Raw genomic sequence first — 72089 nt, 5'->3', positions numbered from 1 at the left:
TAAGAGATTTGACTTCATTTGTTGTTAAATTCACATAGGCTATCCTCTTAGTATGACTAGAAAATAGATGATAAAAGTCTTTTTCACAGGCTTTTAAAAACATTCTAAATTAAATGATAATGCAGGTGAAAAATTACTTTATGCGTTTCAAAAGCATAGGGTCACTTTCCGTAACTTTATTGTCTGATATAGCAATAGGGCTTAAAATAACTTCAGAGCAACGTTCCTGCAAAAAAGTCGTAAATCACATAAAGTATCAGTTAAGTTACTGCATTGTGCAGGAATAAAATTTAGACCCTTGTTAATTAGACTTATATCAGATTGATCCATAACATAAGAAGACAAATTAACAAACAAGTCAGTCACATTCTTTGTTTTCTTGAGGTTCCGTACCTCTCCCCGGACATCTTCCGCTTCCTCGGTCCTCTGCTGTGTGAGCATCCTCTGCCCTGAAATTGCTGCTTTATCGGGTAAGGTAAAAAACGGTTCAAGTCTTGAACTGTTTTGGGTCTCGCTCCTAGCTGAGTATCATTTGGTATATTAACAAATGCCAACTGGTTAGGAGGTGGTGTGTCAGAAATTACGATTGGCCTAGGAATACCATTATCCACTGTATTAGCCATATTTGTTTCAGTTGCTGTGGAAGAAGGTAAAGTAGAACTGACGGCAGTTGGAACTAGACGAGTGACGTCATCTAGAGTATGCGCTGAAGGTATCGGTTTCTGCTCACGGACTTGTGTAGTATTGTTCCTTGGCCAAACAAAGATTTGTCCAGTTTGGAAATCATTAAAGTCTCGTTGTAACTTTTGAATTTTGTTTGTTTTAGTTTGTCACTAAAAGAATTGACTTGTGCAAAAATATTTTGTAGTCTTTTCTTAGCATATTCAGACTTAAAGCGTTCACTTAAGCTTTTATAGGTAGAGTCTATTTCACCACGCAATTTGATTTCTAGGGGTGAAAAATATTCAATTAGTAATCTCATATACTTAAAACCTTGTTCTATGTTGAGATCTTGCCACTTTTTTAGGAGGGTCGGATGATTATCTCGATAAGACGGCATACAAAATACGCATGCCTCTTGGAACGATATGAAAGTGTAAAGAGGCTTCAAGGTGCTGCCTTTGCCAGGCGTACCTTTGCAGTAAATAAAGTTTATCTTCAAATTCTTTAGCAGTTTTATGGAATTCATTTATATCTTCATCTGTTATAGTGGCAATTAAATCATTAGTTGACCCACCTAATTCCAGAGCCAATGAAGGGTTGGAAACACAGGCAGAAGTCCATTCGAATACTTATGCTGCCCCTCGACTCCGGTCGATAATCAAGTTCAACATTAGAAGAATCCATCGTGTAGAGCAGTTACCACACAAAAAAGCAGAATGTTCAAAAAAACGAAGAGGTAACTGCAACTTTAGGAGATCAGTATTCACACAAAACAGTCCAATATATGTAAAAACAGAAACTGATCTCTCCACGACACACCAAATTGTAGATTCACTTTTAGCTAAATAATCCAGTAGAAATAATAGCGTTATAATAAAATAAACTTTTTATTTAACAAAACAAGTGGGTTGATAAGCGCTTTCGCGTGGATACAACCATGCTTCTTCAGATAACATTTTCTCCCACTAACTTGATTTAAATAGCAAAGCAATTAACTAAAATCTTAATCTAATTAATTAATTCAATAAACATTTAAAGGAATCATGTTTAAAACCAACAAACAGTACTATGATATAGGAGGATGAAAGAACATATATTCAAAAGCATAGGCTAATTGTATAAAGCCATGGCTATGAAAAGTAATAACTGTTTTTTAATTATGTAAGTTAAATTATAATATATAACAAATTCTTACATATATACAATAAAATTAATAAAGCCTCAAACGTGATATGGCTTAGACCTGAGGTTGAAAATAAAACTGAGTGCAGCATTTCCTGAATGTTAAATATAAACGATACTAAAACGCATATCTAAAAATGTTGATATCTAATAAAACAATTCTGACATAAATTAACAATATAACAATCTCATCACTGTTCAAAGCGAACTATATAACATTCAGAAACTGAATATACTGGGTATATAAGACTTTTTTTCACAGAAATGTAGAACACAAATATCATTATTTGTCTCTAACAAACAGAATTACTTTACTCGCTAAGTAATAGTGAGACGCTCAAATCTTTCAAATGTATATTATATGTTGAAAGTAAAATATATGAAAACTGCTAATAGTTTTGCTGTACATAAATATAGCTATCCAGAAATATATATATACATGAAAGTACATATCAAATATATTATATAGTTATAAATATTTAAAATAATATTAATATAAAACCGTGTAAATATATCGATTTAAAAATACTATCAATTTAGAAATATATAAATATATACAAAAAATGTATGATTATAAACAGAATAATAAATTTATCAATTACTTGGATAGTACAAGAGACTAAACACTTAATCAAAGATGTCTCTTAAACTTGGGTTATTAGTCTATTTAATTAATAAGTAATTTATTTAATAATTAATAATTTAATAAAAGACTGCAAGTTAGATATGGACTAAGAACTAAAAAATCTACTAGATTAACAAAATTTAATATCTAGCTAAAGTTTAGATTTTAAAATTGATGTGTGGGAGATTATTAAAACCTGTGAATGTTATGTGAGTATATAAGTATATGACTTAATAAAAATATATACAAATATATGACTATTCGTACATAATGAAAAACCCTAAAAATAGTTGCATTAAAGCATAATATATCGATTTATAAAAAAGCTAAAATAATAGTTTTATAGCATTCGAAAACATCTTATCGTTTCCTGTTATTCAAAATAGGCTGAATGGATACCAAAGTATTTAAGCCTGGGTAGTTATGAGCATTGAACCTTAAAATCCATTTTAGTTCAGCTAATGCTAGATTATTAATGGCATCACTACCTCTCGGATTTAATGCCATTACTTCTAGCACTCTAAAACAAAACGCATGATCTTGATGCTCTTTTATGTGCTGAGCTAAAGCATTAGTATCTGAACATCTCCTAATTTCATATAGATGATCATATATTCGATCTGATAATTTCCTTTTAGTAAGGCCAATGTAGAAAGCAGTACAATTAAGACAGGAAGCCAGATATACTAAATTTTTAGTAGAACAAGTAGCAAAACTATTAAAATAAAAGTAAAATTTAAAGTAGGATGGATATAGAAAGGTGTAGGACAAATGTAAGTGCATCTATTGCATTTTCCGCAGGGAACAGTTCCAGTATTCTCATTAAGATTTTTAGACATAATACAGTGGTCCTTGCATAGAATTTGTTTCAAGTTCGGACAATTTTATAAAGGAATCTAGGGTAGTTCCCTACTAAACTAGCTACTGATGCATCAGTCATAAGTATATTCCAATTCTTACATATAATTTGTTCTAAACATTTCACATCACTTGTGTATTTAATAATATAAGGAAGTTTCATGACTTTGTTTTTATTTTTAAGTCAGTTGAGTTAGACATCTTGGCTACATGAGTATTTATTACTAAGGAACTCAGAACGTTATCTTTAATAGTTTTAATTAAATCACTATTGTAACCTCTATTCAAAAAGAGTGTTTCTAATCTTTCTGCTTCTAGCTTCATTGATTCTTCAGTTTGACACAGCCTAGTTAACCTGATAAACTGACTTTTGATGATGCCAGGGAACGTATGCCTGGGGTGCATACTATCGTATTTAAGTAATGTATTAGCCCAGGTAGGTTTCCTAAACAAAGATGAGGTAACTGTACCATGTTCACTAAGCATTAAAGTAACATCAAGAAAATGAACACATTTATTGGAAGCTTCCATCGTAAAACTCAAAAATGTTGTTGTAGATTCTAAAAATTCCAAAATTGTTGGAAATCTATTAGGGTACCTTGCCATATTAAAAGGACATCATCCACAAATCGTTTGTAGAATTTGACATTTTCAAACATAGGATGGTTAAATAAAAACTTATTTTCCCAGTTTAGGACCACTAGATTTGCATACGTATTTGCACAGGGGGTGCCCATGGCTACCCCCCATGTCTGTAAATACGTTTTATCATTAAACATAAACAAGTTATTGTTTAGTACCAAATCTAATAACTGGCAAATTAAAATTATCTTGTCTCCATTAAATGTAGTATCTCTAACTAATAGTTCTCTGATGGCTTCCAGCCCTATGTCATTGGGAATAGAAGTGAATAGGTTTTTACATCAAGTGTTACTAAAAAACAATTATTGTTCGTAACATCAAAAGTCTGATCAACCAAACTCTCCAAAAGTTGGTAGGTATCTTTTAAGATGGAAGGGACTGTATTAACTACAGGTCTGAGAAGCTTTTCAATGAGAGTAGATACAGTTGCAGTGACCCAATTACTGCCTGACACTATGGGCCGTAAAGGTATAGGGGTTACATTTTATGAATTTTCGGTAGCCCTTTTATTACTGGAATAGTTGGAAATTCTATAAACAAATAGTCATATAATTCAGGAGAGATTTGCCTGCACATAAGTAAATCATACAGTGTTTCATGTACAGCTGTAATGATTTTATTAACCATCTTCACTGAAATAATTTTATATGTAGCTAAATCTGATAACATATTTAACATAAGTAGGTTATAATCTAAAGTGTTCAAAATGATTGTTCCCCCACCTTTATTTGCAGGTCTAAAAAGTTAAATCAGTTAGCTTTTTCAATTTATTAAGAGATTTGACTTCATTTGTTGTTAAATTCACATAGGCTATCCTCTTAGTATGACTAGAAAATAGATGATAAAAGTCTTTTTCACAGGCTTTTAAAAAACATTCTAAATTAAATGATAATGCAGGTGAAAAATTACTTTTGCGTTTCAAAAGCATAGGGTCACTTTCCGTAACTTTATTGTCTGATATAGCAATAGGGCTTAAAATAACTTCAGAGCAACGTTCCTGCAAAAAAGTCGTAAATCACATAAAGTATCAGTTAAGTTACTGCATTGTGCAGGAATAAAATTTAGACCCTTGTTAATTAGACTTATATCAGATTGATCCATAACATAAGAAGACAAATTAACAAACAAGTCAGTCACATTCTTTGTTTTCTTGAGGTTCCGTACCTCTCCCCGGACATCTTCCGCTTCCTCGGTCCTCTGCTGTGTGAGCGTCCTCTGCCCTGAAATTGCTGCTTTATCGGGTAAGGTAAAAAACGGTTCAAGTCTTGAACTGTTTTGGGTCTCGCTCCTAGCTGAGTATCATTTGGTATATTAACAAATGCCAACTGGTTAGGAGGTGGTGTGTCAGAAATTACGATTGGCCTAGGAATACCATTATCCACTGTATTAGCCATATTTGTTTCAGTTGCTGTGGAAGAAGGTAAAGTAGAACTGACGGCAGTTGGAACTAGACGAGTGACGTCATCTAGAGTATGCGCTGAAGGTATCGGTTTCTGCTCACGGACTTGTGTAGTATTGTTCCTTGGCCAAACAAAGATTTGTCCAGTTTGGAAATCATTAAAGTCTCGTTGTAACTTTTTGAATTTTGTTTGTTTTAGTTTGTCACTAAAAGAATTGACTTGTGCAAAAATATTTTGTAGTCTTTTCTTAGCATATTCAGACTTAAAGCGTTCACTTAAGCTTTTATAGGTAGAGTCTATTTCACCACGCAATTTGATTTCTAGGGGTGAAAAATATTCAATTAGTAATCTCATATACTTAAAACCTTGTTCTATGTTGAGATCTTGCCACTTTTTTAGGAGGGTCGGATGATTATCTCGATAAGACGGCATACAAAATACGCATGCCTCTTGGAACGATATGAAAGTGTAAAGAGGCTTCAAGGTGCTGCCTTTGCCAGGCGTACCTTTGCAGTAAATAAAGTTTATCTTCAAATTCTTTAGCAGTTTTATGGAATTCATTTATATCTTCATCTGTTATAGTGGCAATTAAATCATTAGTTGACCCACCTAATTCCAGAGCCAATGAAGGGTTGGAAACACAGGCAGAAGTCCATTCGGAATACTTATGCTGTCCCTCGACTCCGGTCGATAATCAAGTTCAACATTAGAAGAATCCATCGTGTAGAGCAGTTACCACACAAAAAAGCAGAATGTTCAAAAAAACGAAGAGGTAACTGCAACTTTAGGAGATCAGTATTCACACAAAAACAGTCCAATATATGTAAAAACAGAAACTGATCTCTCCACGACACACCAAATTGTAGATTCACTTTTAGCTAAATAATCCAGTAGAAATAATAGCGTTATAATAAAATAAACTTTTATTTAACAAAACAAGTGGGTTGATAAGCTTTCGTGGATACAACCACGCTTCTTCAGATAACATTTTCTCCCACTAACTTGGTTTAAATAGCAAAGCAATTAACTAAAAGCTTAATCTAATTAATTAATTCAATAAACATTTAAAGGAATCATGTTCAAAACCAACAAACAGTACTATGATATAGAAGGATGAAAGAACATATGTTCAAAAGCATAGGCTAATTGTATAAAGCCATGGCTATGAAAAGTAATAACTATTTTTTATTATGTAAGTTAAATTATAATATATAACAAATTCTTACATATATACAATAAAATTAATAAAGCCTCAAACGTGATATGGCTTAGACCTGAGGTTGAAAATAAAACTGAGTGCAGCATTTCCTGAATGTTAAATATAAACGTATACTAAAAACGCATATCTAAAAATGTTGATATCTAATAAAACAATTCTGACATAAATTAACAATATAACAATCTCATCACTGTTCAAAGCGAACTATATAACATTCAGAAACTGAATATACTGGGTATATAAGACTTTTTTTCACAGAAATGTAGAACACAAATATCATTATTTGTCTCTAACAAACAGAATTACTTTACTAAGCTAAGTAATAGTGAGACGCTCAAATCTTTCAAATGTATATTATATGTTGAAAGTAAAAATATATGAAAACTGCTAATAGTTTTGCTGTACATAAATATAGCTATCCAGAAATATATATATACATGAAAGTACATATCAAATATATTATATAGTTATAAATATTTAAAATAATATTAATATAAAACCGTGTAAATATATCGATTTAAAATACTATCAATGTAGAAATATATAAATATATACAAAAAATGTATGATTATAAACAGAATAATAAATTTATCAATTACTTGGATAGTACAAGAGACTAAACACTTAATCAAAGATGTCTCTTAAACTTGGGTTATTAGTCTATTTAATTAATAAGTAATTTATTTAATAATTAATAATTTAATAAAAGACTGCAAGTTAGATATGGACTAAGAACTAAAAAATCTACTAGATTAACAAAATTTAATATCTAGCTAAAGTTTAGATTTTAAAATTGATGTGTGGGAGATTATTAAAAACCTGTGAATGTTATGTGAGTATATAAGTATATGACTTAATAAAAATATATACAAATATATGACTATTAGGTACATAATGAAAAACCCTAAAAGTAGTTGCATTAAAGCATAATATATCCCGATTTATAAAAAAGCTAAAATAATAGTTTTATAGCATTCGAAAACATCTTATCGTTTCCTGTTATTCAAAATAGGCTGAATGGATACCAAAGTATTTAAGCCTGGGTAGTTATGAGCATTGAACCTTAAAATCCATTTTAGTTCAGCTAATGCTAGATTATTAATGGCATCACTACCTCTCGGATTTAATGCCATTACTTCTAGCACTCTAAAACAAAACGCATGATCTTGATGCTCTTTTATGTGCTGAGCTAAAGCATTAGTATCTGAACATCTCCTAATTTCATATAGATGATCATATATTCGATCTGATAATTTCCTTTTAGTAAGGCCAATGTAGAAAGCAGTACAATTAAGACAGGAAGCCAGATATACTAAATTTTTAGTAGAACAAGTAGCAAAACTATTAAAATAAAAAGTAAAATTTAAAGTAGGATGGATATAGAAAGGTGTAGGACAAATGTAAGTGCATCTATTGCATTTTCCGAGGGAACAGTTCCAGTATTCTCATTAAGATTTTTAGACATAATACAGTGGTCCTTGCATAGAATTTGTTTCAAGTTCGGACAATTTTTATAAAGGAATCTAGGGTAGTTCCCTACTAAACTAGCTACTGATGCATCAGTCATAAGTATATTCCAATTCTTACATATAATTTGTTCTAAACATTTCACATCACTTGTGTATTTAATAATATAAGGAAGTTTCATGACTTTGTTTTTTATTTTTAAGTCAGTTGAGTTAGACATCTTGGCTACATGAGTATTTATTACTAAGGAACTCAGAACGTTATCTTTAATAGTTTTAATTAAATCACTATTGTAACCTCTATTCAAAAAGAGTGTTTCTAATCTTTCTGCTTCTAGCTTCATTGATTCTTCAGTTTGACACAGCCTAGTTAACCTGATAAACTGACTTTTGATGATGCCAGGGAACGTATGCCTGGGGTGCATACTATCGTATTTAAGTAATGTATTAGCCCAGGTAGGTTTCCTAAACAAAGATGAGGTAACTGTACCATGTTCACTAAGCATTAAAGTAACATCAAGAAAATGAACACATTTATTGGAAGCTTCCATCGTAAAACTCAAAAATGTTGTTGTAGATTCTAAAAATTCCAAAAATTGTTGGAAATCTATTAGGGTACCTTGCCATATTAAAAGGACATCATCCACAAATCGTTTGTAGAATTTGACATTTTCAAACATAGGATGGTTAAATAAAAACTTATTTTCCCAGTTTAGGACCACTAGATTTGCATACGTATTTGCACAGGGGGTGCCCATGGCTACCCCCCATGTCTGTAAATACGTTTTATCATTAAACATAAACAAGTTATTGTTTAGTACCAAATCTAATAACTGGCAAATTAAAATTATCTTGTCTCCATTAAATGTAGTATCTCTAACTAATAGTTCTCTGATGGCTTCCAGCCCTATGTCATTGGGAATAGAAGTGAATAGGTTTTACATCAAGTGTTACTAAAAAACAATTATTGTTCGTAACATCAAAAGTCTGATCAACCAAACTCTCCAAAAGTTGGTAGGTATCTTTTAAGATGGAAGGGACTGTATTAACTACAGGTCTGAGAAGCTTTTCAATGAGAGTAGATACAGTTGCAGTGACCCAATTACTGCCTGACACTATGGGCGTAAAGGTATAGGGGTTACATTTTTATGAATTTTCGGTAGCCCTTTTATTACTGGAATAGTTGGAAATTCTATAAACAAATAGTCATATAATTCAGGAGAGATTTGCCTGCACATAAGTAAATCATACAGTGTTTCATGTACAGCTGTAATGATTTTATTAACCATCTTCACTGAAATAATTTTATATGTAGCTAAATCTGATAACATATTTAACATAAGTAGGTTATAATCTAAAGTGTTCAAAATGATTGTTCCCCCACCTTTATTTGCAGGTCTAAAAGTTAAATCAGTTAGCTTTTTCAATTTATTAAGAGATTTGACTTCATTTGTTGTTAAATTCACATAGGCTATCCTCTTAGTATGACTAGAAAATAGATGATAAAGTCTTTTCACAGGCTTTTAAAAAACATTCTAAATTAAATGATAATGCAGGTGAAAAATTACTTTTGCGTTTCAAAAGCATAGGGTCACTTTCCGTAACTTTATTGTCTGATATAGCAATAGGGCTTAAAATAACTTCAGAGCAACGTTCCTGCAAAAAAGTCGTAAATCACATAAAGTATCAGTTAAGTTACTGCATTGTGCAGGAATAAAATTTAGACCCTTGTTAATTAGACTTATATCAGATTGATCCATAACATAAGAAGACAAATTAACAAACAAGTCAGTCACATTCTTTGTTTTCTTGAGGTTCCATACCTCTCCCTGGACATTTTCCGCTTCCTCGGTCCTCTGCTGTGCGAGCGGCCTCTGCCCTGAAATTGCTGCTTTATCGGGTAAGGTAAAAATGGTTCAAGTCTTGAACTGTTTTGGGTCTCGCTCCTAGCTGAGTATCATTTGGTATATTAACAAATGCCAACTGGTTAGGAGGTGGTGTGTCAGAAATTACGATTGGCCTAGGAATACCATTATCCACTGTATTAGCCATATTTGTTTCAGTTGCTGTGGAAGAAGGTAAAGTAGAACTGACGGCAGTTGGGACTAGGCGAGTGGCGTCATCTAGAGTATGCGCTGAAGGTATCGGTTTCTGCTCACGGACTTGTGTAGTATTGTTCCTTGGCCAAACAAAGATTTGTCCAGTTTGGAAATCATTAAAGTCTCGTTGTAACTTTTTGAATTTTGTTTGTTTTAGTTTGTCACTAAAAGAATTGACTTGTGCAAAAATATTTTGTAGTCTTTTCTTAGCATATTCAGACTTAAAGCGTTCACTTAAGCTTTTATAGGTAGAGTCTATTTCACCACGCAATTTGATTTCTAGGGGTGAAAAATATTCAATTAGTAATCTCATATACTTAAAACCTTGTTCTATGTTGAGATCTTGCCACTTTTTTAGGAGGGTCGGATGATTATCTCGATAAGACGGCATACAAAATACGCGCATGCCTCTTGGAACGATATGAAAGTGTAAAGAGGCTTCAAGGTGCTGCCTTTGCCAGGCGTACCTTTGCAGTAAATAAAGTTTATCTTCAAATTCTTTAGCAGTTTTATGGAATTCATTTATATCTTCATCTGTTATAGTGGCAATTAAATCATTAGTTGACCCACCTAATTCCAGAGCCAATAAAGGGTTGGAAACACAGGCAGAAGTCCATTCGGAATACTTATGCTGCCCTCGACTCGGTCGATAATCAAGTTCAACATTAGAAGAATCCATCGTGTAGAGCAGTTACCACACAAAAAAGCAGAATGTTCAAAAAAACGAAGAGGTAACTGCAACTTTAGGAGATCAGTATTCACACAAAAACAGTCCAATATATGTAAAAACAGAAACTGATCTCTCCACGACACACCAAATTGTAGATTCACTTTTAGCTAAATAATCCAGTAGAAATAATAGCGTTATAATAAAATAAACTTTTATTTAACAAAACAAGTGGGTTGATAAGCGCTTTCGCGTGGATACAACCATGCTTCTTCAGATAACATTTTCTCCCACTAACTTGATTTAAATAGCAAAGCAATTAACTAAAATCTTAATCTAATTAATTAATTCAATAAACATTTAAAGGAATCATGTTTAAAACCAACAAACAGTACTATGATATAGGAGGATGAAAGAACATATATTCAAAAGCATAGGCTAATTGTATAAAGCCATGGCTATGAAAAGTAATAACTATTTTTTAATTATGTAAGTTAAATTATAATATATAACAAATTCTTACATATATACAATAAAATTAATAAAGCCTCAAACGTGATATGGCTTAGACCTGAGGTTGAAAATAAAACTGAGTGCAGCATTTCCTGAATGTTAAATATAAACGTATACTAAAAACGCATATCTAAAAAATGTTGATATCTAATAAAACAATTCTGACATAAATTAACAATATAACAATCTCATCACTGTTCAAAGCGAACTATATAACATTCAGAAACTGAATATACTGGGTATATAAGACTTTTTTTCACAGAAATGTAGAACACAAATATCATTATTTGTCTCTAACAAACAGAATTACTTTACTCGCTAAGTAATAGTGAGACGCTCAAATCTTTCAAATGTATATTATATGTTGAAAGTAAAAATATATGAAAACTGCTAATAGTTTTGCTGTACATAAATATAGCTATCCAGAAATATATATATACATGAAAGTACATATCAAATATATTATATAGTTATAAATATTTAAAATAATATTAATATAAAACCGTGTAAATATATCGATTTAAAAATACTATCAATTTAGAAATATATAAATATATACAAAAAATGTATGATTATAAACAGAATAATAAATTTATCAATTACTTGGATAGTACAAGAGACTAAACACTTAATCAAAGATGTCTCTTAAACTTGGGTTATTAGTCTATTTAATTAATAAGTAATTTATTTAATAATTAATAATTTAATAAAAGACTGCAAGTTAGATATGGACTAAGAACTAAAAAATCTACTAGATTAACAAAATTTAATATCTAGCTAAAGTTTAGATTTTAAAATTGATGTGTGGGAGATTATTAAAAACCTGTGAATGTTATGTGAGTATATAAGTATATGACTTAATAAAAATATATACAAATATATGACTATTCGTACATAATGAAAAACCCTAAAAGTAGTTGCATTAAAGCATAATATATCCCGATTTATAAAAAAGCTAAAATAATAGTTTTATAGCATTCGAAAACATCTTATCGTTTCCTGTTATTCAAAATAGGCTGAATGGATACCAAAGTATTTAAGCCTGGGTAGTTATGAGCATTGAACCTTAAAATCCATTTTAGTTCAGCTAATGCTAGATTATTAATGGCATCACTACCTCTCGGATTTAATGCCATTACTTCTAGCACTCTAAAACAAAACGCATGATCTTGATGCTCTTTTATGTGCTGAGCTAAAGCATTAGTATCTGAACATCTCCTAATTTCATATAGATGATCATATATTCGATCTGATAATTTCCTTTTAGTAAGGCCAATGTAGAAAGCAGTACAATTAAGACAGGAAGCCAGATATACTAAATTTTTAGTAGAACAAGTAGCAAAACTATTAAAATAAAAAGTAAAATTTAAAGTAGGATGGATATAGAAAGGTGTAGGACAAATGTAAGTGCATCTATTGCATTTTCCGCAGGGAACAGTTCCAGTATTCTCATTAAGATTTTTAGACATAATACAGTGGTCCTTGCATAGAATTTGTTTCAAGTTCGGACAATTTTTATAAAGGAATCTAGGGTAGTTCCCTACTAAACTAGCTACTGATGCATCAGTCATAAGTATATTCCAATTCTTACATATAATTTGTTCTAAACATTTCACATCACTTGTGTATTTAATAATATAAGGAAGTTTCATGACTTTGTTTTTATTTTTAAGTCAGTTGAGTTAGACATCTTGGCTACATGAGTATTTATTACTAAGGAACTCAGAACGTTATCTTTAATAGTTTTAATTAAATCACTATTGTAACCTCTATTCAAAAAGAGTGTTTCTAATCTTTCTGCTTCTAGCTTCATTGATTCTTCAGTTTGACACAGCCTAGTTAACCTGATAAACTGACTTTTGATGATGCCAGGGAACGTATGCCTGGGGTGCATACTATCGTATTTAAGTAATGTATTAGCCCAGGTAGGTTTCCTAAACAAAGATGAGGTAACTGTACCATGTTCACTAAGCATTAAAGTAACATCAAGAAAATGAACACATTTATTGGAAGCTTCCATCGTAAAACTCAAAAATGTTGTTGTAGATTCTAAAAATTCCAAAAATTGTTGGAAATCTATTAGGGTACCTTGCCATATTAAAAGGACATCATCCACAAATCGTTTGTAGAAATTGACATTTTCAAACATAGGATGGTTAAATAAAAACTTATTTTCCCAGTTTAGGACCACTAGATTTGCATACGTATTTGCACAGGGGGTGCCCATGGCTACCCCCCATGTCTGTAAATACGTTTTATCATTAAACATAAACAAGTTATTGTTTAGTACCAAATCTAATAACTGGCAAATTAAAATTATCTTGTCTCCATTAAATGTAGTATCTCTAACTAATAGTTCTCTGATGGCTTCCAGCCCTATGTCATTGGGAATAGAAGTGAATAGGTTTTTTACATCAAGTGTTACTAAAAAACAATTATTGTTCGTAACATCAAAAGTCTGATCAACCAAACTCTCCAAAAGTTGGTAGGTATCTTTTAAGATGGAAGGGACTGTATTAACTACAGGTCTGAGAAGCTTTTCAATGAGAGTAGATACAGTTGCAGTGACCCAATTACTGCCTGACACTATGGGCGTAAAGGTATAGGGGTTACATTTTTATGAATTTTCGGTAGCCCTTTTATTACTGGAATAGTTGGAAATTCTATAAACAAATAGTCATATAATTCAGGAGAGATTTGCCTGCACATAAGTAAATCATACAGTGTTTCATGTACAGCTGTAATGATTTTATTAACCATCTTCACTGAAATAATTTTATATGTAGCTAAATCTGATAACATATTTAACATAAGTAGGTTATAATCTAAAGTGTTCAAAATGATTGTTCCCCACCTTTATTTGCAGGTCTAAAAGTTAAATCAGTTAGCTTTTTCAATTTATTAAGAGATTTGACTTCATTTGTTGTTAAATTCACATAGGCTATCCTCTTAGTATGACTAGAAAATAAATGATAAAAGTCTTTTCACAGGCTTTTAAAAACATTCTAAATTAAATGATAATGCAGGTGAAAAATTACTTTTAGTTTCAAAAGCATAGGGTCACTTTCCGTAACTTTATTGTCTGATATAGCAATAGGGCTTAAAATAACTTCAGAGCAACGCGTTCCTGCAAAAAGTCGTAAATCACATAAAGTATCAGTTAAGTTACTGCATTGTGCAGGAATAAAATTTAAACCCTTGTTAATTAGACTTATATCAGATTGATCCATAACATGAGAAGACAAATTAACAAACAAGTCAGTCACATTCTTTGTTTTCTTGAGGTTCCATTACCTCTCCCGGACATCTTCCGCTTCCTCGGTCCTCTGCTGTGTGAGCGTCCTCTGCCCTGAAATTGCTGCTTTATCGGGTAAGGTAAAAAACGGTTCAAGTCTTGAACTGTTTTGGGTCTCGCTCCTAGCTGAGTATCATTTGGTATATTAACAAATGCCAACTGGTTAGGAGGTGGTGTGTCAGAAATTACGATTGGCCTAGGAATACCATTATCCACTGTATTAGCCATATTTGTTTCAGTTGCTGTGGAAGAAGGTAAAGTAGAACTGACGGCAGTTGGAACTAGACGAGTGACGTCATCTAGAGTATGCGCTGAAGGTATCGGTTTCTGCTCACGGACTTGTGTAGTATTGTTCCTTGGCCAAACAAAGATTTGTCCAGTTTGGAAATCATTAAAGTCTCGTTGTAACTTTTTGAATTTTGTTTGTTTTAGTTTGTCACTAAAAGAATTGACTTGTGCAAAAATATTTTGTAGTCTTTTCTTAGCATATTCAGACTTAAAGCGTTCACTTAAGCTTTTATAGGTAGAGTCTATTTCACCACGCAATTTGATTTCTAGGGTGAAAAATATTCAATTAGTAATCTCATATACTTAAAACCTTGTTCTATGTTGAGATCTTGCCACTTTTAGGAGGGTCGGATGATTATCTCGATAAGACGGCATACAAAATACGCGCATGCCTCTTGGAACGATATGAAAGTGTAAAGAGGCTTCAAGGTGCTGCCTTTGCCAGGCGTACCTTTGCAGTAAATAAAGTTTATCTTCAAATTCTTTAGCAGTTTTATGGAATTCATTTATATCTTCATCTGTTATAGTGGCAATTAAATCATTAGTTGACCCACCTAATTCCAGAGCCAATAAAGGGTTGGAAACACAGGCAGAAGTCCATTCGGAATACTTATGCTGCCCCTCGACTCCGGTCGATAATCAAGTTCAACATTAGAAGAATCCATCGTGTAGAGCAGTTACCACACAAAAAAGCAGAATGTTCAAAAAAACGAAGAGGTAACTGCAACTTTAGGAGATCAGTATTCACACAAAAACAGTCCAATATATGTAAAAACAGAAACTGATCTCTCCACGACACACCAAATTGTAGATTCACTTTTAGCTAAATAATCCAGTAGAAATAATAGCGTTATAATAAAATAAACTTTTTATTTAACAAAACAAGTGGGTTGATAAGCGCTTTCGTGGATACAACCATGCTTCTTCAGATAACATTTTCTCCCACTAACTTGATTTAAATAGCAAAGCAATTAACTAAAATCTTAATCTAATTAATTAATTCAATAAACATTTAAAGGAATCATGTTTAAAACCAACAAACAGTACTATGATATAGGAGGATGAAAGAACATATGTTCAAAAGCATAGGCTAATTGTATAAAGCCATGGCTATGAAAAGTAATAACTATTTTTTATTATGTAAGTTAAATTATAATATATAACAAATTCTTACATATATACAATAAAATTAATAAAGCCTCAAACGTGATATGGCTTAGACCTGAGGTTGAAAATAAAACTGAGTGCAGCATTTCCTGAATGTTAAATATAAACGATACTAAAAGCATATCTAAAAATGTTGATATCTAATAAAACAATTCTGACATAAATTAACAATATAACAATCTCATCACTGTTCAAAGCGAACTATATAACATTCAGAAACTGAATATACTGGGTATATAAGACTTTTTTTCACAGAAATGTAGAACACAAATATCATTATTTGTCTCTAACAAACAGAATTACTTTACTCGCTAAGTAATAGTGAGACGCTCAAATCTTTCAAATGTATATTATATGTTGAAAGTAAAAATATATGAAAACTGCTAATAGTTTTGCTGTACATAAATATAGCTATCCAGAAATATATATATACATGAAAGTACATATCAAATATATTATATAGTTATAAATATTTAAAATAATATTAATATAAAACCGTGTAAATATATCGATTTAAAAATACTATCAATTTAGAAATATATAAATATATACAAAAAATGTATGATTATAAACAGAATAATAAATTTATCAATTACTTGGATAGTACAAGAGACTAAACACTTAATCAAAGATGTCTCTTAAACTTGGGTTATTAGTCTATTTAATTAATAAGTAATTTATTTAATAATTAATAATTTAATAAAAGACTGCAAGTTAGATATGGACTAAGAACTAAAAAATCTACTAGATTAACAAAATTTAATATCTAGCTAAAGTTTAGATTTTAAAATTGATGTGTGGGAGATTATTAAAAACCTGTGAATGTTATGTGAGTATATAAGTATATGACTTAATAAAAATATATACAAATATATGACTATTCGTACATAATGAAAAACCCTAAAAGTAGTTGCATTAAAGCATAATATATCCCGATTTATAAAAAAGCTAAAATAATAGTTTTATAGCATTCGAAAACATCTTATCGTTTCCTGTTATTCAAAATAGGCTGAATGGATACCAAAGTATTTAAGCCTGGGTAGTTATGAGCATTGAACCTTAAAATCCATTTTAGTTCAGCTAATGCTAGATTATTAATGGCATCACTACCTCTCGGATTTAATGCCATTACTTCTAGCACTCTAAAACAAAACGCATGATCTTGATGCTCTTTTATGTGCTGAGCTAAAGCATTAGTATCTGAACATCTCCTAATTTCATATAGATGATCATATATTCGATCTGATAATTTCCTTTTAGTAAGGCCAATGTAGAAAGCAGTACAATTAAGACAGGAAGCCAGATATACTAAATTTTTAGTAGAACAAGTAGCAAAACTATTAAAATAAAAAGTAAAATTTAAAGTAGGATGGATATAGAAAGGTGTAGGACAAATGTAAGTGCATCTATTGCATTTTCCGTGAGGGAACAGTTCCAGTATTCTCATTAAGATTTTTAGACATAATACAGTGGTCCTTGCATAGAATTTGTTTCAAGTTCGGACAATTTTTATAAAGGAATCTAGGGTAGTTCCCTACTAAACTAGCTACTGATGCATCAGTCATAAGTATATTCCAATTCTTACATATAATTTGTTCTAAACATTTCACATCACTTGTGTATTTAATAATATAAGGAAGTTTCATGACTTTGTTTTTATTTTTAAGTCAGTTGAGTTAGACATCTTGGCTACATGAGTATTTATTACTAAGGAACTCAGAACGTTATCTTTAATAGTTTTAATTAAATCACTATTGTAACCTCTATTCAAAAGAGTCTTTGTAATCTTTCTGCTTCTAGCTTCATTGATTCTTCAGTTTGACACAGCCTAGTTAACCTGATAAACTGACTTTTGATGATGCCAGGGAACGTATGCCTGGGGTGCATACTATCGTATTTAAGTAATGTATTAGCCCAGGTAGGTTTCCTAAACAAAGATGAGGTAACTGTACCATGTTCACTAAGCATTAAAGTAACATCAAGAAAATGAACACATTTATTGGAAGCTTCCATCGTAAAACTCAAAAATGTTGTTGTAGATTCTAAAAATTCCAAAAATTGTTGGAAATCTATTAGGGTACCTTGCCATATTAAAAGGACATCATCCACAAATCGTTTGTAGAATTTGACATTTTCAAACATAGGATGGTTAAATAAAAACTTATTTTCCCAGTTTAGGACCACTAGATTTGCATACGTATTTGCACAGGGGGTGCCCATGGCTACCCCCCATGTCTGTAAATACGTTTTATCATTAAACATAAACAAGTTATTGTTTAGTACCAAATCTAATAACTGGCAAATTAAAATTATCTTGTCTCCATTAAATGTAGTATCTCTAACTAATAGTTCTCTGATGGCTTCCAGCCCTATGTCATTGGGAATAGAAGTGAATAGGTTTTTACATCAAGTGTTACTAAAAAACAATTATTGTTCGTAACATCAAAAGTCTGATCAACCAAACTCTCCAAAAGTTGGTAGGTATCTTTTAAGATGGAAGGGACTGTATTAACTACAGGTCTGAGAAGCTTTTCAATGAGAGTAGATACAGTTGCAGTGACCCAATTACTGCCTGACACTATGGGCCGTAAAGGTATAGGGGTTACATTTTTATGAATTTTCGGTAGCCCTTTTATTACTGGAATAGTTGGAAATTCTATAAACAAATAGTCATATAATTCAGGAGAGATTTGCCTGCACATAAGTAAATCATACAGTGTTTCATGTACAGCTGTAATGATTTTATTAACCATCTTCACTGAAATAATTTTATATGTAGCTAAATCTGATAACATATTTAACATAAGTAGGTTATAATCTAAAGTGTTCAAAATGATTGTTCCCCACCTTTATCTGCAGGTCTAAAAGTTAAATCAGTTAGCTTTTTCAATTTATTAAGAGATTTGACTTCATTTGTTGTTAAATTCACATAGGCTATCCTCTTAGTATGACTAGAAAATAGATGATAAAAGTCTTTTCACAGGCTTTTAAAAAACATTCTAAATTAAATGATAATGCAGGTGAAAAATTACTTTTATGCGTTTCAAAAGCATAGGGTCACTTTCCGTAACTTTATTGTCTGATATAGCAATAGGGCTTAAAATAACTTCAGAGCAACGTTCCTGCAAAAAAGTCGTAAATCACATAAAGTATCAGTTAAGTTACTGCATTGTGCAGGAATAAAATTTAGACCCTTGTTAATTAGACTTATATCAGATTGATCCATAACATAAGAAGACAAATTAACAAACAAGTCAGTCACATTCTTTGTTTTCTTGAGGTTCCGTACCTCTCCCCGGACATCTTCCGCTTCCTCGGTCCTCTGCTGTGTGAGCGTCCTCTGCCCTGAAATTGCAGCTTTATCGGGTAAGGTAAAAAACGGTTCAAGTCTTGAACTGTTTTGGGTCTCGCTCCTAGCTGAGTATCATTTGGTATATTAACAAATGCCAACTGGTTAGGAGGTGGTGTGTCAGAAATTACGATTGGCCTAGGAATACCATTATCCACTGTATTAGCCATATTTGTTTCAGTTGCTGTGGAAGAAGGTAAAGTAGAACTGACGGCAGTTGGAACTAGACGAGTGACGTCATCTAGAGTATGCGCTGAAGGTATCGGTTTCTGCTCACGGACTTGTGTAGTATTGTTCCTTGGCCAAACAAAGATTTGTCCAGTTTGGAAATCATTAAAGTCTCGTTGTAACTTTTTGAATTTTGTTTGTTTTAGTTTGTCACTAAAAGAATTGACTTGTGCAAAAATATTTTGTAGTCTTTTCTTAGCATATTCAGACTTAAAGCGTTCACTTAAGCTTTTATAGGTAGAGTCTATTTCACCACGCAATTTGATTTCTAGGGGTGAAAAATATTCAATTAGTAATCTCATATACTTAAAACCTTGTTCTATGTTGAGATCTTGCCACTTTTTTAGGAGGGTCGGATGATTATCTCGATAAGACGGCATACAAAATACGCGCATGCCTCTTGGAACGATATGAAAGTGTAAAGAGGCTTCAAGGTGCTGCCTTTGCCAGGCGTACCTTTGCAGTAAATAAAGTTTATCTTCAAATTCTTTAGCAGTTTTATGGAATTCATTTATATCTTCATCTGTTATAGTGGCAATTAAATCATTAGTTGACCCACCTAATTCCAGAGCCAATGAAGGGTTGGAAACACAGGCAGAAGTCCATTCGGAATACTTATGCTGTCCCTCGACTCCGGTCGATAATCAAGTTCAACATTAGAAGAATCCATCGTGTAGAGCAGTTACCACACAAAAAAGCAGAATGTTCAAAAAAACGAAGAGGTAACTGCAACTTTAGGAGATCAGTATTCACACAAAAACAGTCCAATATATGTAAAAACAGAAACTGATCTCTCCACGACACACCAAATTGTAGATTCACTTTTAGCTAAATAATCCAGTAGAAATAATAGCGTTATAATAAAATAAACTTTTTATTTAACAAAACAAGTGGGTTGATAAGCGCTTTCGCGTGGATACAACCATGCTTCTTCAGATAACATTTTCTCCCACTAACTTGATTTAAATAGCAAAGCAATTAACTAAAATCTTAATCTAATTAATTAATTCAATAAACATTTAAAGGAATCATGTTTAAAACCAACAAACAGTACTATGATATAGGAGGATGAAAGAACATATATTCAAAAGCATAGGCTAATTGTATAAAGCCATGGCTATGAAAAGTAATAACTGTTTTTTAATTATGTAAGTTAAATTATAATATATAACAAATTCTTACATATATACAATAAAATTAATAAAGCCTCAAACGTGATATGGCTTAGACCTGAGGTTGAAAATAAAACTGAGTGCAGCATTTCCTGAATGTTAAATATAAACGTATACTAAAAACGCATATCTAAAAAATGTTGATATCTAATAAAACAATTCTGACATAAATTAACAATATAACAATCTCATCACTGTTCAAAGCGAACTATATAACATTCAGAAACTGAATATACTGGGTATATAAGACTTTTTTTCACAGAAATGTAGAACACAAATATCATTATTTGTCTCTAACAAACAGAATTACTTTACTCGCTAAGTAATAGTGAGACGCTCAAATCTTTCAAATGTATATTATATGTTGAAAGTAAAATATATGAAAACTGCTAATAGTTTTGCTGTACATAAATATAGCTATCCAGAAATATATATATACATGAAAGTACATATCAAATATATTATATAGTTATAAATATTTAAAATAATATTAATATAAAACCGTGTAAATATATCGATTTAAAAATACTATCAATTTAGAAATATATAAATATATACAAAAAATGTATGATTATAAACAGAATAATAAATTTATCAATTACTTGGATAGTACAAGAGACTAAACACTTAATCAAAGATGTCTCTTAAACTTGGGTTATTAGTCTATTTAATTAATAAGTAATTTATTTAATAATTAATAATTTAATAAAAGACTGCAAGTTAGATATGGACTAAGAACTAAAAAATCTACTAGATTAACAAAATTTAATATCTAGCTAAAGTTTAGATTTTAAAATTGATGTGTGGGAGATTATTAAAAACCTGTGAATGTTATGTGAGTATATAAGTATATGACTTAATAAAAATATATACAAATATATGACTATTCGTACATAATGAAAAACCCTAAAAGTAGTTGCATTAAAGCATAATATATCCCGATTTATAAAAAAGCTAAAATAATAGTTTTATAGCATTCGAAAACATCTTATCGTTTCCTGTTATTCAAAATAGGCTGAATGGATACCAAAGTATTTAAGCCTGGGTAGTTATGAGCATTGAACCTTAAAATCCATTTTAGTTCAGCTAATGCTAGATTATTAATGGCATCACTACCTCTCGGATTTAATGCCATTACTTCTAGCACTCTAAAACAAAACGCATGATCTTGATGCTCTTTTATGTGCTGAGCTAAAGCATTAGTATCTGAACATCTCCTAATTTCATATAGATGATCATATATTCGATCTGATAATTTCCTTTTAGTAAGGCCAATGTAGAAAGCAGTACAATTAAGACAGGAAGCCAGATATACTAAATTTTTAGTAGAACAAGTAGCAAAACTATTAAAATAAAAAGTAAAATTTAAAGTAGGATGGATATAGAAAGGTGTAGGACAAATGTAAGTGCATCTATTGCATTTTCCGCAGGGAACAGTTCCAGTATTCTCATTAAGATTTTTAGACATAATACAGTGGTCCTTGCATAGAATTTGTTTCAAGTTCGGACAATTTTTATAAAGGAATCTAGGGTAGTTCCCTACTAAACTAGCTACTGATGCATCAGTCATAAGTATATTCCAATTCTTACATATAATTTGTTCTAAACATTTCACATCACTTGTGTATTTAATAATATAAGGAAGTTTCATGACTTTGTTTTTTATTTTTAAGTCAGTTGAGTTAGACATCTTGGCTACATGAGTATTTATTACTAAGGAACTCAGAACGTTATCTTTAATAGTTTTAATTAAATCACTATTGTAACCTCTATTCAAAAAGAGTGTTTCTAATCTTTCTGCTTCTAGCTTCATTGATTCTTCAGTTTGACACAGCCTAGTTAACCTGATAAACTGACTTTTGATGATGCCAGGGAACGTATGCCTGGGGTGCATACTATCGTATTTAAGTAATGTATTAGCCCAGGTAGGTTTCCTAAACAAAGATGAGGTAACTGTACCATGTTCACTAAGCATTAAAGTAACATCAAGAAAATGAACACATTTATTGGAAGCTTCCATCGTAAAACTCAAAAATGTTGTTGTAGATTCTAAAAATTCCAAAAATTGTTGGAAATCTATTAGGGTACCTTGCCATATTAAAAGGACATCATCCACAAATCGTTTGTAGAATTTGACATTTTCAAACATAGGATGGTTAAATAAAACTTATTTTCCCAGTTTAGGACCACTAGATTTGCATACGTATTTGCACAGGGGGTGCCCATGGCTACCCCCCATGTCTGTAAATACGTTTTATCATTAAACATAAACAAGTTATTGTTTAGTACCAAATCTAATAACTGGCAAATTAAAATTATCTTGTCTCCATTAAATGTAGTATCTCTAACTAATAGTTCTCTGATGGCTTCCAGCCCTATGTCATTGGGAATAGAAGTGAATAGGTTTTTTACATCAAGTGTTACTAAAAAACAATTATTGTTCGTAACATCAAAAGTCTGATCAACCAAACTCTCCAAAAGTTGGTAGGTATCTTTTAAGATGGAAGGGACTGTATTAACTACAGGTCTGAGAAGCTTTTCAATGAGAGTAGATACAGTTGCAGTGACCCAATTACTGCCTGACACTATGGGCCGTAAAGGTATAGGGGTTACATTTTTATGAATTTTCGGTAGCCCTTTTATTACTGGAATAGTTGGAAATTCTATAAACAAATAGTCATATAATTCAGGAGAGATTTGCCTGCACATAAGTAAATCATACAGTGTTTCATGTACAGCTGTAATGATTTTATTAACCATCTTCACTGAAATAATTTTATATGTAGCTAAATCTGATAACATATTTAACATAAGTAGGTTATAATCTAAAGTGTTCAAAATGATTGTTCCCCCACCTTTATTTGCAGGTCTAAAAGTTAAATCAGTTAGCTTTTTCAATTTATTAAGAGATTTGACTTCATTTGTTGTTAAATTCACATAGGCTATCCTCTTAGTATGACTAGAAAATAGATGATAAAAGTCTTTTTCACAGGCTTTTAAAAAACATTCTAAATTAAATGATAATGCAGGTGAAAAATTACTTTTGCGTTTCAAAAGCATAGGGTCACTTTCCGTAACTTTATTGTCTGATATAGCAATAGGGCTTAAAATAACTTCAGAGCAACGTTCCTGCAAAAAAGTCGTAAATCACATAAAGTATCAGTTAAGTTACTGCATTGTGCAGGAATAAAATTTAGACCCTTGTTAATTAGACTTATATCAGATTGATCCATAACATAAGAAGACAAATTAACAAACAAGTCAGTCACATTCTTTGTTTTCTTGAGGTTCCGTACCTCTCCCCGGACATCTTCCGCTTCCTCGGTCCTCTGCTGTGTGGCGTCCTCTGCCCTGAAATTGCTGCTTTATCGGGTAAGGTAAAAAACGGTTCAAGTCTTGAACTGTTTTGGGTCTCGCTCCTAGCTGAGTATCATTTGGTATATTAACAAATGCCAACTGGTTAGGAGGTGGTGTGTCAGAAATTACGATTGGCCTAGGAATACCATTATCCACTGTATTAGCCATATTTGTTTCAGTTGCTGTGGAAGAAGGTAAAGTAGAACTGACGGCAGTTGGAACTAGACGAGTGACGTCATCTAGAGTATGCGCTGAAGGTATCGGTTTCTGCTCACGGACTTGTGTAGTATTGCTCCTTGGCCAAACAAAGATTTGTCCAGTTTGGAAATCATTAAAGTCTCGTTGTAACTTTTTGAATTTTGTTTGTTTTAGTTTGTCACTAAAAGAATTGACTTGTGCAAAAATATTTTGTAGTCTTTTCTTAGCATATTCAGACTTAAAGCGTTCACTTAAGCTTTTATAGGTAGAGTCTATTTCACCACGCAATTTGATTTCTAGGGGTGAAAAATATTCAATTAGTAATCTCATATACTTAAAACCTTGTTCTATGTTGAGATCTTGCCACTTTTTTAGGAGGGTCGGATGATTATCTCGATAAGACGGCATACAAAATACGCGCATGCCTCTTGGAACGATATGAAAGTGTAAAGAGGCTTCAAGGTGCTGCCTTTGCCAGGCGTACCTTTGCAGTAAATAAAGTTTATCTTCAAATTCTTTAGCAGTTTTATGGAATTCATTTATATCTTCATCTGTTATAGTGGCAATTAAATCATTAGTTGACCCACCTAATTCCAGAGCCAATAAAGGGTTGGAAACACAGGCAGAAGTCCATTCGGAATACTTATGCTGCCCCTCGACTCCGGTCGATAATCAAGTTCAACATTAGAAGAATCCATCGTGTAGAGCAGTTACCACACAAAAAAGCAGAATGTTCAAAAAAACGAAGAGGTAACTGCAACTTTAGGAGATCAGTATTCACACAAAACAGTCCAATATATGTAAAACAGAAACTGATCTCTCCACGACACACCTAATTGTAGATTCTCTTTTACCTTAATAATCCAGTAGAAATAATAGCGTTATAATAAAATAAACTTTTATTTAACAAAACAAGTGGGTTGATAAGCGCTTTCGCGTGGATACAACCATGCTTCTTCAGATAACATTTTCTCCCACTAACTTGATTTAAATAGCAAAGCAATTAACTAAAATCTTAATCTAATTAATTAATTCAATAAACATTTAAAGGAATCATGTTTAAAACCAACAAACAGTACTATGATATAGGAGGATGAAAGAACATATATTCAAAAGCATAGGCTAATTGTATAAAGCCATGGCTATGAAAAGTAATAACTGTTTTTTAATTATGTAAGTTAAATTATAATATATAACAAATTCTTACATATATACAATAAAATTAATAAAGCCTCAAACGTGATATGGCTTAGACCTGAGGTTGAAAATAAAACTGAGTGCAGCATTTCCTGAATGTTAAATATAAACGTATACTAAAAACGCATATCTAAAAAATGTTGATATCTAATAAAACAATTCTGACATAAATTAACAATATAACAATCTCATCACTGTTCAAAGCGAACTATATAACATTCAGAAACTGAATATACTGGGTATATAAGACTTTTTTTCACAGAAATGTAGAACACAAATATCATTATTTGTCTCTAACAAACAGAATTACTTTACTCGCTAAGTAATAGTGAGACGCTCAAATCTTTCAAATGTATATTATATGTTGAAAGTAAAAATATATGAAAACTGCTAATAGTTTTGCTGTACATAAATATAGCTATCCAGAAATATATATATATACATGAAAGTGCATATCAAATATATTACATAGTTATAAATATTTAAAATAATATTAATATAAAACCGTGTAAATATATTGATTTAAAAATACTATCAATTTAAAAATATATAAATATATACAAAAAATGTATGATTATAAACAGAATAATAAATTTATCAATTACTTGGATAGTACAAGAGACTAAACACTTAATCAAAGATGTCTCTTAAACTTGGGTTATTAGTCTATTTAATTAATAAGTAATTTATTTAATAATTAATAATTTAATAAAAGACTGCAAGTTAGATATGGACTAAGAACTAAAAAATCTACTAGATTAACAAAATTTAATATCTAGCTAAAGTTTAGATTTTAAAATTGATGTGTGGGAGATTATTAAAAACCTGTGAATGTTATGTGAGTATATAAGTATATGACTTAATAAAAATATATACAAATATATGACTATTCATACATAATGAAAAACCCTAAAAGTAGTTGCATTAAAGCATAATATATCCCGATTTATAAAAAAGCTAAAATAATAGTTTTATAGCATTCGAAAACATCTTATCAACGTTTCCTGTTATTCAAAATAGGCTTAATGGATACCGAAGTATTTAAGCCTGGGTAGTTATGAGCATTGCACCTTAAAATCCATTTTAGTTCAGCTAATGCTAGATTATTAATGGCATCACTACCTCTCGGATTTAATGCCATTACTTCTAGCACTCTAAAACAAAACGCATGATCTTGATGCTCTTTTATGTGCTGAGCTAAAGCATTAGTATCTGAACATCTCCTAATTTCATATAGATGATCATATATTCGATCTGATAATTTCCTTTTAGTAAGGCCAATGTAGAAAGCAGTACAATTAAGACAGGAAGCCAGATATACTAAATTTTTAGTAGAACAAGTAGCAAAACTATTAAAATAAAAAGTAAAATTTAAAGTAGGATGGATATAGAAAGGTGTAGGACAAATGTAAGTGCATCTATTGCATTTTCCTGAGGAACAGTTCCAGTATTCTCATTAAGATTTTTAGACATAATACAGTGGTCCTTGCATAGAATTTGTTTCAAGTTCGGACAATTTTTATAAAGGAATCTAGGGTAGTTCCTACCAAACTAGCTACTGATGCATCAGTCATAAGTATATTCAATTCTTACATATAATTTGTTCTAAACATTTTACATCACTTGTGTATTTAATAATATAAGGAAGTTTCATGACTTTGTTTTTATTTTAAGTCAGTTGAGTTAGACATCTTGGCTACATGAGTATTTATTACTAAGGAACTCAGAACGTTATCTTTAATAGTTTTAATTAAATCACTATTGTAACCTCTATTCAAAAGAGTGTTTCTAATCTTTCTGCTTCTAGCTTCATTGATTCTTCAGTTTGACACAGCCTAGTTAACCTGATAAACTGACTTTTGATGATGCCAGGGAACGTATGCCTGGGGTGCATACTATCGTATTTAAGTAATGTATTAGCCCAGGTAGGTTTCCTAGACAAAGATGAGGTAACTGTACCATGTTCACTAAGCATTAAAGTAACATCAAGAAAATGAACACATTTATTGGAAGCTTCCATCGTAAAACTCAAAAATGTTGTTGTAGATTCTAAAAATTCCAAAAATTGTTGGAAATCTATTAGGGTACCTTGCCATATTAAAAGAACATCATCCACAAATCGTTTGTAGAATTTGACATTTTCAAACAAAACACATTTTTTTGGGGGTTTATATTTAAGCTGGTGAGCCTATCTATAATGAACAGGTAGGGTATTGTATAGAAGCCTTTGCAAGGTCCATCTACACTGTGTGGACCACATTGCCCTCATCAATGACCTTGATGACTGTTTCATTTGAGTCAAACATGTTTAGGGGCAGGATCTGCACTTGAGAAAGCCACACTGGGTTGGGTCCGGTGTCAGTAGGTCCCCAATATCTTTATGTCTGTGGTACATGCCGATCCTTTCCATAGCTGTGCAAACCGAGCTTTTCAGGATTCTGGGGTAGTAGTTTTCAGTATCCATTCCGGCAACACCTTTGTTGAGAAGGACCACTGTTGTTGTACACTGCTCTTTGGGTACATATTCTGTGGTAAGGCTGACATTGAGCAGTAGTGTGGTTTGGCATTCCATTCATCTTGGAGTCCAAGTTGCACTAAGCCCAGGACACCATCTCATACCATTGCTGCTGTGTGTTTTGCTTTGTAGATGTTGGCTGTTACCTCAGCATCTGCAATGTCAGGGGGCCAGCAGTCTGATGGGATAGATATTCTGCATTCGGGGGGGGGGGGTTGCACTGCACCTGTCAGGATGTATGTTGGCAATATGTGTGTGTGTTTGTGATATTTGTGTGATTCAGGGCATATCTGTGATTTCCCAACATGGTTCCTACCATCAGTTGTGAAAGCCTTGGGATTATCCTTAGTGTCCTATACAATTTGTATCTTCATAGGTTCATAGGTTCATACTAGGCTATCCACCCTAGGGCATTTGTTAGCCTAGCCAGAGTGTGTGTGGCTTTTGCCACCCCTTGCTATGTGAATATTATGGCCATTTATGATTTGCTTTTCTGTGCCTCTGTCTGGACATGACACAGTGAAGACCCCCAGTGTAACTCTACAATCATCCATCCACTTGGCAAGATTCCTGTTGAAGAGTGTCAGTGAGGGGCTCTGCCTAACATGGAGTGGGATTCTGGTCCAGGGTGTGGGGAGCCTCTGGATTATGTATCTGTCCCACCAGCACATCCTATTTCATTATTTGTTGAGGTTGACATCTCTCACTCTCACAGCTCCAGTTTTCTGGGGTGGAGCATGTCCATTACTCCTGTGTTGGTCATGGCCTCCTACAACAGGCATGCAATGCCTCTGTGTAGGCAGTATGTGACTGCATTCAGCTGAGGTGTCTACAGCCAGGCAGCATATGACATATATTTGAGACCCTTTATCCTCTTGGTGAGGTACCTTTGAGGTCTTTCTAACTGCTGCAGGTGTCAGGTAAGGTACATCCCATATGAGGCATTGTACTAGATTATGGGTGTGATTAGCGAAAAGTATAGGGGCACAATGACCTCTGTTGACGTAGATGTGAATCCTTTCCTGATACGGTGTCAAATGTAGACAGTCTTCCTAGCCACATTGGCAATGTGGGTGTCACATAACAGGTTACTGTCCACTTGTGTCCCTATGTCCCTGGTTACTCCTTCCATACATAATGGTTTACCACCTATGTGGTAATTTGTGGTACCTTGCTTGGTATTTGGTGGGACATTCATACTGTCCAGTGTCTTCAGGACGGCTGGGTGGGGTTATTATGTGTGAGAGTGCGGTCTGTAGCATGCTACAGACTGTATGCTACAGACTGTACAGCAGTCTTGCCTACAGTTAGTTGCACATGGGTGAACTCCAATGCCTTGTGCATTGTCAGTTACCTGGACGTATGGGTGTCTGTGCTGACTATGGATACTCACTCTCCTTTTATGTTTTGTTCCAGGTTTTGGGGCCATGACACATGATACGTGGTATAACCTGGTAGTGCTGGTGTGCTGTCAGGAGGCTTGCAGCAGGTTTCTGTCACTGCACAGACATCGATGTTCTCCATACTGGGGATGGCCTCGGGAGCATGCATATTGGGGTGTACACATCTGGCATTGGTCAGCATTTCCCTTATGTTTCTTCCCACTTATGTTTTCTAGGGTGGTGGGTCAGTCTTTTCAGCCTTGCCTATAAAAGGCTCTATGGAGGTGGCAAAGGCCTTATCCAATATTCAGACGCCCAGGGGTAACAGGTGCAGGCCATCCCAAGGACAGATGCGTGGCTTGTCAAGCATGACTTCCCAAGCAGACAGACATTGGATCCCCTTGGAATGACACCAGTAAGTGTGCCACTTGCTATGACTGATCATTCCGTGTTTGTACTGTGGCATTATTCTTGGTAAGGGTAGGATGCTGCAAACGGTGAGTGTCATACCGGCCTGGACTACATAATCAGATAGCTCATCTATGTCTCTTTTCATGTAGTCTAGGGCGGTACATCTCAGGTCATTCACACCAGCATGGACTATGACTGCATCATATTTCTACTTGCTTTGGAGTGACCTACATACTTCTGTTATGTGGCATATTGTGGCAGCCTATAGGCAGCTTACTGTACCCTTTCCCTTGTTCAGTCTGGTGTGCGGGACAGCAGTGTGCCTGACTATGGAGTCACCTATTACAACTGTATCAGGCATGTTGTTTCTCCTTCTGGCCTGTGACTGTTTGGCACACCAGCTTTGTGTACTATGTGTTGCATGTGCTATTTTTGGAGGTTGTTTGATTGGGTGTCTGCTTTAGAGGCCTCTGTTGGTGTGCTGTGTTTGTAATTTGTGCCTCCGGGAATGTTTTTCTGTGTTTATCTGTTTGGTTTGCAGTTGTGATAGGTCTATGTGGGACTGTGTTTGTGGTGTGTGTGGTTACCTTCTCCTCCTGACTTGTTTTGGGAGTACTGAGTTGAGGGAGCTCAGCCTCCAGTTTGGATAGCTGGTTGCATCTGTCACATATATTTGTATTTCTTGGGTGGAGTTGGGGGTTGTCTGTGTACTTGGGGCAGGTGTAACATTGCCTCAGGATTCACAGATTCCACTTGTTGTGGCTGGCCTTAGTGGATTGTATGTGTGGACAGATTTTATTGCCATACTACTGATCAGTGAATACTTCATTGTTTATGTTTGCTCTATCATATAGTAGCTTCCTCATTCTCTTGCATGGTTTGGTTATGACTGGTGTCCACCATGCCAGATTTCTGCATGTATGGCATTGTGTCTTGTTTTAATTTAGGACTGCATAATCCAAGCATTCCTGGCAGTGTTCATGGAATGGCTGTATTACAGGTTCTGAGGTGTGGCCCATATTTTGCACCTGCACGGGACCTTTAATGGATTCCACATCAGTTTGGGGGAGTGCAAATATTGCTTAACACATGTTTTCCACTGTGGTTTTCTGGCCAGGGACTGTGGTCAGGATTTGTATATCCAGTGTGATTACTCTATGGTCTGGTTTTACCAGTGAGCAATACACTTCTCATCTTGCCATCCAGTACCCATGTTGCTGATTATCACATCCAGTATGCTTACCCATCTTGTGGGAGTGGTACGTTGTTCCTGGGCCTTTAGGTTTATGGATTCTATGAACTTTTGTCCTACACTGTTGGAGCTAGTATAATGCTCCCAGTCTATGTCTGGGTATTTGCAGTCACCCAATATAATGTGGTTTGGAGGACTTGATATATTCATGTATTCCAGCATAGGCCAGATGCAGTTCCTGGTGTTGGGACAGTAGTCTGTATCAGGCTATAAACTGGGGGGCAGTTTTAGCAACTGTTACTTGAGCATGGCTAGTCCATGCTGCTTTTTGTTGTGGTACCGACATGGGGGTGTGGTTATCCTTGACAATTCTTGTTAGTCACCCTCCTTTTGTAGCTTGTTCCAAGTTTTGAGGCTGTACAGCACAGTATGAGGTGTAACCTGGTAGTGTTAGGGTGCTGTTGTGAGCCTTGCCTCAGTTTTCTGTTACAGCGCAGATATCAACATTCTCCATACTGGGTGAGTTTAGACTGCATGCATCTTGCTGTTTCAACTTATCCCTTATCTTATTCTTATCCCTTCTGATACCTATGGAGATAGGTTTGTGTTTTGAGCCTTACCTATTCAGGGCATACTGTGGGTGACAAAAGCCTTTGCCAGTATCCATACGGCCTGCACTGATAGGTGCATGCCAGTCCTAGCAGGTGGTGCATCATGTCATGCTCAGCATGTCATCCCAGACTGGCACACATTGGATCCCCTTTGACTAACTGCGATACTTCAGTCAATTGTTGCACTTGATCATCTCATTGTCATGTTGTGGCATGATGCTTGGTGAGGGTAGGATGTTAGTCAGGGTCCTCAGGTGTGCATATAGTACATGGTGTTACATTACTTAACACATAACATTCATGCCTCAGGTGGTGCTGCAGGGCTGTCTCTGTCAGATGCACATATTACACTTCCCTGTACATGTTTGAGAGCAGGTTGTGTCATGTTAGGCATCCCTGTTACTATATGAGTGAGTCAGAGAGGGGTATCATTCCCAGGGTTCCTACTGTGCCAGTGTATGTGCTATGCATTGCCTCTTTGCCAAGGCCAGGGCATACTGGGCACGCCTCCTTCTGCCTACTGGGGCAGGCTCAGGTTGTTCCTCCTCCGAGTCACGCTCTGCCTGTGATGGCCTTGGCAATGGTGGGGGGCTGTTTGGCCCGGCCCTATGCTGGTCCTGCTGCAGCTGTTTTCGCAAGATCATATTATGTAGCATAGCACATACCATGACAATTTGGGTACATGTAGTTGGTGTGTACTGCAAGGCTCCACCAGATGTGTCCAGACACCGGAACCGTGACTTGAGCAGCCCAAACACATGCTCTATTACATTACGTGTTTGTGCGTGTGCCTCATTATGGCGTTCCTGTTCAGGTGTGTGTGCGTTTCTGATGGGTGCCATCAGCCACGGCTCCAGTGCATAACCTGCATCCCCCACTAGGTGTCCGTGCGGGATGTCCCCATTGGCAAATGTCTGGTACAGCTGCGTCAAATACCAGATGTGGGAATCGTGGTAGCTCCCAGGACAGCCAGCACACACATTCATTATTATGCCATGGGCATCACACACGACCTGGCAGTTGATGGAGGGGAAGCCCTTGCGGTTGATGTATGCCCTACCCCGCTCACCGGCTGGTGCTTTGATGTGTATGTGCGTGCAGTCTATTGCACCCAGTACCTCAGGGTATTCCGCTATTTGCTGGAAGAGATGCATATTGCTGGCCAATACCTCACGGGCATTGGAGAAATATACATGATGACTGACATGTGCTGACATGGCATCCAGGAACTGGTGCAGTACCCTGGAGGCTGATGCCTGTGATATCCCCATCATATCACCAGTTGGTCTCTGGAAGGTACCTGTTGCTAGTATTCTTAGGCCAACACATACCTTGGTTTCCACTGGGATGGGTTCCCCTCTGTTGGTTCTGTGTGTGAGGCGTGGCCTGCACAGCTCCACTATTTGCTGCAGGAGGTCTCTGTCCACTCTATAGTGCTCTACTATCTCCAGCTCATGTAACCCGTGGTAGGTGACCCTGGGCCTGTACACTCTTCTCCGTCTCCTCACTGTGGGTTGTCTGGCACCATCTGCATTGTCACCACCCTCAGCAAGTCGCCTATGTCTCATTATGACAGCTATGGCAGCCCCTAACATTTCTGCTCTGAGTGAAGCTTTTTCAGTTTTCACTTCTATTAGCTTACTCCTGTCTTGCAGTGTCTCTTGAGAGAAACATTCTGCACTGCTGTTTGCAGAGTTTTAAGTGCTGGGCTGGGCTGGGCTACTATTCTGCCTGTGTAATTGCCTGCATCTAATTGTTTTCACCTGCTAGCTCCAGCAGTATTCCCTGCTAACTTCCTACTACATCTGTTGCTTCCTTTTTCTTTTCTGTTTCCTCAGGGAAGAGCCATGTGCAAACCAGCAGAAACACGCTCACAGTGGCTTACACGTGCGCACACATACTTACACAGTTCAGAATCTGCTTATTTGGATTAAAACGCGTGCATGCCCGCGCAAACGGTGTTAAACATCTCCCAACACGCTCCCACATGCTCAGTCTGCCTTACACGCGTGCGCACTGCCTTACACGCGTGCACACTGCCTTACTCGCGCACGTGCGCATACATCCAGCAAGAAACTTTGGTGTAGGCAACAGTGTACACCTTCCATTTCTTGACTTTCTCATGCTTACTTAGTGGCACACCTCTTTCCATGATATCTGTCTGACATCTGTCATGTAACTCTAACCTCCAATGAACTGCATTTCTTTCTACCATTCCCCCCTGTGATGTCACCTATCTCCTACTCTGTTCCTCCCCTTATGTAACTCTTACACTACTCAGAATGTGCTCATTTGCTATGTGACAGTGGAATTCAGTATCCTTACACTCATTTGCATCAGATTGCCTACTAATGCTTAGTTACATCTCTTAAACTCAGCTTCCCCCCTTGGCAACCACTACACGGTGGCCATGTTGGTTTTGGTCTGCTGGTCCCTGCACTGACATTCCATGTATTGCATAAAACCCACATTTGTGGGTTTAAAACCTTCGTTTTTATGTTATATGCAGCGCAGCCCATTTCTTGTGAGGCTGCGCTGGGTTTAAACATCGGCAATCGCCGAAAAAAAATATATATATTTTTCATATATTTGCATCAGGTTTCCTTGCCAATGGCCACATATTTGGCCATTGGCATGCTGCCTGACACATATGCACCCTTTATTTGGAGCTGACATGGCTCCATTGCCGTTTTTGCAGAAACGTACTCAGTTGTCAACTGAGTACATTTCTGCAGCTAAAACGGCTCTTACACGGGCTGTTCTGGGCTTCCTGGATCACTAATCATCCTCATTTGCATGCTATTTGGCTGCAAGTGAGGTGATTAGCTTATCCACGCCCACTCCGTGTAAGAGCCGTTTTAGCTTGACTCTTACACGGACTTTGGGCTGTTCCTGGATCGCGAAGGCTGCATGGAGTCTTACACTACTCTTAGACTCCGTGCAAGCCTTCGTGAATCCGGCCAAGTGTCTTTATGATCTAGTATACAATTAAAATCCCCAGCTATTATCAAGTTCCTTTTGGAGTGCTGGATTACTTCTAACTGTTGTTTAACTATACTTGCACTCAACCCAGGTATCTAATAAATGTTAGTAAAATTATACAGATTACCATTTATTGAGATATTTGACATACAAAGCATCCCAGATTTATATTGATATGAGCTTATTACTTTTGGCATAATGACAGAAATATTCCATAAAATCATTACCCATCTTGTTTTTTTCTTATACAATGAACTTGTTAATACTGTATAACCATTGAAGCTGAGTAAATTAAGGTCTTCAGTTAATAAATGTGTCTCTTGCAGAAATATCAGATATGGGTTTATAGTTTTAATATATTTAAATAATCTTAGTCTCTTACATTTATTATTCAGCCCATTAACATTAATTGAGATCATCTTCATATTTAAATACTGCTATATTTAAATTTAATTGAACTTGTATTCCATTAGGCAGAATAATGTATAAACATTCTTGTTTGTATACAGCTGTGAATAAAACAACTGCTTTAGTTTCCTTTTAGCTTGACTAATATACTTAGGCAAGTAAAAAAAAAAACAAAAAAAAAAACATAAGAAACATTGTAGTATCAAAGCCTGAACCATGAACCCTTTTCTATCCATGGGGTTAATATAACCCTACACTTAAGATGACAAAGCATCAAAGTATCCCTCTCCCTGTACAGGCACTATACTCTGAGCCTGACAAGTCATTGCTTGTTAGTCAGAAGTATGTTATCATTCTATCGGATAATTATAATAGTAAACTTATGGTTATTAACCAGTTTGATATATTCTAAATTCAGTGTACTTAGTTTGACAAGAATTAACAATCCCAATAACATATCAAAAGATCATACAGGTTGATATGAATCATCTTTAACCAGAGAAATTGTCTTACAGTTATGCTTAAATATAGGCTACACTGCTGTGTTTATGAGTTTTATAATGCATGTTTACTATAAGCAAATCTTTGAACATTCCTTCTTATAGTGAAACCTTCCTTTTTTTCTTTTCTAAGTGTAAGAAACACAAAAACAAGATGAAAACTCATATGTTAGTTAGTTTGTATAATTTATGTTTGGATATTGTTTCTCTGGTTTACCTATGGTAGAGTATTTAAAAGTTATTATATAACTTGTAGCAGTGTCATATGTATGTAAATATGTTGTTGTGTCTTTCGGCTTTTCCCAGTTAGGGGTCGCCACAGCGGAACTCCGGTCCGCTAATGATTGGTAGTTGATTTTTACGTGCTGAGTTACCAGCCCTGATGCACAACCTTCAACGAAGGTATGACCATTCACGCATGTCTCCACGCAGAAGACGCTCTAGCTGAGAATCGAACCAGACAGCATCTTACTGTGAGGCAACAACGCTACCGCAGCACCACCACCGCGGGTTATATGTATGTAAATATATACATTTAAAATTAAAATTCCTAAAAAGGTGAAGTGTAACTTATGTAAACTTAAAACAACCCTATAAGTAGAAAGATTTGGTTTATATACAATATTACTTAACACACTAACAGTCCACATTGAATTGTAAAGTCAGATGACAATGCTGCAGACAGCATACTTGAACTGATATAGATAACAGTAAGGGGGTCTATATTAGAACATAGAAGTTTCAGAACTTCGAATGTTCTAATATCGACACCTAATAAGTGAAAGCTGAAAATAGCGAAGTTTTAGGTAACCAAATTCTTTCCTAGGGAAAGAATTCGGTTTTCTGTTCCTGTCGCTTCGCTATTTTCAGCTCTGTGGTGGAAAGTTACGGGTCAGGTTTAGGTAAGTGTGCGATTGTGTGGACGTGAGGGTTAGGGCGGGTTAGGTGAGTTAGGGTTAGGGCGCGGGTGAGGTGCGTGTGCGATAGTGATGGACCTGAGGGTTAGGGTTTGGGTTAAGGTAAGTGGGTAGTTAGTAGTGTATGTACAGTTTGGTGTAGGTTTAGATGTAAGATTTTAGGTGTATGTGTGTGGATTGCTGTTTGCTTGGTGTGTTTGTGTTGTGTGTATGTGTTTTGGAACAGGAAATTTTTTCCCTAGGAAAAAAATTGCTATTCTAAATTTTTGGTCTTATCGGTTTTCGGTTACTAGGTGTCGATATTAGAACATTTAAAATTCTGAAACTTCGATGTTCTAATATAGACCCTAGTAAGGTATTGAGCAAGTTTTCTTTTCTGAGTTAACAGACTGAGAAACATTTACTTAAGTAACTCAGTCTGTATCACACTACAAATGTTTTAAAAGTTTCGCTTGTATGTGATCTTATTTTAATGCTCAAAGTTACCCTTTTACAGATACTTGTGGCCTTAGATGTATTGCCTTTATCTAATGCTATGACTGCTCAATGTAAAAGGACCACAAAACTCTGTAACTTACATCATCCTTCATAGACTAAAAACAAACATCAGCAAATACAGAAACTGTAATCAGTAACTTTTCCTTATGCATGACTTCTATTCTTATGGTTTGCAGATAAATGTCAGTGTGGTATAGATATGTGGACTACAGAATGAAATTGCCTCTTCTTATCGGACTATTTGTTTTTGTGACAGAAAACTTTCAAATCAATTGTTTTTAATAAAAAAGTACATATTTAATCAGTAATTGTGTAGACAACATGAAATCTGTAAAGCAAAACTGTTTTTTTATTTTTACTGTATGTTTTACTAGATCATTAAATTATAATCTGTGGTAAACTATTAATACACTTAGAGTGAAATAGTGTGTCACTTTAAGAGCTTAGAATGATAAAACAACTATATCTTTGTGGTGTAAAGCAATGACATCACCATGCTTCATTTACTTTCGTTTTAGTGCCTCTGTTTGACTGTGGGAAAACCCAGGCTTCAGAATTGCTTCATGAAGCTAGGTGAAGAGTCCTAAAACAAAAAACAGTGTAATCAGCTTGCGATTCTGGCGGGAAACTAGAGAATGCAAGTGTGGTGCTTTTGGTTTCTTGTGTGTAGCTCTAGCTGCCTGGCTTACTATGTTCATTTTTATGAAATGTATTACCACAGATTATTAAAAGAAAAAACTTTCTTTAAGAAAATGATCATAAATACTGCATAAATGAGTTACTATACATCTTAAAACAAAACATTTCATATGTAAATCATGTACTCTAAAAACTAATTATTATCTATTCTAAACACATTATTAAAGCTTTGTTAGAAGAGAAGCAAGACTATCAACTATAAATATAAGTAAAGGGTCAATGCAACCAATATCAAATGACACTATTAGTATAATCTCCAGCCCAATCCAAATGCAGCTTTCCCCAGTTGTCATTCAGTTTCTTAGTGTATATTAGGTAACCCATAAGCATTGTTAACAGGAATAACAGTTCCTATACTTATGACTGTATTGTCTATTTGATTTAAGTATTAATGTTGGTTATACATTCAAAGTAATAAAGATAAATTAATATGAGTTAAAATAATCTTCGGATTTGTGGTTTACCTGAAAATGTGGAGTGTCAAAACTTGACCAATTTCCACACAACCTGGCTTCCCAAAGCTTTAAATCTGCAAGAAGTCTTTTCATATGGAATTGAGAGGGCACATCAGTCTTTAACTAATTCAACCATGTACAACAAGGACAAAAGTAAACCAAGATCTGTCATAGTTTGCTTTTTCTCTTCACAGGATAAAGAACTGGTTCTGAAGTCAGCATGGACCAATTCCCCAATTAAATATGAGAACAACATTATTATGTTTGATTATGACTACTCTTCTACAGTGGCAGCAAAAACAAAGGGATGTTTACCACTAATTAAGAAACTTAAACAACAACAATTAAAAATTCATCTTTATTTCCTGCCAGATTTCGCATTTTTTCCTGGAAGGCACCAGAACCTTTGAAACTTTGGATACTGCAGTTTCTTTTCTTTCTAAAACAACTTCCTATATCAAACAGGTGTTAACTGCACTGTGGAAAATTTACATTGCATACAACTGTACACTGGTCTTTAACAATTGTTGTTATCCCCCGTACACAGGTCACTAAGTCCATTGTGCAGGCATTGGCAAAGGCAACCATTCTGAAGCTAATTATATTAATTTTTTACAAAGAAGAATGAATGGCAATACCTATTTCATATCACTGATTACATAATGTTCTCTGTGCTAAATGGCATGCAACTAATAGATCATTATACTGTGCATGTTCATACGTAAGTACTGCAATGGCTGGAATAACACTGACTACCCACCAAAAAAAACACAAGAAAGTATCATAATACATGTCCACTCACACTTTGTGACAACTTTGCAGCATGGCACACATCAAGAACTGATGAATAAGCCATTATTGTCTTTAAACCCCATACTGTGTAAAACTTAAAAAGATATCTATAAATGTTAACATTAAGTCATAGAATACAGAGCATTATTTTTGGGTAACTAAATAATGCCTGTAAACATTGACATATAGTTACACCTTGCCAGATTCAAACACATGCCTCAGAGAGATGAGTATCAAGCATGTGCATGATGGAAAGAAGCATATCTGATGTGTCACAACGAACACCATTGTAGATTGCATCAGTATTGTTTATGGAATGTGTCGGTTGTCTAGTCAGGATAAAATAGATGAGTCTTTGTGGGTTCTGTTCAAGTAGCTTTATTATGTACAAACACATCAGGATTGAGGCTTAGTAACTTTAACTTAGATAAACTTATAAACAAACTAGCTATTACACTCATCCATGCTCACTCTCTGACTGCACTCACAAACGAGCTATTATACTCATACATGCTCAATCACTGGCTGCACTCACAAAAGGACACTGAAGCTATTTATATGCACGTGCCAACCTTGAAACACTTCTTAAAGGTACAGCATACACAGACTATTCTACAGAATGGTTATAGGTCTCCTAACAGAGTCTGAGCCCACCAAAATGAAGCCCTGTTACTGTGCCATATCAGCATTCCTTGGGCTAAGCCACTCCTGTCTAATACAACTGACAGACATATCTTAACAGATTCAAATCATGCTTCACACTTCACAGAGTTCTGTGTCAACTGCCTCTGCCATAGGAGATTGTAATGTGCAGGTATCAGTAAGGACACGTTTTGAAGTGTGAACTAGGAAATATTTTGGCTGTTATATAGCCACTACAAACAAAACAGATTTAGTCATGTTAGTGTTCACACAAGTGTGCGTTAATCATATCACTGCTTGCTGGGAAATCCACTCGTCTGTCAATATTGTTTTGCACATATACAGTAACAGATTTGAACTAGTGCCTATTTAACTACACATGCTACAGAAGTCAGTATTAACTGCATATACCAAAGACAATATCTCACCACAAGGATCATAGAACAACTGTTCGAATGGTATGAAATCATCAATATGTTGAAATGATATTTCACCACAAGGGTCATAGAACAGCTGTTTGAATGTTATGAAATCATCAATATGTTGAAAGGTCTATGTTACATGTAAAAGGGATAAAAAGAGTTTCTGCAATGTTGGATGAGGCACTCTTTCATGTTACTACACTCACATTTTGTTGCCCTTTGTCGAATTTAAACTACCTATACAAGACAACATTCTAGAGAACCGCGTATTAACCACAAGTGTCATGGACAGTCTTGCCACAAGTGTGAGACAATACATATTTGAAGGTATGACTCATCCTTGTGGTGCAAAGCAGTTCTCTTGGCTAAAAGTGACTGAAATTAATTGGAGAACTCTCTCCCACTGTAAATCTACATATCAAAACAGTGGTGGATGGCATTCATCCCTAGCACTAGAGTCACACACACACATAGCAGCTCTTGCCACTGCTAGCTTTGAACACCTTCTTATCTAATTAAACAAGCAAGAGGAAATTGCATGATCCACCAACAGCACAGGAAAAGTCTTGCTTTAAGTGTGAGAGGGAGCATATCTGAAGGTATGACATCATCAATGTCTTGCAAATAATATGAAGAAAGACACAATGAACCACCATCAAAGGAGCAACTTTAATGGTTAAGCACTTTCGCTCAATTAAGAACTTCATCAGAACAGTTACTATCCAAGTACACACCCATATATACCCCTCATAAAAACACATGATTCAAAACAACCAATGAATGAACAACACATACAGAAACTGTTAAGAGTTTTGCTTTATAGTCATGGTGTTGCAAATAATGTGTGACTTAAAATTGATTGAAAGAGTAGTATGTGTTGATTCTCCATGTCAATATCTTGCATGAGTGCTGGTGTACCTATCTATTTGTGTTGGATAATCCATTAATCCTTGTGAATGTGGAAGCACACACACAATATTTAGAGAATTCTAGATTGAAACTCCTGCCTACCTAAGTACATAAGCTAAAGAACTTTGCATGTTTTACTGGCATCACAGTAAAAGCCATACTTCAAGAGTGAGATAAAGCACATTTCAACAAATGGCCTCATCAGTGTTTACCAAAGCAGTAGGCTGAGCTAAAAGGGACAGAAAGTAGTGAAAGAGGCTTCTCCAGCTATACATCTACACATCAGATCTATGGGTGACAGCATTCCTACCCACATGTAGATTAACAGAAATGGATATAACTGAGTTTAGGGATTAATGTCTGGATTCAATCCAACTACTTATCCAAGAGCACAAGCTAAAGGTTATTGCATGAACCACAAGACCTTCACAAGAAGTTGGATTACAAATGTGAGATAGAGCACATTTGAAAGGATGACATCACCATTGTTTGCCACAGGAGATGTGTGTGTGTTAAAGTGGACTCAAAGTGGTGGGAGAGTGTTCTTCCACTGCAAAGCTACACATAAGATGTGTGGGTGAAACCATTCCTACCTAGTACTACAGACACACACACACACACACACACACACACACACAAACTAATTATGATTTGAACCATCTACCTAATTACACAACCTAAAGTACATTGTATGAGCAACAAGCTCCACAGGAGATGACTGATTATAAGTGTGAGATATAGCACATTTGAAAAGATAATGCTATCTGTGTGTTGCAGAACAGATAGTTTGTATCACATCTTTGGATAAAAAGGAACGTGTTTTGACAAGCCTGCAAAATGTCAGTGTTTTGCTCACAAGTAATAACATGGATCAGATAAGTTATATAGCCCTTTATTCACGGGCTTTGTGGCAGTCTGAGAGAGATGTAGCTATTTCAAATTATGGTTTATTAACCATGTTAGTGGTGGATAAAAAAAAATAGAGTGACAACCAATCATTTCTGACTGTTCAGCTCAGGATCATTGTATGCAAGTCTTCATTATTTGGTGTGTCACTGTGAATATTTTACAGTGTGTGTACAATTTGCAATGTAAATACAAAACATGCAGGTCAAACATATGAAAGCACACTAATTTATACCACTCAGCAAGTATGTGTCCAAAGGTCCCACACTACTGTACATCACTGGCAAGTCTAATCTGTTAGAGTGAAAACATAATTTACAATCAATACTATTTAGACATCACAGTGAACTCATTATATCTCGAGTACAAAAATATATTAAAACATACACCAATAATACAGGCCACTGACATTACACTATTTTTGTCCAAACCACTTTGATGGCAGAGTATTAGCATATGTGCAATTATTTTTGAGGTTTTGAACTTAGAATGGAACTTAGCAGTGGTCTGTGATACTCCATGCCAAGCTTCATGCAAATAAGGAGTACAGACATATAGACATTTCTGATTATGAGCCATTTCAGAGCATATGTATATAATGTTAATGTTTTCTGTGTCATCATTTACAAATGTGTCATGATAATTGCAGTGAAGTTCATTATATGGATAGTACAGGGGAATACTTATACTGTCCTCATATCTGCCGATTGTCCACATGTTTAAGGCATGTTGTAGTGCTCCTTTTGCAATTGTATTTGTTTCTATCACATTGACTATTGAGTCACTGCAAGTTAACATGCATCTACATATCATGTTATAATAACTTCTATGTGTATAAAGCAATATTTTTCAATTGTGACTATTGTTGTATATTGTCACCACATACATTCTTGATTTGACCAGAAGTCCTGCACTTATCACTGGTAAGGTATGAGCAGGTTTGTGATGATTATGAAACACATAAAAGACCAAGCAGGTCATTGCTGATGGATTAAAATATATATCCAGAATTTAACAGGGTAAAATGTAATGACAGATGATAATGTTCACAATTCTAGACTAGATGCCGGATACATACACCTTCCAGTCTGCATCAACAGTCTATAGATGTGATCATTACCCAATCACACCATGAAACAAGGTAAATGTCAGATGATAAGCACACACACACATTTAAAGAGACTATGGAAACATTATGAAACAAGAGAGTGTGTGTGTGCAGCATATTTTATAACAGTAGTTACAAGTGAAACATCCCATATGGTGTACATTCATCTCTGCAGCCTGTTTAGCATATGTTAATAACTGTTTTCTCATAGTGCTATCAGACTGTCTTTCTGTAGTGCAGCAAAGCTAAGCAAAGTGTGAGTGGCAGCAGACTAATGCAGCTGAAGGCAAAAACTCACTGATTTTTGCCATAAGATGTGAACTGTCATTTTCTGTCAGCAAACAGTGATCTGCAAAGCCAGGCATCATGCAAATGCTAATGACAAAGATTGATGACACAGAAGGTGGGAAGAATAGAGGCGGGGAGAAGGAAAGAGGCATAAATACATTTTTGTTTATGAGCAATTTCTAGCCATCTTAGTAGGGTGTTATTCTTAGGTTTGTTATTATGGTAATAGTGGTAGTAGCGATATGCTTTGTGCAATAAAGTGTGTTCAAATAGGAATCAAACAGGGATAGAATGATGAAACAATGATTAAGACATAAGAAAGGTAATGATGGGTTAATAACATATGTAGCCAACAGCTCTACACATAATATTAATATGAAAAAAAAAACATTACATGTATTTATTTGCCATTTGTTAACCAGGTTAGTCCAAGTGAACCATGTGGCCCATTTTCAGTGGAGACCCCAGGAGAAAAGATCCAGGATACTGAACTAAACATAAGTATTGCAATACAGTAAGCTATAGGAAATTAACAATGTACATGTAGAGAAAAAAATGAGCTAAATAGAAATAGCAAAGCAATATAGAATAGACATATTTAAAGGGAAAAAAATGTGGATGTAAGCAGTAGTTCAAAAATCCATGAGTATGTAAAATAAAGTTTACAACTCATGGAAATAACATGCTTACAATTCAATAAGAATAAGAATAAAAATGTACTATATGATGAAGCAGAAATTATATGAGCGTATTATTTACATGGAAGCATAATTCTAGTGTTAGACTTTTGACAGATTGAAACAGCAAGTTCTGAGAAATTATGGTGAGGGGAAGGTAAGTTGAAGTGGAAATAAGAATTCATGGAGGATTATGGCAAGGGCAGGATCTTGAGTTCAGGAGGAAATTTTTGACTTCCATTTTGAAGCAGATGATACTACTAATGTTACGAATGTTAGGGGGTAGCCTATTCCAAGCTTGGGACACTGAATTTCTTTAAAGGCATTTGCCAGTATTTTTGTTTGGTTTATAGATATCTAGATGGTTCTGGTCAGAGCCTGTTCAGAGCTATGAAGTGAGTGAGCTGAAATACAAGGGGATACTATTGAAGAAAGAGAGGGATAGGCCATATATTTATTTAGTAGGGAGTGTGTGAGCTGCAGCTAGGAAAGAAGCAGGAGCTGGGGGAATTCAATCCATTGGAGTTGTTTTAGGGTAAGGCAATGATGTGATTTATATGGTAGGTTACATGTGAATCTGGGTATCTTGTTACAGGTTTGTTTGAGTTTGGTTAGTAGGGATGACTGGAGATGGATAAGGATAAGAGAGGCATAGATAAAACAAGGAAGGAAGAAGGCTTGAGCAAGATTAGGTCTAGAACTGGGAGCTAGGAAGTTTTTGCTTCTATACAGAAGACCTATTTTTCGGTTTGTTTGTTTTTTTTTTTTTTTTAGATACAGTGTTATATATGGATGTTGAATTTTAGCAAGTCATTGATTATAGTACTGAGTAGTTTGGTGTGAGGATTTACTTTGTTATTTATAGAAAAAATGGTAAAGGAGGATTTATAGTGGGAGAGGAATTTGGGAAGAAAGAGTAGGAGATTAGTCTTTTTGGGGTTAACTATAAGCTGGTGCTCTGTTAGCCATTTTTCAAAAGATGGGAAAGTGCTTTGAATTGATGGAAAGAGAGTTAGTGATGTTATCTCAGACAGAGATGACAGTAGAGTCATCAACGTATTGTATAAGGGAAGAGAGGTGCAGGAGGAGTGGAGATCATTATTGAAGATGTTTAAAAGGAGAGGGCCAAGGATTGAGCCCTGAGGGATGCCAGTCTGATAGGCATGAAGGGAGAGCAGGTGGATTGCCATCTAACAGACTGGAGTCTGTTTGAGAGATAGCTTGAGAACCAGTGAATAGTAGGGGGGAGGTTAAGTTCGATTAGTTTGTCAATTAGCTTAGAATGTGAGACAGTATTGAAAGCTTTAGAAAGGTTGAGGAAGAGACAGGATACTAAAAGATTTTTGTTCCTAGCTTCAGCAACAGTATGAGTGAAGGATAGGAGGGCAGTAGAAGTACTATGATTAGGTCTGAACCCATGTTGTGTAGGGGTTAGGAGATCTCCATCAATTATGTATTTAAGAAGCTGGTTATGTATACATTTTTCAAGGATTTTGGAGAGTGAACAAAAAATTGCAATAGGTCTATAGTTAGAAGGATCTGTGGAGTTACCTCCTTTGTGTTGTAGTATGGTGTAGGAAGATTTCCAGTTATCAGGGAAGTGGATTCTTGGATGGATCTGTTAACTAGGATAAAAACAGGATAGGCTATGGAGTGAGCTGCAAGTTTAAGGAAGAGGGAAGGAGGTTATCAGTAGAGGGAGAGCATGGTTTTAGTTTTAGTAGAAGGTATTTTATGTATGCAGTAGAGACAGGTTTAAGAGAGAATGGGGGGTTTGTTATTAGTGTGGTATGAGTGGTATGAGTGGGGTTATCAGATTGATACGCTTGGGTAAGTTTATAAAATGGGTATTGAGTAGGGTGGCAGTTTCCTGGGGAGTATTGTTTGAATAGAGGTTGGGGGTGGTAGGGTTATCAGTGTACAGGAATTTTTTGAAGGAGTGCCAGAAGCCATGGAGGTTGATGCATGAGGAAGAGGATGTAGTGGATAGTTTTTGCCAGTCAATATTTATATCACCAAGGAAAATGGTCTCATAGGTGATGTGCTGACAGATCCAGGATAGGATGCATTCCAGGATGGGAAAGCCGTTATCAGGTGGTATGGGCTATAGGCAGGAAGGAGAGATTGAGGTGTTCAGAGTACACCACCACCTTTTTTGTTAGCTCTGTCAAGATGATATATGTTATAGTGGGCAGGCAGTATTTCAGTATTAGAGATGTGTGGTTTTAACCAGATTTCAGATAGGGCTAAGATGTGAGGGGAGTAGTGGGTGACCAATAATGAAGTCTGACATACTTGTGGATTTGAACTCATGACACTATGCAAAAATAGTCTACAGACTAGAGCATAATCTGAGCACACCACACAGGAAATCATATTTCACATGATAAAAAGCACATAATTGAAGGGACAGTGATAGATGATTGAAGCAAGGAAGAATGTAGGCATCAGACTTCATCACAGTAATAGGATTTGTAACATCCCATAAGGTGTACATTAAATCCTGCAGCCTACTAAACATAGAAGAGTAACTATCTCATCATAGTGCTATCAGTCTTTATTTATATAGTGCACTGAAGTTACACATATTTAATCAATGGTAATTATACTGTTGTAGATGAAAGTAAAATCTTCAGTCTTTGCCACAGAACATGAAATGCCATTTAACAACATTTACCACTTTTGCAAGATGTCAAGCATCACAAAAATACTGAGGCCAGAAATTGAAGGGTTGTTTTATGAGCCATTTCTGGCCATATGTGTTGTAAGTGATTTTATTTTTTGACCAGATTAAATGGGCAAAAAGGGGTTGAGATGACACTTGTAAAAATGAGGGGTTAAGCAGAGGATAGAACAAAGGGGGAAGAATTGAAGAATGTGCAGGATGGTTGTGGAAAAGAACCACACCTATCCATTCCTTCACAAGATAAATGTATACTTGTGGAAATAATTTGATGAATTTGGATAGTCACCATATCAGGGTGGGTGACAGCAATGGAATAATGTTGAATGGCCAATTGGGCTAAATCAAGTGTGTCAAGCAGACACATAGACAAAGTGGAGAGCTATTTATGGGGCATATTTTTTTTGTGGAACACGTGCCCATTTTTTTATTGTAGAAGGGAGATATTAAAGAAGGTGGCTAATAATAAGAGATTTGCATAGATAGGCTAGGGTAGGTAGCAGGTGCAGACATACAATACATACAAGACTGACAGGGAGGGTAATGGACACAAGTGGTTGGGACACCATTACTCAGGATAGGTAGAGGACATCAGAAGAGCATCTACAATCAGCATGAGTACAGCGAGAGTCTAGTCTTCACCCTCAGAACTTTCATCACTGTCTTCTGCTACAGATATTTGTGTCTGTGCTGGATGGAGTATCAATTTAGATATTTGAAGCAGGTCTTTCTCAGTTCTGCCAATTTGGCTGCTAAACCACCTCTTCATAATGTCCTTTGCAAGCCCTGTCTGCTCCTGATGAGTGACAAAATCACCATCTCTACCAGTACTACTCTTGGTGGGTATCACTGCATCAGGCCTGAAGCCAGAGCTAGCTGACACATTTGGAGCAGATAGCATAGGATTTGTGGAGGAAAGACTGACAGGTTAGGACCCAGATGTGCTTGATGTCTGTACTGCCTGTGGAGGTATGGTGGGCTGATCCTAGGTGGTTGGTATAGCTCCCCATGCTGATGGTCATTTGTGCTGCAGCAGGGATTTTTAAAAAAAAAAAAGTAAAAAAAGAGATATTGGGGAAGAAAACATGAAATACTGTTAATTCCTTCTCATTTTAATATTTCAAACTATAATCTAACTTACACACATATGGTAACGTTTGGCACATCCACATATAAATGTGAAGTTATAAATATGTCATAAAACACATCAGTCTCAGTATTATCATTAGACATTAGGCAAACAGGTGACTATGGCATATATGATATATGCATTCCAATTAAAGATAGCCATTTAAAAATATGTAAATGTTAATATAGCAATAACCCACGCATGGGTGTGGGTAATGCTGGATTTACCCACGGTTGGTATGGTTTGGTCACGAGGGCGAAGCCCGAGTGGCCAAACAAAGCCAACCGTGGGTAAATCCAGCATTACCCACACTCAGAAGTGGGCTATTTCTACTATACAATGACATTATTTAAGAAAAAAAATAATTACTTTTCTTAAATAATGGCTCCTTGCTGCCCTTCCGCAGCTGTCTGGTATTCTGCAGCAGTTCTGATGCACTGCACATGCGTATGCCTACGCAGTACATCAGAGCTGTGGGCAAAAGCACCGGAGAAAGCAAGATCTCTGTTTCTTTTTAAAAATTGTTTCTCTATGTTAAATGAGTTTAACATAGCCAGACAGCTTTAAAAAAAGCAATGGAGAATCTCCGTTGCTTTTTTGAAAGCTGTCTCGCTATGTTAAACCCATTTAACATAGCGAGACAGTTTTGAAAACAGCAATGGAGAAAGCAAGATCTCCATTGCTTTTTACAAATTGTCTCGCTATGTTAAAGGAGTTTAACATAGTGAGACAGCTTTAAAAAAAGCAACGGAGATTCTCCATTGCTTTTTTTAAAGCTGTCTGGCTATGTTAAAGGAGTTTAACATAGCAAGACAGTGTGAAGCAATGGAGATCTTGCGTTCTCCGTTGCTGTAAAAAAAAAAAGAGTTATAGTAATGGAAAAAGTCCGGGTGACAGGACCTTTTTCCATTACTATAAGTCTGATTTACAACGTGCATGCTGACCAATCAGCGTGCACATTTTTGAATATTAATTGGGGGTCGTTGTATAATGTTATTTAATTAATGCAGAAAATAGATTTTGCATATTATTCAATAATAAAAGCTAATTGCTCATGCTTGGATTTCAACCCACACACACCTACTTTGATTTACACCTTGCCTAATGCAAAGCTTATGAGTTATATGACAGCACATGTAGGTTCCATATATAGGTAAGGTATGCCTACTCAGTTGTGTGTGTCTCACGTTCATCTGGACTGATGCTCTGACATTTGGTAAAAGTAACTATATTTCTGATGCATTATGAGTTTGCTTGCATTCATAGGTGAGTCATACTTACTGCATGCCTCTCCGAGTAGTGCTAATCTTTTTGACACGCCTTCCTTTTCTGAGCTGTCTCTTCAGCAGTTATACAGAATAAAAAACAGAAAAAAGGAGCAGAATGAAAAAGTGTACTTCAAGCCTGTCCATGGTAAGTATTGGCTGGTGATGGGTCACTATACTTAACTCATGGGTGTTCATAGCTGCAAGTTCTTTCTCCCATCAGTTCAGTAGGTCCTGCTTATACTTCTTCATGGTGAGAATATTGCTAATCAGTGTATGGAATGCGGCAGCACAGTTGACAGCCTTAGCCAAGCTATTTCAAACCTCAGACTTCTACTGAGACCCGTTATAGTCTTCCTGCAGAAGCCTGCTGCTGTAGCAGTATACAAAGGGTGCTACAAAGATCCTGCACTCCACTTGACTCTACCTTTGGGCTCTAAATGGAACCTGCCATGTCTTCTGAAAGCTATCTGGAAATGTGGTAGGGAATCGCACCCAATTCAGATCTCAAGTGTACCAGCCTGCGAGTTGAGATGTAACAATGTCAACATGAGTGGCGTTCTAATTATTACAAGTATATATGTGTGTTTGAATTTGAGTTGTTATGCTATTGAACTTATATTTGTAAGGCATTACTTATTGTTGTAAAGCTATTTCTTTTGCATTGATTTGAATGATCTCAGTAAAACACTTTGAGGAAGTCACAAACATACTTTATATGACATACTATTCGACACTACTAACAATGATACTGATGTTGACTCATACTTTATTTCAATAAATATTGGTAAAATTATATATAAGCAATTATACTTTAAATCAGTGATATAGCTAAGGTGGGGTGAGAGGAGCAACTGCCCCAAGCGCAAAGTGTTGGGCTTGTGATCAGCTGGTTCTAATCTTTCTTTAAAGGAGAATTCCATCCAAATGTCAAGTTTTTCTTACCAAAAAGTGATTTTCCTCGGCTATAATCCAACACTAAACACACCACATAGGTTCTTAGGTTCATAAGTGTGTACTAGGCTAATGGCCCTGGAGCCTTTACAAGTCTAGCCCATAGAAGTGCATTGGCATCATGCCACCCAACATTAGTTCACAGTGCCTCTATCAAGTAGAGCCACTGGAATGATCCCTGGGGTGAACTTTCTATTTCCCATCCAATCATCAAGATTTCTCTTGAAGAGGGCCAGTGGGGTGCTCTGTTTGACATGTATGGGAAGTCTATTCCAGAGCATGGGTAATCTCTGGGTTATGAACCTATCCCTCCAGAATGTTCTGTTGATTGTGGTAATGAGGTTGAGGTCTCTACAGCGTATGGTGTGGAGGGATTGGGATTTATTTAGATGTAGCATTTCTAACAGAGCTGGGTCAGACATGGCTTTGTAAGTCAAGCAGAGATGGCCTCTTAGTAGATGATATGAGATAGAGGATAGCTGGAGTTTTCTGAGTCTGTCCATGCAGGACATGTGTTTAAGGCCTAGGATCCTCTTCATGAGGTTCTTTTGTGGCCTTTCCAGATGTTGCATGTATCTAGTGAGGTACATGCCAAATGGGGCATTATACTCAATGATTGGCCTAATGAGGGAAGAGTAGAGAGAGATGATGACCTCTTTCTTTCTGGATGCAAAACCCTTGGTAATGAGATGTGCCACATAGAAGTACTTTCTGACCACAGTGGCAATGTGGTGATCGAAGGAGAGGCTGCTGTCAACCTGTGTCCCCAAATCTCTTATAATACCTTCAGTGTTCAGTGGGAATCCCGTTGATGTGGTAATTAGTGAGAACTGAGTTTTTTACAAAGGGGATAATGATGCATTTTTTGGCATTAAGCTTAAGGCCATGGTTTTGACACCAGTCATTGGTCTCAGTGAGGCCTTTCTATAGGATGTCTACATCACTTAGGGAGTTAATAATGCTCCCAGCTTGCATTCATATGTGAACTTGGTCAGCCAGAGTCCCTCCGTGTTGGTCTGGACGTCTGAGAAGTAGATGCCAAACAAGAGAGGACCCAGGACCGATCCCTGTGGGACTCCAATCATGACTGGTTGGCAGTATGACTTGGAGTCCACTACTTTCACACTGTGGGTTCTATCGGTGAGCTAAACATACATAAACATACAGAAAAAAATAATTATTTAATAATTATTCCATTCATTTTATATTTGAACTTATTTCTGTTTGCCTTTGCCTCCTGCATTTGTCTCATTATCTGTTACATCCCAAAGGAGAGGCAGAGTAATTAGGTTTTGTCACTTATTCTAACTACAGAACAATTGAGAAAACAATTGCTCTTAAACATTGGCATTTAAATACTCCTTATTGGTTACAGATTGCCAGCATCACACCTCAGATAAATAGTGTGGCTTGGAGTTTGAACAAAGGCAAGGCTTTCAAGCATAGTTTTCATTTGCAAATGGACAAGAAAATGCAAGTTAGGCTTTATTTTTTTTCTTTAACCAAATGGCGAGGTCCACAAAGAAAAATTATTTTAATTGTACTTTTTATTTTTTTTTGTAAGTTTTTGATTTTACATTTTTTCTGCACTTTATTTTCTGTAAAATACGTGTTTCTTCTGGTGTCTTCTTACAACATTTTTGCATTCCATACAGCGTTTTGTTGAGACAAGTCAGTGATTTGGGGAAGGAATTTTAACATTAAAGACTCCAATTTGCACTATAATATTAACAACTATGAATGCAAAACAAACCATCTCAGCCCAAGCAACACATATTAATGACAGGTGTCAGATTTCTCACATTTGAGCACTGAATTTGGATCATTACTTTGAAAAGAATGACTAACTCAACTACATTTTCAATCCCATCATTCAAATATTCCTTAAAATGCGATATGAGGAATAGCCACTAATGAAAATGAGAGGAAGCAAATAATTAAAACTGGGCTGATGCTGATGAGAGAGAAAACCACAGTAAACGATTGTATTATCCTAAGGCTTTCAGAATGATATCAGGGAGGTGAAGGCATTGACCATAAAACAAAATCATACTACCTGTGGCGGGCACCCTTTCAGGCTAGTCTAGGGCAGTGATGGCAAACCATTTGGGCTCGGCGTGTCAAAAAGTCGGAAAATGCCCTAACTTGACTCTGCTGGCATGTCACCCCCCCCCCCAACAAAAGATAAACAATTCTTTACAAGTTTGCATACTCATTTATTTAAAAGAAATACATCCCAATCATGTGTGGTGATATGTGTATTATAAAATTAAAAGAACAATGAATGAAGCAGCAATGACCTTAAGAACAGTGTTATAAAATGTAATGCAGAGTATGAACTTAAGATTAGTGCAGATACCAAATTAAACTACAATGCTTTCTTCAGTTATGTCAGAAATTTAAGGAATAATGTCCAAAAGGTACACCAAGCTTGGCCATAATAATAACACACATTCCATTTCCAAGGATATATCAGAATATGTATTAGCCAACAAATTTAGTGCTAACGTTACCCCACCTACCTACATTGTTGAACCCACTATCCCTAAAATTGTTTGGGGGGAGTGTATGTAACAAACTGGAGATAATAAAAATTCCTTGCAGAGTAATCTTGTCAGAAATGTTGGGGGAGCAAATGTCTGCAACTAAGGAAATTATTCTTTTGAGCTAGGACACACAATCCTTACTGGCCATACATAGTAAGGCCTTACTAAATTTAATGTTATTGGCTGCCTAAAAACAATGACTAGAAAATGGAAGTCATTGAACATGTCAGTGATTAGTAACTTTCTGTATATGTGCATTCCTTGCATGCCCATCCTTCTCTTGCATTTCCATCAAGTACCAATTTAACACAAGACAAACTAGTAAGAAACACACACTCACCTGCCCCATGGAGACTCCGACAATGCTCTGAACTAATGTTCCAATTATATTTCAGATGAACCACTTTAAACCACTAATATTTCCAAACAATTTCTAATCTAGAACAAATAGGACAAATACAAACATAGACTTTTGTCTTTAATCATAAAGTGCCCAAGTCATTAATAACTCATTTGTTGTTTTAAGCTTTTTAATGTTGCTTTGCATTTTTAAATGAATAAGCTTTTACAACTTACATTTTTTCTTATTGAGAGTGGAGAGGTGATATCGCCAATATTATCATGAAGTCTGACATGCCAGTGGACTGGACAGCCTTCCCGTACATGCCACAGACACAACTTTCCTATAGATAACTGTCCTGAGGTGCAGAGTTTCAGCTTCCTTCTCTTGTGCACTGCTGAATCTTGTGCTGATTGGTTATCTGAGCTACTTAAACTTTACTTCTCTCCACTTTTCAGCTGTAGCATTGCGCCCTCCCCCACTTCCGTAATTAAAAGCACGATTCATCCACCACAACACATAGAATGGACCCCTGCTGTGTTCTTCCATTCTCTCCCTCTCCCTGCATCTATATGATGAATCTCAGTGGCTGCTCTTGTTGAGCATCCAATCAGTGATGCTTTCATACCACTGATGTCCCTGCAGCCACTGAGCCAAACGTAGTGAAAAGACAAACTGTTCTTCCATACAAAGCATACCTCTGGATCTCTGCCCCGCTGCCCTTGTTTACAGGCAAATTCTTTCCTGGATCTCATCTTGTGTCCTCGTCTCTTTCGCTGCAAGTAACAGCCAGCCACAAAGTGACTCACAAATCCCAGCGTTTACCCATAGAGCATGCTAACGTTTCAAAATGTATCGAAGAAAAGAGTAAAAATGTGATTAAGAGCTGCTGGGTATGCCTACTTTGTGGTACAAACTACTATCCACTGAATTCCTATTCATGATTTTCTCATCTTAATGTAGTCATCCACAATTTATGAATATTTCTCTGACTGTTGTCTGTTTTGTGCCATTAACCCCCCCCCCCCCACACACACACACACACAGCAAAGCAGAGACTGTAACAATACTTCAGTTAAGATGTAGATATGATTTGGTGGGGTTGGGCAAATTTGATTTCTCGGTGGTGTCGGTGTGAAATGCGTTTAGTAGCATTGGTAGCTAAAGATGAAGGTATTCCATCCAAAAAAGGTGCCGCTGAGGAATTCGCTTAGGGGGGCGTTTAAACAATTCTCTCATTTTCCATTGTACAGTGGCACTGTGGGCTGCTATGAGAATTTTGAGTATCTTTCCGTGTATATTTTAAAAACAGATCACTGCCGTGTGTTGTTTTCACTTATAATGCATTGCACTTCTGTTTTGTAGCATTTGAGGAGGGAGTATTTTTTCACCATACAAAACTGAGATCCTTTATAATGGTAACATAGACAATGTCCTGCAAGGGGGCATCAAGATTTGCAGAGATCAGATTATCTGCAGCAATGCATAACATGTGTTTTCAGTTGCTCGTTGTGCACAGTTTACAAATGGAGCGTAAGGCTAGTGGCGATCAGAATTTCTGTAGTTGTGCACCCCCATAAAAATACAGCTATAGCATGAACTTTACCCCCACTTCCGTATGAGACCATGATAAAGTGGACTTGAGGTTAATTATTTCTCTGTAGTATAACGGACGTATTTCTTGATGTCATGGTGCAATTCTGTTTAAGCTTCTGTTTTGATAACATTCTCCACTCCCTCTCCTAATTATGTGCAGAACGTACAAATGGCTACAATTATTTACACATCTCTCCGCTTGTAATTTACATTTTACAGTTTAATTTTTTTTTTCATTTAATTTTTGATTTGTTTAAGAGCATAATCCTACATACCTCGGAACTGAAATTTTAGCTCTGTCCCTCATAATTCCATTTAAAACTTATGACCTTTGGAGAAAATGTGGTGAGTTATCCTCAATAAATGACAATAATTACAGAGAGAGAGAGATTTTTTGCTTAATAAAATGTATATTAAGTCACATTCAAGTCACATTCTCTTATTCTTTTAATGCCCCAGTTTAATAGCACTGATATTTTAAGTGTCCTTAATTATGGATTTGTCCCTGATTTGGTTGAGAGCCGCACGTACATGTGATGTTGAGAGTAGCTTGTGTGTTGGGGGGGGGGCATTAATAATTAAGAAACAAGCAGTGCTAGTACTGACAAGTTGTTTTAACTGTTAGAGATGGTGTTGACATGTAAAGTACATAATCCCACTGCACACAAATCTGTCTTTTTTTTATTTGCATTTGTTAACCGATATGTTCTTATTAGACATATGTAGATGACCCTTTTCTTCAGAGCTGTTGGGAGAAAATCTATGTTAACACTGTCAATTTACATAATGCAATATAAAGATCTACTGTAGCAGAGACCCAGAGAATGACTTAATTTGAACTAAATGCTTCACAAAACCAAATGGAGCAATATAGTAAGACTGCAGTGTAAGGCAAAACTATATTAACACAGGCTTTTAGTTCTGTAGTCAGAGGTATAACATATGCCTGGTGTAGTCTCTTCCAAACTGATTCATTTAAGAGAACATAGAAAGTTAGGCGTGAATGAAGAAAGTCATGGTGACATTCTGAGAAAAGTGGATATGTGTGTGGGAGGGGGCATTATTTGGTAGAGTGGGGAAAGATAAGTGGGGGGGATTTGAGAAAAAGTGTATTAAGATGCATGTAGAAGTGTTAAAAGTGGGATTAGAAGGAGGAGGACTGAGGAGGTGTTGATAAAGTCCAGGAGGAAGGGGGTGCCATGGAGAGTTTATGACTGGATGAGAAATGAGAGGGACTAAGATGGATAAGAGGGCGGACTAAAGGTGTGTGTTGAGGTTTGTGCAAATGAGAGTGGGCTAAGTGAGTGAGGAAAATGGGGCTGGCTTGAAGATCATCTTTGGTTGTCTGTGGACAGAGTAAACAAGATTTGTTATTAACAAGGGTAGAGCACTAATCCATGTTGATTTTTTTTTCCAGATTTTGTTGAAAGGATTCCTGGCTAAGTGTCTTGCTCAGTGCCCCACATCAGGCAGATAGTGGCTGATGGTGTCAAACCATAGGCAAGCGGCTCCTTAAGAACTCTTTTAACGTTTTATCTTGATAGTTAACACAGAGCATTATGGTAATAATGCATCATGTATTTCATGTATAAATGTGTATAAAGTACTGTTAAAGACTCTGGCTGGTTGTTGAACAGAGAGGGTGGTGCAAAGGGGGGGGGTGTATTTGTAGTTGTCCTCAGTGCTTGGTTAACATTCTGTTGAATGAAGCTTTTGTTGTTGACAAGCCAAACTACTTTGATAAAAATGACTGCTTCTGAAATGGAGTTCCGCTGTGGCGACCCCTAACCAGGAAAAGCCAAAAGACAACAACAATGTAGTCATCCAAAACATGGCAATCTCCCATTTTAACAGGCTGCAGCAGGCTTCGTAATTTGGTGATTGTAACAGTGAGGTAATGATCATCTCTAAATCATGGCCATAAAACATTGTGCTGTCACCTACAAATACACAAAAAGTGAGGAAAAGCTCCCGAAACCACCACAAACACGGATAATCCACAAAAGGTACTTCGGAAAGACAGCCCAACACTCGACCAGGCTTAAAATAAAATTTATCCAACAAATAAATAAAAACATAAAATGCATTAACGTATCACAGCATTTTCATCCCAGATCAAAACTTCTTCAGATGTAATAGTAGCAGTAAAAAAAAGCATCTTTTTATTCAAAAGACCTCCCACGAACCACCAATAAAATAACACTCAGTCATTCAATTAACTTTAAAAAGTGTTAAAAATACTATATCAATGAAAAAAAACATTTTAAAAACATCCTTTTAAACATATATAAACCACTTTAAACATGTCCTAATATATATATATATATATATATATATATATATATATATATATAAAAAATAAGACTAAAAATAATTCATTAGGTTGAGTCAAAGGCACATTCAAATACATCTGTACTATCCTTTGGCACCATCTAGTGTCCAATTCCAATATGGCAACTGAAAAAAATAAAATACTATATTCGTTAGTGTTAAAACTGCATAATGACATGAATCAAAATATAATGAATTAAAACTTAATCATTCCCTAAAAAACATCAAATAGCATATAAAACTAGAAACATACTAAACAACCATACATAAATAATGTAAATACGAAATAAAGGAAAGGCATTAATAAACATATAAAACATATTCTACACCGGTCATAACCTAGCAGCTCTAAGTTTCAGCACGGGGGCTAGGGAGACTATTTCATTTAGTCCAGGTTGTCTGTTGACTTCCAGGATAATCTGCCAATACACCTCTTTATACTCGATTTTAGTTACCTACAAACAGTGTTACCACGCCTGCCCATGCTCATTCCAAGACTAGTATGTCACGTGCACACTATGCCCATGCTCATTCCAAGACTAGTATGTCACGTGCACACTATGCCCATGCATATTCATTGGGAAGCCCATAGAGCCAACTGTCTGTGTTAGATACTTTCCAAAGTTTACCCTTGCTGCCAGGATGTTCATGCTGCATATTGTCTATGCTATGTTGTTGTGCATGTGGGCTATCATTTTTTCTCCTTGTTCTGACTTGCTGAGTGGACAGGACCTATTCAGGTGCTTAGTTCAGCAGGACTCCTGCCTGCTTCATCCAGGAGACAAACATTTTCTTGTATAAACTATACATGGATTATCAGGAGAACCTGCTAGGTCATTGTGATGGCCCATTATATGAAACAGAGATGCTTGACACCAGCTTGCCAGGGAGGTGAGTGATGCCATTGGAACCACATGCTCTGGTAAGCAGTGAAAAAGCATCGATATAGTGACCTGCAGAGGTATCACCCTGAGCTGCGGCACCAATGGGAGGTGAGGGAGACTAATGACCACTGTATTGTACAGCAGCATAGGTGACAAGGAGGTTTACATGAACAGCTCCAACAGGTGGTCAGGTGTACATACAGTATGTCACTGTCTAGTATAAAAAATTGAAATCCTAGTTTTGTCTCCTATTTCTGCAGATTCAGCTGTGGTGCAGCATGTGTAGCCTCTGCAGCTGCCTTAGACTGCTCTGGCCAATGCACCTAGTGCTGGGACATAGGGATGGTCACCCTCTGCAACCACCTTAGACTGCTCCAGCCATTGCACCTAGTGTTGGGTCATGTGGATGGTCACCCTCTGCAACCACCTTAGACTACAAGGTGTTTGCTACAGTATGACTGATTTTTCATGCATTTAAACTTTGAAAGAACTGGAGTGGCTTTTGTGGGAGTGACCCATCTGTGGGCGTGGGTCAAATAGGGGTGTTCCTTGAGTATGGTGTGGGTGGGGCTTAAGGGGTGCCAGAGCAGTAGTTTGACTAGGGCGCCGTTTCAGCTAAGGCCGGCCCTGCTGATATCCTTAATATTTGCACCAGAAAGGCAGTAAACTGTCCTCTTATCCTTTGCCACCCTGACAACTGTTATTCCTGCCTGTGTGTCTTACAATGTAGTCACCAATGACCAAGACATTTCTGTGATGTACTGTAAGTTTAAATGATCTTAAGGGTATAGATGTACACTATAGGTGACTCCCAGTAACAGCTGATGTGGGTGCAGATGTGGGTGTGGAGTTAGTATTTGTACTACATGGCTGAGGTAAGCTAGTAGGATACCTAGAAGGCCTAGGAGGTTTAGGCAAGGATTTTTTACTGCCTTAACATTTGTAGCATTAATTCTTTGGTGAAGTGGTTATGCAGTGTGTTGTGGTGCTGTTTACTGACAGTGAGTAGGATATAGAAACCAACCTCTAGCTCATATAAATAGGTGCATCTCTCACAGGTGGAGCCAATATGTGTTAGAAGAAGTGGGATGGCATTAAAAATCAGGCTATTAGGCTTTCCCTAAAACCACAGAGGGATGAGACTGGGAGTCCATGATGATAGACAGTGTTTTTTCTTTTCCTTTTTTTTTTTTTATATGGGATTACAACTAATAGACAACAAAGAACATACATACAATCATTGCAAAAGAATGAATGCTGAGGACATACAATGTATAAAGAGCTTATTTACAATAGCAAGCAGGTCAATTGTGAGTGAGATTTCCAATTAAGATAATTGGTTACACCTGTATTTAACTAAGGATACTCAATATTCTGGGTCTATGGAATACAATGGAAAGGTAAATTAATGAATTAGTTTAAGGGGAGTGGCTTCATAAATCTATACTTTTGTGCTTAATAACAAGAGACAATAAAAGAGAAGTCGGAGGCAACTATGTGGTCAAGTTAACATAAGGGGTAAACAATTCCCAACACAGCAGTCTGTTTTGTGGCTGAGGCTGCTTCACCGAGTTCTTTTTTAAAAATGTTGGAATGGTTTCTCTCCTTTCAATACAAATAATGGAATCTAAATACTCCCTCAGTTCACATTTAATTAGCTTCTAAGTTCTATGACTCATGATGCGACATAGCTTTGTTCTCTCCTAACCAGATCTTTTTTAATATTTTAACACTGCACTAAAGTAAAACACCACAGACAAACAAGAAATAATATAAGAAACAATATAAGGATAACAAACGAAGGAATTTAGCTAAGAAACAATATAAGGAAAATAAACTAAGACATTTACCTTTTTTGCATAGCAGACTGTTCTAAGGCAGAAGCTGTCTCAATGAGATTTCTCTTGAAAAACATGGAATGTTTTCTTTCTCTTGAAAAATAAATACTAGTCTCTAGCTTTTCCCCAGTTCACACACAATTAGCTTCTAAATTCTATGACTCATTAAGATACACATCTTTTAAAGAACCAAGAACAACATACCTTTGCCATTCACCCATGTATCCACAGCAGAACTGCATCAATGGTGATGTCATTTGATATGATATAATGCACCACAAGTAATGTACTTTTTTCATTCACTCCATGCAGCCATGGCAGGTATACATAGGCAGCATTCCTAGTGATATCATCTATAGTGATTTGTTATGAATAATGTGTCTTTTCATCTATCCATGGCAGATATACACAGAGAACATTCCTGGTAATGTCATCTGATATAATATGATCCCTCATGATTAATATGCCTTTTTCCATTTGCCCATGTATCTTTGGCAGGTATATACATGCAACATTCATGGTGATGTAAAGCTAAAAGGAACAAGCCAGAGTTCACAGAGAAAGAAATGCATTACCAATTTTACAGTGATCAGTGTGGTTATTGATACATAGCTAATTGGCAAATATTTCTTCTCTTTGTTGTGTAACATTCCTGGTGATGTTAGCCAGTATGACATGCTGCACCTTAAATACTGTGCCATCCAGTCATGTATCTCTGGCAGGTATATACAGACAACTGTCCTTGTGATGTTATCTGTACACATTGAAGACAACAGGTTCTCCATATGACTGTGGCATTTATTTGCCTCACATATATGGGTTTCTTGGAGTATTGTGCACCATGTTTTTATGTATACAAACATTATAAAATGTGTTTTTAGTGCAGTAAGAAATTGTGCCATAGCAGAGAGACGTGAAACTTGAAAAAATAAGTAAACAAATACAAAAATACACATGTGGCAACTGCTTAGAGATGGGCATAGATTGTGTTTACAGGTTTTCAGAAAGTCTAGATTATTTCAGGAATTTTACTCTCTTTCTGTCTCTATCTCACAATCATGCACACACACACACACACACACACACACACACACACACACACACACACACACACACACACACACACACACACACACACACACACACACACACACACACACACACACACACACACGCACGCGTGCACACACACTGGTTAACTTATCCAAACTTACCAATGAAAAATGCAGAACTAACTTCCATTTTTCTATCTGTTCAACAGGTACCAAACAAGTGTACTTTTTTGTTTCACGTACCACTTCACTAGCTGGTCCTGTAAATCCCATTCTTTTTGACCATGTGTTTTTGAATATCAGAAAGAGCTACAGATCTGATATAGGGCTCTTCATATGCCCTGTTTCTGGTATCTATCAGTTTTTCTTTTCTACAAATGGTGGAGGAGCTGGACCAACTAATCTTTGGCTTGTTCATAATGGAAGAAGAATCATTGCAATACATCTTGTTATGCCAGAACACACTTCAGCAAATTTTCAAATGGCTTTACTGTTTATAAGAAAGGATGATCATGTCTGGATAGAGCATGAGCTAGGACATACATGGTCAACACCAATCCATCGTGTCACCAATTTTGGTGGTCTACTCTTACATCCTCTGTTGTTCTGATTACATTAGGCAGGCCATAAGGTCCAGAGATTAGACGAATGAGCTGCCAATGAATTTAAGACATCTACTGAATATGTTAAACTCTGCATGGATATCCTAGAGTTGGCTCTTTGTTAGTGAACAAATTGTGTTCATCTCATATAACTATGACAATCAAAAAGGGTTAGTAAAATCATCTTAATAAATTCAAGCAGTTTCTTCCTGTGCCTTATGAAAAGCTGATGTTTCAAAGCAACAGTTTCAGTAGTTGTAATGTTTCTGTATTCCTTGTGTCATGTGATGTAAAACAAATAACACAATAAAGAAAATGAACATTCAGCAAATTTATGTGCTGTATTTTCTGTATAGCCCATAATATAATAAGTTCATAAAAAGAACTTAATGGATGCCATGGACTCTGTAGGATTCAAAAACATTCCTTCTGGAACCATTTAGGGGCTACCAAGGAGATGGCAGAAGGTACAATGTGGTTCAATAGAAATTATAAATTAACAAGATGGCATTTCATAATCCATGCTAAAAATAATTAGGTAATCCACTCATGTAAATGATGGCTGTTACAAGGAAAGAGCTGTCTTTGTGATTGCAGTTAGAGAATTCTAGAATGTCAGCAGTGAACATGTTGCATATATGTGAGTATGCATGTGCCCAAGCATGACTATGCGATGCATGTGGAACTATCTGCCTACAGACATAAAAAACAATATACTGCAATCATTCAAAAAAAAAACTCTTAGGCAATTTCTACATAATGAATCTAAGTTCACCTGCTTTTAAGACACTGGCTAGGTGATACGACTACCACAGCTTTTAATTCTGCACTGCAGTTATTTCTCCCCACCTGATCATTTTTGTAATTCTCACAACTTATTTCAACTCATCTTTGTGAACATTGATCGCTATGTTGCTTACATCACCTGATGTGTTACTGTTGTTAGCTCTACTTATAGCTATATTAGTTCTGACCTTGTACCCACAATTTATTTCAGTAAAACATTTGTAGTATACAATATTGATATACTTTGTCAAACAGCTGAGTACTGTCTGTTATGCTATTACTGCTGTATACTGCTATACCCGAGTTGCGATTAAAAAGGGTCGGTAGATGAATTCACTTACCCTTTTATCAAGTTGTAAAGTAAATAAAATAAAATAAATCTTACATGAATTACTGCAAGCCTTAATAAGGGCCTCCCAGGGCTATCTCTGGGTATTTTGTTCACTAAAATGGGGACACAATGGGAGTATAGGAATGTCAGAAAGAGGGAAGAATAAGCAGAGGAATGCAGACAAGAACACAAGTAAAGTAAGAGTGGGAGAGGGGAGGGTGGAAATGTAGTTTTTGGAACAGGTACCCATTTTGTTTGTGCCTTTTTTCAGGAAGGACAAAATGGGAATGATGTAAGGGGAAGGCAGAGAACTGACAGAGGGTAGATGTATAGAAGCAAGGACATACACACAAAAAAAAAACAAACAAACATAAAACGTAGACAAAAAACAAGAGGGGAGGTACTGACACAAAGCGAGGATGACAATGAATATACTGACATGCAGGTAGAAAGAGGACAAGTGGTAATGAGGAGGATTGAGCAACAAGCCGGGAAGGGTGGTAACACACAAGCAAGGGAGGGTAAGGAACCAGCTCCAGACCTCACTGCCTGGGCTAGACCCAGGAAAAGGTCAGTAACCACCCTGACTGTCCTCCCTATTGATCCCTGACTGAGGTGGAAGAGAAGACAGTTCCAAGTGGTGGTGCAACTCTGTTAGCCATTCAAGGACTCTCTTCTAGCAGCCAAAGCAGGCTTCAGTCTTCCAGTCCATGAACTTGGCTTTCACATCCTCCAAATTCCACATGGTGACAAACTGTGACCCTTGGCAGCATCACCTGAGGGAACTACAGCAAACTTCTCCAGTGAATAACCACCAAAGGCCACTGGCAATACCCCAGGTCATCCCATCACAAGACCTCTGCCACCTGATGGAAAGGCAGACCTGGAAGCAGCTGATGAGCCTTAGGGAGGTAAACAGGTCCAATGGTGAGCCAGAGACCAGTGGTATACCGCAGACAAACTATGGGCAGAAGCTGCAAAAATAGTAAAATAAATAGAAATACAAATAAAAAAGCAAACTTTCACAAATTATAAAACGGAAACTGACAAGGAAAGTGAGACTGAGAAAAAATACATTACTAGCTTGGTTGCATCAGATCAGTATTTCAGGTACCTGGTGATGTACTGCACCACCTTATTCATGTGTCATAACTCTAACCTTAACCATGCCCTTGTTGTAACCGTAACCCTGCACTTTACCTTAATAAAAACCCTCTCCCTCTCCTTATTGGTATCACTAATCCAAACTATGCATCACACATGCATACATGTTCTGAACTATCCCCTAACTTAACCCTAACGTCTAAAGGCAAACACTCACATACAAACACACAAACCACCAAACATGCTCTAAAACTATCCCCTTACTCAACTCTAACCCAAAAACTTACACACACCCACACACACACACACACACACACACACACACACACACACACACACACACAAAAGCAAGCGCACGCACTCCTAAAGCACACAAACACCTGCCTACCTTATTTTGTCAACCTGTATATTCAAAACCAAGCATTTAGCAAGTTGAGCCAGCAGTTAACGTACTTGACAAAATAAACAATTATCTAAGTGTGTATATGCATATATATGTATTGGTAGTATCAGACTGTACATAAAACCATGACATAGATGTGTCACAAGTGACTGTGCACACTAAGGTAGTGGTACTCACCTCTGTGTCTGGAAAGGCACTCTATTCTCAGGAACTCATTCTCTGCTATCTACTCATGAGTTGAAAAACAAGAACAACAAATATGTACCACATCGATTAAATTCCCTTCAAGACCCTTTTAACTATATGGGTTATAACAGTGCAATGCCCAGCCCTGCATACTTGCTATATATCTGAGAAACACTCTCCCCGCCCTGTTCTTCCTTTTAGTCACTGACACTAGGTCAAAATGGTGCCATCTCAGGTGAATGTAATGGTGCCTGCACTGCTCACTAGACCAAATGATATCAGTTGTTGCAGTCTCCACCCTGATAAGACTGAACCAGGTATGCACTTGACATGAGACCCAGAGGAGGTGCGCCCACCCAAGAGTCTCTGTACATAAAGTACAGAAATATCTTGCCCACTTTTTTGCACCACCTGGGATACTACATTCAGTGGGCTTATAAACCATGAAAAATGCAGTAAGTTACACTCCAGAAAAAAAATGGCAGCCCTCTTACAGTCAAACACACTGCTTCATTCAACACATGAAGCACTTCTTTGGGCATCTAGTTAGTGTGACCAGTTATGGTGCCAGCATTGCACAGTGCAAAATATATGGTATGGCATGATGGTGTTAGGGTGTGAGCAATGGCTTTGGTAGAGTGTACAAGCATTACACTGCCTACATATGTCACCATTTTTGCTCTTCATCACCTCTATAAGCCTTAATATTACAATAGTTATTATCATATCCCAGCGTAGGCCAATGACCCACCTACTCTTACTCACTATTCTGCAGGAAACATAGGCATAAGTACATGCTGAACACTGTGTCCCACTCAGGGCAGCTATTTAACCATCTTATGAGGTATGTCTGTGATGCTGAATGCCTCACACATGTTCCAGTATATGTTATGGCGTCTTGTAAGGGAAGGTACATTTGTCAAATGTCAGTCTACTCTATGAGTCCTACACCTAGTATGCATTTCTGTTCAGAGTACTGATGCATTTGCTGTAAGTCTGCTACAGTGGGGTATGTTTAGAAGATGGAGGGAGGCACGCCTATACTGTACAGAGGTGTGCAAAGACTGGACATTGTAATCAACATCCTTTTATAGTGTAGTTATCTGACTGGTGTATCACACATATACCTTTCACAATCACACCCTCTTATAGATTGTAGACGTGGTGAAAAATGTGTTCACTAATAATAGGAGACTGATTTGGGAAGCCTACAGTAACACTCAAAACATCTGCCAGTGTATTATTGATCCACTTGGGTTTGCAGTAAATACCTGTTCTGCCTGATTTTGAAATCTCTGTAGGGGAGTGTATTCCACTGCCTTTGTATTAGTTTTTACTATCCTCTTCTTACATCTGTGCCATTGTGTTTTATATTGGGCATGTGCTTGTTGTTTTGTTGGAGAAAGACTTCCACCCATACCCAAGTAGGGTTATGTTTGTAGATATTAGTAGGGGAGTGCATTAACATCCTACAGGATGACTTGCCTGTGGAAAGCCTAAGCCTAACTTTATGCTGTACACACACACACACACACACACACACACACACACACACACACACACACACACACACACACACACACACACACACTACTGTCAGGGGACCTATGTCAGCTGTGCTGTAGAATTAGACACAATGTAGTAGACAACCACTATGTATGACAATGATAAAGAGGTTGTCAGACACTGACAGTAAAATCTTTGTCTAGCCTGTAGCACTTCTGCTGTTATAGGACATAGCATGCAAGTTACCACACTTGTAACTCTCCACATTTTACACAGTGGCTGTAGGTTTGCCAGTGTGGCCCATGGATGTACAGAAGAAATGAGTTGTGCTACATGCACCGATGTATCTACAAGCTTTCCTGTCCAGGGTAATATGACCCACCTGCCCCATGTCAATGCAACACCCATAAAAGCACCATACGTAGCACCACCACATGAACTGCAGCCATACATGTAGGTAGTCCCCCATCATGTATGCCATTTAATGGGGTTATACTGGCACTGGCCAGTTTTGCATTTTATTGAGTAGGAAATAATGTGAGTATGACCTACCACCAACTTAAATGTATATCTCTTTGACATTCCAGGTTAACATGCTGGAGGGTGATCATCACAAGAATGACATCCTGCTGCAGGTTGTCTATGAGATGCATGGTTGGTGAATGTTTTAGCAGGATAGTTCTGAATAGGCTTTTTGTGTATAAGTCGAATGGGCCCCTATCATCAATGCCATCAGTGTCCAAAGTTGGACGTATGCATAGGTAAATAGAAGAGTGACCGATAAAAGCACACTGACACCCAATAAGGCAACCCAGGAGCAGAGGATCACTAGTGGAGATCCTTCAAAAGTCACCATTGATGTGGCTCAGTCAACCTCATACCCATGGAAGACTTCTTAGTTTATCTTTCTGGGGGCCCAGAAAATGTAGCAATCCACTTTGGAATGATGAGCTTGGTTGCCAAACTGCACATGGCCTCAGATATCCATTAGTATTGCCCAATGTGGGTATGTTTGAAAGGGTCTATATTACATTATTGAAGTTTCAAAACTTCGAATCTGATATAGTTGACACCATATAATCGAAGTCTTGAAACATCTTTAATGTAATAAAACACAACAACCTACAAAAACAAACCATTTAAACACTCAAAGCAGGGAAGCAAGCCCCCTTGCACCCCCCACACCCCCGCTACTTAAATATACCAACTCCAAGATCACACTACAGTGCAGAAAAGGGAAATCTTCCCTTTCTGTGCTGTACAGAGATCTCCGTTAAAAGATTTAAAGTTTCAAGACTTTGATCATATGGTGTCGACCATATCAGATTCAAAGTTTTGAAACTTCGATCTTCTGATATAGACCCTGTTTGAAAATGTGGCACTATCTGAAGAACTCATCTGATTCAGTGTCATGCAACTAATGAACATGGCTTCTTTGTTGTTACAGAAACATCAGGCTTACAAATACCATGGGAGTCTGTTCAAGGTATCTTAACCATGTCTTTGCATAGCACTCTGTTATATAGCAGGAGTTTCACTGGACTGCAGGTGATGGTAAAGGTTTCATTCTTAGATTGATTAATGCTCATTTTTTTCACAGGTGCAGTGAAGTCAGTTTCCTCTGCCATGCATTTCGACCTGCCTGATGTCAAAGAACTGTCTGGACTCAGTGATAATATCAGCCAAACCTGTACGCAGTTAAGGTTCAGTGTGTCAGTAATAGACTTGGATAATACAATGGACACATCCCTACCCCTTCCACACATAAAACTCTTGTGCTTGAGTAACCCACTCATCATATCCAGGAGTCTTCCCAAGGGGAAGCTGTGGTTGACATTTCTACCCAAGAAGTGGACTCATGTCTGGTGGCAGAGTTGGCCTTGGTTAACACCAGATCTATTGAGAAAGATGGGGGGGGGGCTTCAGACATCAGTGTGATGGTGGTTGAATTTACCATTTGTATTTTCCCATCCCTGCATTGAGTGTCACAATGGCTAATACACAAACAATGTGCAGAGTCATTATACAGGGGCAAAACACCAATGCAAACATTGCCAAAATGGATGGGGTAGTATATGGTTTGTGTGATGACCTATAAGACTGCCTATGTCCAGTGGTGGTGTGAGGTTTCCTTTCTTGCTGAGGCACAATATGAAACCACTAGGGAGAGGAATATGAGTTAAAAAAAAAGAAAAAATGTGTAGAAGATGGAGAAGATACATCCATATCCACACCCATATCCATGTATCTAAATGAAATAACAGAATATTTTTTTTCAAAAGAACAGAATAATGTGTCATGACTCTCAACTACTACACAAGGTACTTAGTCAGTAGTTCAAGGTTTAATGAGACAAACATCCTGTTTTACAAGAATTTCCAGCAAATGTTTCAGAACCTTACCTTACACTTGGTGTTTATTTATATCTGTGCATTGTTTATTTATTTATATCCAGAGGCAGCTCATGCTATAGGACTGCGGGACTGCAGCCCTCCCACCTGTAAAATGGGTCCCCCACCTGTGCATAAAATAAAGTCCCCAGTCCCCCCACCATCCACCGTAGAACATATAAAAATAAAAAAATATCTCGGACTCTGCAAATGCGTGCTTAGTTCCTGGCTGCTGTGTTAGGCAGAACAGAACTCCAAGCATGCATGCTCAGGCATTCCTGAGCTCCAGACTGCTCAGTTAGGGAAGGGAGCTAACTCCACCCTTCCAACCCAGAGATCTGTGCGGTGATGACCGCACAAACCGAAAGGTCACTGGACTGCATCGCCCACAGGTTAGACCAATTGCAGGAGGCTCCAGCCTCCTCACATCTCACAGAAGACCGAGACCACAGCATGTGCAGGGAGGACAGGATTGCATTCACACAGGCCGGTATGGAGGACTGATTGAGGAAAACAGCTGCAGAGTACAGGATCACTGTATGGAGGACTGACTGGGGAAATAGGATTGCATTTGCATAGTACATGGCTGTTGTGTGTGTCCATTCTGGAGACAGGTAATGGTGTGTGTGTGTGTGTGTGTGTGTGTGTGTGTGTGTGTGTGTGTGTGTGTGTGTGTGTGTGTGTGTGTGTAATGCTCCAGTTGCTTCATGGTGGTGGATAGAGAATAAGTCTTTAACCCTGTACCCTGGGCCCAAGTGACAAGAGCCTGAATTCCCTACCCACCACCATTTCTAAAACATTTGCAGATTTTTGCCTCATATTTGTTCTGTTCCTCATAAAATCTGTGGTTTCTGTATTTTTGTTACTTAAAGCAGACAGTAGTGCTGTGGTGCAGTGGTAGCAGTGTTGCCTGACAGCTATGGGTTGTCTGATTTTATTCTTGGCTGGGGTGCCTTCTGTGTGGAGTCTGCATGACCTCTCTGTGTTTGTGTGGGTTTGCTCTGGTGTCCTCAGTGGATATTTGTCCCTATTCTTTGGACTGTATTCCCCCATTATTGGCTTTGTCCAGGTTTTTTGTGCCAAGGTTGAGAGCTATGGTGATAACTGAACTCACTGAATATGTTTGAGGGCTGTATTCCCCCATTATTGGCTTCGTCCAGGTGTTTTGTGCTAAGATGTTTACAGCTGTGGTGAGAACTGAATTCACTAAATGGTAGCCATTTATGTTTCAGTCTTCCTTTCTTTCATAAAATAGATGATTTGGCATAGTGGTATGTTGCTCTGACTGTTTTGCACAGGGACCTGGGTCCAATACTTGGCAGTGAAATGCATGGTAGTAACACAGCATTTTATTCTAGCAACTTTCCAACATTATACAAGCAATGTTTAAAATGGGCTTTTGCCCCCCCCCCCCCCAAATAAATTTTGGCTTTGTCCAGAGTTCTTGTGCTACAAAGTTTAGAGATACAGCTGAGTGTCAAGTAGATTTTAGAAGGAGCTGAGAGCTGCAGGGGAACAAAAGTTTATTGCTGCTTCTGCCGAATCTGCTTATATTGTAAATAGTACAACAGGTAATATACTTGCTTTTGATGCAGAAGGCTGGGGGTTCTACTCCCACAATAGGTAGATCCATTGCTGATATTGTACTCTGTTGTAAAGGGGATGGATGCTGCAGTCCTCTTTGGCGAACATACCTAGTAAATATGAACCTGTTATCAGTTTGCCATCCATTCCCTATTGCGATATTACTAGCATTATAATTTTTTTATTGCAACATAAGCAATTTATTCCTCAAGGGCAACAGGCACTTTATTTGTAGATGAAACAATGACGTATAAAGTTGTTTGCTAGCAGTAACCTTTTCATTAGGTAACAGATTTCTTTAATGTGGAATTATTTAGATGGCTTTTACTTCTTTAGAGATCGTGCATATTTACTGATACTGGTGGACTGTTGAAGTTTGAGTAGACTTTTATGATGAAAATGTTCTGAATTGGGCAGTTCAACTGTACTGTATTGTACAAGGAATATAATTTAATACAGTCAGGAAGGTGTATCAAAGAACATGTGTATGTTTCGTGTTCAAGGGGCCTGTGATTTGATAACAGCCCAAAATTAATCTTTATCTGCCACTGGCAAAATGTATTTTCTTTGAATGTGGGTTTCAATGCTGTTTCAATGAAAGTGAGTTTCAAGGGCAGAGAAGTTTTAATGCTAAGTCAATTTTCATTGTGAGACTGCATTGCTTTGTTTAGCAGATATCTATTAGGGTTTCTGCTGTAAAATATAAAATAAAACTTTCAAATGAAATGCATATCATTGCAGAAGTAAAGCAGTATGCACATTACAGTGTTTATGGCAAATGGGGCGAAATAACCAAGGAATGGGACATTGGAATGTTTGCAGGGGAACGCTCCATTCGACCATGATTTTGTGAGGGGGAGAAGGGCAGCAAATTCAGACAGCCTTGGCTGAACTATACCTCTCAACTGTCCAGAATTTTGCAGAATTAATAGATTTTTGCTTCTTATTTTTGGTTTGCTCCTCATAAAATTTGTGGTTTTCTGCCAATTCATTTAGGAATGAAGTCACTAAATAATGACAGACATTGAGTTTCAGATGTCATAATCTTCAGAAAAATGCATTCTAAAGCAAGACCTGTTATTCTATCAACTGTCTTAAGTTTATACAAGAGCAATTTTAGTACTGTCTGCATGTTCCCCCAATATATTTGGCCTTGTCCAGATTTCCTGCATTAAGAGGTTAAGAGGTACGTGCAAATAAATTGCTTTATAGAATTAGGAATATCCAAACCTCTCAACTGTCCCCAATTTTGGCTCAAAATTTTGCTCTCCCCCTAATAATCCCTCTGCAAAATGGCAATTTTGGAAGAAACATGGAGGGTTTACAAGTATAAATAACTGTAATGATCAGAGTTATAGATTACTTTTATTACAGAATTGCATGTAGATGATCTTATTTTGTCAGCTGCTCAAGTTAACAGTAATAATTTTAAAAAAGGTGTCCCTTCTTTGACAGGTTCCCAGCTGTATTGTGTGGCAATTTTATATTTTTGCATAACATTTTTGGTCTGTTTTTCATAAAATTGTGGTTTTCTGGCAAATTAGTGGCAGATCATGAAAGACTGAAGTTAGAAAATAATGGCAGACATTTGAGTTTCAGATTTCATACCTTCAAAAATTCATACTAATGCAAGACCTACTACTATTATATTATCTTTCTAAGTTTATAAGAGCAATATTTAAATGTTGTCTTTATTTTTGGGCCTGTGTGCCACTTCTATGTATGGCTTTGTCCAGATTTCTTGCTCTGGGGTTGAGAGATATGAGTGTCAGAGCCATCACCATCAGCCAGAGACATTTCAAACTGTGACCTACTTGTTGCACCCCACTCCCCATTGTAGTGGCTCTGGATGTGTCCAAGCAAGGCAAGGAGCAGTTATGCAGTGTAAGTGTGCAGAGTATTCCCCCAATCAAGGTAGACCACAAGTACGACCGTGGCTTTTCATCTGTCCTTGATTTTGCAGAATGTTCTGGTTTTTCTGTCATATTTTTATACTGTTGATTTATGCTTCTTATTATTCAGAAAATGCATGCTGTTGCAGTGCATTGTTGCTCTGTATTAAAGCAGCAATGCTTTACTGACCATCAGGTAAGCTTGTCGGAGATTATAAGATGCAAGTAAGCTTTAATAAGCATACTGTTAAAGAATTATCAACATTGAAAGCCTTTTCATTGTTGCCATGCAGAGAATATTTACATAACTAGATAACGTATAAGCCTTAGGTATTGAAATGCATATGACAGTCTTTGAAATAAAGAACAGGATTACAGTATTTTCAGAAGCTCATTACATTTGTTGGAGACTTGCAGTTATCTTTGCAGGCTTTACATGTAAACTAAGAATGCCAATCTGAATCTATCATGTGTGGTCCATAACTTGTGCAGTAATTCTTTAAGCAATTTATCTTGAGCTTGTTTCTTGTTCGCTGTTCATTTTGTACTTTGATCATGTGTTCCCCATGAAACAAGTAGATAGTTGTTGTCAGGCAGCAGGTCTTTTTTTTTGGATAAGAAACATTTTTACAAGTGGGGGTATCACAGAGATTGCTACTTTCAGCATGTTACTTGGTAATTTTATAAAGCTGAATATAAATTATAATTAAAACTGCAGTGCAAGGAGAAGTGGTTTGAACTGAGTGTTGCTTGTTTTATTTTATACTTGATTTTGACTGGCATTCCAG

Source organism: Protopterus annectens, chromosome 2.part2 (assembly GCF_019279795.1).
Source record: "Protopterus annectens isolate FY-2018-M chromosome 2.part2, PAN1.0, whole genome shotgun sequence".
NCBI lineage: Eukaryota > Metazoa > Chordata > Ceratodontiformes > Protopteridae > Protopterus > Protopterus annectens.
Note: the sequence above shows the minus strand (reverse complement) of the source record.